The sequence below is a fragment of the Bos indicus genome, chromosome 8 (assembly GCF_029378745.1).
Source record: "Bos indicus isolate NIAB-ARS_2022 breed Sahiwal x Tharparkar chromosome 8, NIAB-ARS_B.indTharparkar_mat_pri_1.0, whole genome shotgun sequence".
Taxonomy (NCBI): domain Eukaryota; kingdom Metazoa; phylum Chordata; class Mammalia; order Artiodactyla; family Bovidae; genus Bos; species Bos indicus.
Genome location: NC_091767.1, coordinates 31,655,063 through 31,727,151, shown reverse-complemented (window position 1 = coordinate 31,727,151; position 72,089 = coordinate 31,655,063). Strand labels below are relative to the sequence as shown.

The following is a 72,089-nucleotide window of genomic DNA, read 5'->3' as shown; positions in this document are numbered from 1 at the left end:
TCTTCGTATTTGCGGTCAGCCTCCTCGGCGATGTGTTTGGCCTCTTTAAGCTGCATCTCCTGAATCTCCATCTTCTCCTCATCTTTCATGGCGCGGTTTCCTATCACCTTCATCCCTCTCTCACTCTCATCTGCAGCCTTTTCTGCCTCCTTCAGCTTCTGCAGGGCTGTGGCCGGTCGTTCCTGGGCCCTGTCCAACTCCTCCTCAACGAGCTGGATGCACCGATTGAGAGCTGCCACATCACCTTCGGCTTTCTCGCGCCGCTCGCGCTGCCGTCCAGCTCGCGCTGCAGGCCCTGCGCGCGGTCCTCCGCCTCATCTGCTTGCTGCTGCAGGGCCTGGATCTTGCGTTTCACCACCTCCAGGGAGTTGAGGCCAGTCATGGCGCGGAGGCACACGCAGCGGGCAGCGGACAGCAGCGGGCGCTCGGTTGGGCTCAGCTCCGGCAAGAGCTGCCCATGTCCAGTTCTAACTATTGCTTCTTGACTGCATACAGGTTTCTCAAGAGGCAAGTCAGGTGGTCTGGTATTCCCATCTCCTTCAGAATTTTCCACAGTTTATTGTGATCCACACAGCCAAAGGCTTTGGCATAGTCAACAAAGCAGAAATAGATGTTTTTCTGGAACTCTCTTGCTTTTTCCATGATCCAGCAGATGTTGGCAATTTGATCTCTGGTTCCTCTGCCCTTTCTAAAACCAGCTTGAACATCAGGAAGTTCACGGTTCACGCATTGCTGAAGCCTGGCTTGGAGAATTTTGAGCATTACTTTAATAGCATGTGAGATGAGTGCAATTGTGCAGTAGTTTGAGCATTCTTTGGCATTGCCTTTCTTTGGGATTGGAATGAAAACTGCCTTTTCCAGTCCTGTGGCTGCTGCTGAGTTTTCCAAATTTGCTGGCATACTGAGTGCAGCACTTTTACAGCATCATCTTTTAGGATCTGAAATAGCTCAACTAGAATTCCATACCTCCACTAGCTTTGTTCATAGTGATGATTCCTAAGGCCCACTTGACTTCACATTCCAGGATGTCTGGCTCTAGGTGAGTGTGAGTAATCACACCATTGTGGTTATCTGTGTTGTGAAGATCTTTTTTGTATATTTCTGTGTATTCTTGCCATCTCTTCTTACCATCTTCTGATTCTGTTAGGTCCATACCATTTCTGTCCTTTATTGTGCCCATCATTGCATGAAATGTTCCCTTGATATCTCTAATTTTCTTGAGATCTCTAGTCTTTCCCATTCTATTGTTTTCCTCTATTTCTTTGCATTGATTGCTGAGGAAGGCTTTCTTATCTCTCCTTGCTATTCTTTGGAACTCTGCATTCAAATAGTTATATCTTTCCTTTTCTCCTTTGCCTTTCACTTCTCTTCTTTTCACAGCTATTTGTAAGGCCTCCTCAGACAGCCATTTTGCTTTTCTCCATTTCTTTTTCTTGGGGATTGTCTTGATCCCTGTCTCCTTTACAATGTCATGAACCTCTGTCCATAGTACATCAGGCACTCTGTCTATCAGATCTAGTCCCTTAAATCTATTTCTCACATCTACTGTATAATCATAAGGGATTTGATTTAGGTCATACCTAAATGGTCTAGTGGTTTTCCCCACTTTCTTCAATTTAAGTCTGAGTTTGGCAATAAGGAGTTCATGATCTGAGCCACAGTCAGCTCCTGGTCTTGTTTTTGTTGACTGTATAGAGCTTCTCCATTTTTGGCTGCAAAGAATATAATCAATATGATTTCAGTGTTAACCATCTGGTGAGGTGTTTGTGTAGAGTCTTCTCTTGTGTTGTTGGAAGAGGGTGTTTGTTATGACCAGTGCATTCTCTTGGCAGAACTCTATTAGCCTTTACCCTGCTTCATTCTGTACTCCAAGGCCAAATTTCCCTGTTACTCCAGGTGTTTCTTGACTTTCTACTTTTACATTCCAGTCCCCTATAATGAAAAGGACATCTTTTTTGAGTGTTAGTTCTTTTTTTTTTTTTTTAATTTTATTTTATTTTTAAACTTTACATAATTGTTATTAGTTTTGCCAAATATCAAAATGAATCCACCACAGGTATATATGTGTTCCCCATCCTGAACCCTCCTCCCTTCTCCCTCCCCATACCATCCCTCTGGGTCGTCCCAGTGCACTAGCCCCAAGCATCCAGTATTGTGTATCGAACCTGGACTGGCAACTTGTTTCTTACATGATATTTTACATGTTTCAATGTCATTCTCCCAAATCTTTGATACATATACACAATGGAGTATTACTCAGCCATTAAAAAGAATACATTTGAATCAGTTCTAATGACGTGGATGAAACTGGAGCCCATTATACAGAGTGAAGTAAGCCAGAAGGAAAAACATAAATACAGTATACTAACGCATATATATGGAATTTAGAAAGATGGTAACAATAACCCGGTGTACGAGACAGCAAAAGAGACACTGAGTGTTAGTTCTAAAAGGTCTTGTAGGTCTTCATAGAACCGTTCAACTTCAGCTTCTTCAGCATTACTGGTTGGGGCATAAACTTGGATTACCATGATATTGAATGGTTTGCCTTGGAAATGAACAGAGATCATTTTGTCATTTTTGAGATTGCATCCAAATACTGCATTTCTGACTCTTTTGTTGACCATGATGGCTACTCTATTTCTTCTAAGGGATTCCTGCCAATAAGATCATTTAAAGTTTGAAACAGAGACACTAAGGCAACGAAGCAGATCTTTCATACAGGGATCCTCGGGAAAGTGAAGGTGGACTGTGAGTGCGCTGTCACCATGGATAGACCTCTACAAAAATGGGAAACACACAGCTGTTACATTTTATAAAAAATACTTGAATTGAGCACAGAAATACCTAGAGTGCATTATACTAGATGACTGCTCTCTGTGTTATGAATTTCAAGTTGATATCTTAGCAAATAACCAGATCTGTGAGTACTGAGTACTCTCTTTGGACTTAATAACTGAAATTTCAAGCAGCTGGTAATTGGTGCTGACACAAAGATTCAACCAAATATCCTTGAAACAGAAAAGCCAGGAAAGCATTACCAAAGAAATCAGGACCTACTCTAAACCATGATGTTTAGAAGTTTTCCTGAATGATATCATCATGATAAAGCCATTATTTTACATGCCTTAGTTCAAGGGATGAAAATCCAGCCATGAATCGGCACTACTTGGAGACTGGGGTCTAACTTATCCAAATGAGAAATCTCTACAACTGTCCTTCCTACTACACAAACTGAACTGTTTAGGCCAAATCATGACTGGATATGCCCTCTATGCTAGATAATTATATGGAAGTATTCCTGAGACTGCCATTCTGGTACACTGTTAGAAGATGGATTAATCTTACTTAGGATTGTCTTTTTTGTTGTTGTTAAAAACTAGACACACTGAGCAATGATGTCCTGACGTATAATTAAACATTTGCGTGCCCTGGAAGATCTGAAGTCTGAACTAAAACTGGCAAAATGAATATACTGTAAAAGAGTAAATAACAGTTAAGTCTTGATTACAGGGGAAGAATGGCTTTGGGAAGAGTTTTTTCAATTGGCCCTTTATGTTTTAATATAGTAAGAATGGGCTTATGACCAAAATATAAGAACTTGAGAACGGAAAAGATACTTTATGCATCATCTGTTTCAGAGCAGTTATATGCTATTTGCTTTTAAAAATTAGAGCTTTTAAATTGGGAACAACTTGACAAGTACTTGTCCTGGAATTTGCAGACCATTAAGGCAAAATACAATGAAAAACAAGGAAAGAGCACTGCTCTTCAGTACACGTAATTAGAGGAAAGAGTCAACTCTTAAAGATCATCATCTTAGTACAAAATGGTTCTCTTATTTAGGATTGGGGAGGTCTGAGTGAACTCCGGGAGTTGGTGATGGACAGGGAGGTCTGGTGTGCTGCGATTCATGGGTTCACAAAGAGTCGGACACGACTAAGCGACTGATCTGATCTGATCTATTGGAGCAATCAATAATGTTTAGAAAATTGTTGAGAACAAAACTCCTTTGTAGATAAAGTGACTGAGATCTTCGTGAAAGAATACTTGTTTTAAACATCTGAATATTGAGATTAACAAAGGTAAAGCAGATTAAATAAAAAACACAGTTTTGATTTTTTTTTTTTTTTTTGGCTCTAGAATATAACCTGTGAAGAATTATATACAGAATGTTCAGAGGTATTTCATAAACAACTTCCCATTTAAATTATTAAAGTTTTTTAAAAAATCAAAAGATGCATCATATTATTTAAACTTTGAAATCTAAGACAAAATGTGGATTTCCTGACTCCACTGACACTTTCCTATCAATTGGTCTATGTACCACCCTTAAATTATATCTCTGAATAATCAAATATCAATATTTAACTTTATAGATAACTGCTAGGCATTTGTCACATTCTTGATTTGCCTGACACCTCAAATATTTAAAGAAATGAAGGAACATAAGAATGAATATTATATTACCTAAGATTGCTTCTTTTTGTACATAATTTTTCAAATTTTCCCCAATGAACATATATTACTTTTATAACCTGATAAAAAATACAGCATTTTTAAAATTGCCGTGTATGTTGCTTGGAATATGATAGGTATTCAACAATAGGTTGCCTCTGTGAGCAGTAAGTTAGATCATCTGCTAATACTGTAATATGAGAATGAAAGCAATCCATGTAACTATCTCTAACATACCCCTTCAGCTGTACACCTGAGACAGGTTATTATTTAGAATATTTTATATTTACTCATTATCCAGCCTCATCATTCAAGTTAGAGACTGTAAGACAATTTGCTCCTGAGATTTTGTATATCCTAGGAAAGTATTCCTCAGTCTGTGCATCACAGGATACCAATCTTGTAGCATTATCTAAAGGAAAAAAAAGGAAAAACTGCAGTGGAATAAAATTTAAAATTTGTTGGAATTTATTTCTAATGTTTCAAAGAATTTTACCTTTATTCTGAGGAATTTCAGCTCAATTTGTCCATAAATGACTCTGTGGAAATTTTAAACTTTCTTGAACCATGTATCTCCCCAAAATGTATTTAAATATAAGAACTTTAATCCATGAAAAACAACTAAAAATATACAATGAATTGGTAGTCTGAGATACACACCTTTCAAATACTAACTTTAGAGAATGGTTAGGAAAGGGATATGAACTTTCTGCGAAAAGCAGTAAAAATCTTTTGTCTTGTGTTCTATCTATTCAAACTACTAAAAATATCTATTTAATCAATGTGTTAATTCTTTGAGCTACATTTAATATTCTATCAAATTTAATGTAAAGTAAGCAACTGATTGTGCCACTCTAAGACGTTCTCAATCATATTAATACATGAAAACCAATCAGCACTGGGGTTCTAAGAAGTTGGTGACATGACAGTGACATGACAGCATAAAACAAAAAAGTAGGTGTGCTTCTGAGTTACTAAATAGAGTTCACCATTGAACAAAATTATAGTTAAAAGGCAGAAATGATTGAATAGTATAGGCTGGGGATTTCATACCTAATCACTATAACTAAGAGTTTACAATCATTACCGGTAATCTTTGCATTAAGAGAACAAATTGGTTTTTGGAGTAAACATTTACATTTTGTTCTTCTAAATACTCCTGTGTTAGGATTGGTATGTATCAGACTTAGCAAAGGATTTGCCTTGATCAGTAACACTGGAGCACGAGGAAGACTGGTCCAGTGATTAATTTCATGTTGTACACATGGGAACAGAACAGCTGAGTATATTTGTCTCTATAATCCCTTTTCCCAGATGTAATTACAAATGGAATTGATCAACTCATGTGTTTCTACTGAGGTAGAAGTGGGCCTATTAGAATTTCTAGGCTGTGTAATAACTTAGTACAGATCATCGGTCCTTGGGGCTGCAGGGGATTAGATATTACAATCTTATTTTAAAAGAAAACACTTTTTCTTCTTCAAGTTCCTTCCTTCTTGTCAAGGTTAAATAAGTTTTTCCTCTGGCATCTTTGTAGAGCCTTATGAAGGAAATCTAAGAACTGGATGTTTATCAGCAGCATGGTAGAGTTTGGGAGACAGACAGACTTCCTTGAAGATATTTATCGGCTATACACTCCCCTTCTTGGATCCTCATATGCATCATCTTTCTAATGTGGATAGTGATATAGAGCTTGCAGAGCTGTTACAAAGATTGCACAAGATCATCTGTATAAAGCAATCAGACATTTCCAGAGAAGTGGTAAGCAATTAATAAAAGCCACTATTCAAATTTTTTATTTTATTTTTGCTGTGTAATTTCTATTATCTCATCATGAAACAAACTGTATTTCATATATATGCCTTACAGAGAAGTAATTAAATCTAACAACTTCTAAAAATACCTGTCACAAATATCAATTTGTGAAACTGGGCTAGTACACCAAACTAATAAAGAGAAAATGTCAGTGAACTGAACTAAAATTTACCCTTGATATCTACAACCTCCTTAAAAGTGCATTCATTCTAGCATGATTATACATACTGAAATCACAAAATCAATCTTGACTCAGAACATGATCAAATGTATGTCCAATACAGAGAGCTAAGAATGAAGTATTTCAACTATCTAATTACTTTTTTGACATTTTAGAAAATGAAAGTGATCCAAATATCTTGATTGGTTAATCTATATTTCTGAAAACTTAAAAACAGGTTGTTTGCTTTTCAAATGAATATATACTGCATTTAATGATACCTTGCCTAGCTTTGGTTCACTACAGTGCCACTGTCTCTGGAAAGTTTCCTAAAACATTTGTGTGTGCGTGTGTGTGTGTATGTGTGTGCATGAGTGTGTGTATCTATTATATATTTTTCCCAGGTTTTGGGGAGTAGCGAATCCTCTCATCCAATGAGAGCCAGAGCTAGTATGGCAGGATTCTGTTGCAAATTTTCTGCTAAGGAGCTTTAATGCACCACTCTGCAAACATCTTCAGTGAAAGAGCAGTTCATCACAGGACTCTGATGTGAGCCTATTCTGCAGTGTGTGTTTTTATGTCACAAAAGTCTTCCTTTCTGACACTTATTTGGACAGGCCAACAGTTTTGATTTCAAATAGCTGATAAAAGCTGTACAGATGAGAATTTGGACTTGCCACAAAGAACCGTTATTCTAGGTGTTATAATTCAAGTTGTACAAAAGCTCATAATGTCTGCAAGAAGATGATTAATGAAGTAGAGTGAAAAATTAGTAGGCAATCAGGTAGCAAGTAGAAACACTCTGACATTGTACTGCTGCTGCTGCTAAGTCGCTTCAATGTGTCTGATTCTGTGCGACCCCACAGACAGCAGCCCACCAGGCTCCCCCGTCCCTGGGATTCTCCAGGCAAGAACACCGGAGTGGGTTGCCATTTCCTTCTCCAATGCATGAATGTGAAAAGTGAAAGTGAAGTCGTTCAGTCGTGTTCGACTCTTAGCGACCCCATGGACTGCAGCCTACCAGGCTCTTCCACCCATGGGATTTTCCAGGCAAGAGTACTGGAGTGGGGTGCCATTGCCTTCTCCACTGACATTGTACAGGACATTATAAACCTCATTGAATCCTGATATAGAATGAAAAAATATGAAAAGAAATTATGGGTGTTTCCTGTCGTGCTTTCAGGGGATATGAGAATAATGGCAGAGTGATTGCCAATGAAGGAAAAACATATCTTTAATGGGTACTGTTATAAAAAACATCCAAAGTTGTAATTCAGTAAACATCCATTTTCAGTAAACATCCATTTCATTTTCATTCATCCATAAACATCTGTCTCTCCTTTTCTCTCTCCCCCACCCCTTCATCAATAAACATACCCATTTCATTCAGGTTTCTAAGAACTATGTATAATTATTACATAACTATACTCATTAATAGAGTAGGAAATGGCAACCCCACTCCAGTATTCTTGCCTGGAGAATTCCATGGTCAGAGGAGCCTGGTGGGCTGCAGTCCATGGGGTCAAAAAAAGTCAGATATGATTCAGTGACAGTACACGTACTCATTAATTTTACTTTGATATCAGGTAAAATCTGAGTGAAAAGATGAATGCTGTTTTTATTTACCTCTCATTTTCAAGTTTTCTTTACAAACAAAATTATATGAAACAATGAATACATCTTTCTATTCTGAATTGCTGTGGTAATTACCCAGCCACTTCTACTTCTTTTGGCTATGATTAATTACTAATACTTTTCAGTCTTGGATGTCCTCCTCTTGGAGGGGCTGTGTTACAAACGAAGATGAATCTGAAAAACAGGAGAATGAGTACCTCCCCTAAGGGATCAGTACACTCTGATCTCAGACACTGAATAACAGCTGTTTGAGTTAACAAAATAATCTGGAAGTCTTACTCCGTGAAGTTTCAGATTAGATGCTAATAGCTTCAGCATGGACAAGGACTCTGCCTCTTTCTTAATAGATGATGCTGTCCTAAAAGATTTATTGAATCTAAGATGCCATTGATTATAAAGCAGACCACTATTTCATATACCACTAGGACAAGGGAAAAAGCAGCCAATTAAACTATGACACAACATTGATTGTAAGATGTTTGTAGATATGAGAGATGTTATAAAGGAAGAAAAATGTGCTTCTCAGAATTAATGCCATATGAGATTGAATATAATTTGCATTGGGTTGCATAATGTAGTTGTTTAGGGCATACATTTTGGAGTCAGACATATCCGAGCTTGAAACCCAATGCTTCATAAGTTGTTTCACTATGTCAGGTCACTTATCTTCATTTTTCTCATGTGAAAAATAGTACATCAACATGTTAATGAAATAGCGTTGTGAAGATTTAAAGTATATAATCCATGAGAAGCCTCTCACAACTGTAATAGTAAATATATAATCAGAAACATTTGGAACCAGAACTTTGGAGTGCTAACTCTTGAATGCATAGCACTTTTTAAAAATAGGAAAGCATTATAAAACATTGTCTATAAAGTGGTCACTCATTAATCACTGTTCATACTGTTTCTTCTTCGTAGAATTACCTTTTCCTCCATAGTTGCCTTTTCAAACAAAACTTTTTCTTCCATGCTGTCTTCAGATTTCACTTCTTCTTCCTCCTCTTCCCTAAACCTTATTATAGTGATCATCAGGTCTATTTACAAATATTTCACTGCTCCTCTTCCTGGTTCATAAATGGATTGACCTCAGCTGCCTCTTTGATACTATTGTTGTTGTTTAGTGGCTAAATCATGTAAAACTCTTTGCAGCCCCATGGACTGTAGCCTGTTAGGCTCCTTTGTCCTTGGGATTTCCCATAGAAATACTAGAGTGGGCTGCTATTACTTCTCCATGAGATTTTCCTATCCCTGGGGTCAAACCCACATCTCCTGCACTGGCAGGTAGATTCCTTACCACCGAGCCACCAGGGAAGCCCTTTTTTAACATTAGGTTTAGATTAAGGAAATGTGAGCAGAAAGTCAACCTCTTGGCTGATTTCTAAGAGCCAGCAAGTAATTGTCCAATTTTCTTGCCTCAGTTTTGTAGAAACATGTAGAGGCATCACTGATGCCTTAGTGATACTGTAAGCCAAGAGTTTTTACACTGAACATGGAGAAGGGAGAAATATAATTTTTCAGTGTTTATTTTTTTTAATTTTTTTCTCTAACCATAGCAAAACCCAAGCCAAGGCCAAGTTTGCTGCCCAGTAGGCATCTGGCACTGTCTGGAAACATTTCTGGCTGTCACATCTAGGGGCAAGGATTTTCCTGGCGTGCAGCAGGCAGAGGCCATGGGCTGATGGTGAACATCCTACAATGAACAGGACAGCTTCGGAATTAAGAACTAGCAATTGTGCCAAGGCTGAGAACACTTGATTTATGCCTTCTTGACTGATACGTTTTCCCATTCAAAATGAATAATTCCTTGAGAGACATTTCCACATTAATGCTTATATATGTTAGTAATTAATAAATATTCACTGATTTAATGTTACTGCAACAGTTTTCCAGGTGGTGCCAGTGGTAAAGAATCTTCCTGCCAATGCAGAAGACATGGGTTCGCTCCTTGGGTTGGGAAGATCCCCTGGAAGAGGGCATGGCAAAGAGTTGGACATGGCAGAGCACACAGCACAGCATTAACAGCTTTACTTCAGATATTTAGCATTATATGCTCCAAACAACTTAAATATTATGCCTATTTATATTTTCAAGAAAGGCAAAGAGAATGTGTTCATTTAGGAAGTTTAAGCTAGAAGAAATATTAGAGTCCCACAATAAAAGTAAATATAGATGCTGAGCTGAAGATTCCGTTGCACTTTAGGGAACTGCACTGGGAACATAATTTACCAAACATTGGTCCTATGCAGTTTACAGCCTTATAAAAATCAGGACTAAACTAAATTAAAGTAAATGCATTTAACAGTGCTATCTGGCAGCCTTCCTCCCTTTAATTTCTATGAAATACTTTTCAGCCATATAGTAGAGTCCTGTCTAGAAGAGAACTAATAAGATTAGTTTAAATCTCTCTAGGCTTTGAGATTTCTTCGCCTTTGAAATATCCAGTTTGTCTTCAGAAAATAATGAAAAGGGAGTCATTTTTCCTGTTCCTTTAATTTACCTACAATTTGAGGCATAACAAAATAAGCTTTCCATTGAAGAAATCTCACTGGTCTTCTAAAGGACTTTTCAGGGACAATTTTCTAAGTTTCTAGCTTTTAAGTAACAGTGACAACAGACTGACAGAGCCTCACTGCCCCATGGGGAAGGTGGGCAGGAGGGTAAGCGCCCCCAAAAATAGGCTTCCTTCCCCATCCTAGTTTAAGGTGTGTTTCATTTTATCTCATGAATGTATATGCTGTAGAATGTATGCATTTATGTATGTGCCATGTGGAACACTGTAATAAATATGTATCAGAAGGGGTCTTTCCAACCCAGGGATTGAACCCAAGTCTCCTGCATTGCAGGAAGATTCTTTGCCAGCTGAGCCACAAGGGAAGCCCAGTATAAAGCCTACAGCCTAATTTTTAGTCTACATAATTTCTTCTTTTCTTTTTCTGATAAATTCTTCTTTCAATCACTTCAACTCCATAACTATTTTATCTAGATCAGTGCTGTCCCATAGAAATACCTACAAGCCACAAATGAAAGACATGTAATTGTAAATTTCCTAGGAGCCACATTTAAAAAGGTTTTCCCTGATAGCTCACTTGGTAAAGAATCTGCCTGCGATGCAGGAGACCCCGGTTCAGTTCCTGGGTCAGGTAGATCTGCTGGAGAAGGGATAGGCTACCCACTCCAGTATTCTTGGGCTCTCCCTGTGGCTCAGCTGGTAAAGAATCTGCCTGGAATGCAGGAGACCTGGGTACGATGCCTGGGTTGGGAAGATCCCCTGGAAAAGTAAACAGCTTTCCACTCCAGTATTCTGGCCTGGAGAATGCCATGGGGTCACAAAGAGTCGGACATGACTGAGCAACTTTCACTTCACATTTTAAAAAGTAAAATGAAACAGATAAAATTAAATAAGAAATTTGATTTAACCCAAGTTGATCTTAAATATTTTTTCAACATGTATTCAAACTTTAAAAAGTTACTGAGAATCTGACGTTCTGGTTTTTACAGGAAGTTTGAAATCTAGTATGTTTGCTATACTACAGGAGATCTCAAAAGAAACTAGCTAAATTTCAAATGTTCAATAGCCACCTAGCTAGTGAGTATGATACTGGATAGTACAAATTTAGAGAAATGATTAAAGAAATTTGTTCAACTTGGATAAAAGTTGGAAAACTGATGGGAAAACATCAGTCTTCAAAAATAAGAAATAGCAACAAGCAGAAAAGAAGTAATATATAATATTGTTCCAAAGAGCAGACGTAGGACTGCTTGATGGGTGTTCATCTGGGTTCAAAAAGAATTTTAGCAGGTAACATTATTCCTGTAATGGAAAAGCTTGCATTAAAGTACAAGAAGAACTCTAAGTTCTATTTCCCAGGTACACAGAGTTTTATCTAAATAACATATAGATTTCCCCTGACTTACAATGGTTTGACTTATGATTTTTTTGTAACTTTAGGATGGTGCAAAAGTGGTACAGCATCATTTTTTAGGATTTTAAATAGTTTGCCTGGAATTCTGTCACCTCCACGAGCTTTGTTCAATATGTCAGCAAATTTGGAAAACTCAGCAGTGGCCACAGGACTGGAGAAGGTCAGTTTTCATTCCAATCCCAAAGAAAGGCAATGCCAAAGAATGTTCAACCTACTGTACAATTGCGCTCATTTCACATGCTAGCAGGGTTATGCTCAAAATTCGTCAAGCTAGGCTTTACCAGTATGTGAACTGAGAACTTTCAGATGTACAAACTAGATTTTGAAGAGGCAGAGGAATCAGAGATCAAATTGGAAACATTCCTTGGGTCATAGAGAAAGCAAGGAACTTCCAGAAAAACATCTACTTCTACTTCATTAGCTACATTAAAGCCTTTGACCATGTGGATCACAACAAACTGTGGAAAATCTTAAAGTGGGAACACCAGAACTATCTTACTTGTCTCCTGAGAAACCTGCATGCGGGTCAAGAAGCATTGATTAGAATCAGACATAGAACAACTAACTGGTGCAAAACTGGGAAAGGAGAATGACAAGGCTGTATATTGTCACCCTGCTTATTTAACTTACATGCAGAGTACATCATGTGAAATGCTGGGCTGAATGAATCACAAGCTGGAATCAAGATTGCCCAGAGAAAGATAATACCACTCTAATGGCAGAAAGTGAAGAGGAACTAAAGAAGTTCTTGATGAGGGTAAAAGAGGAGAGTAAAAATGCTGACTTGAATCTCAATATTCAAAAAACTAAGATCATGGCATCTGGTCCCATTACTTCATGACAAATACAAGGGGAAAAAGTGGAAGCAATGACAGAATTTATTTTCTTGGGCTCCAAAGTCACTGTGGATCATGACTGCAGTCATGGAAATAAAGAACGCTTGCTCCTTGTGAGAAAAGCTAAGACAAACCTAGGCAGCAAATTAAAAAGCAGAGACATCATTTTGCTGACAAAGGTCTATATAGTCAAAGCTATAGGTTTTATGGTAGTCATGTATAGATACGAGAGATGGACCATAAAGAAGGTGGAGCACCAAAGAACTGAGTCACCAGGGGAGCAACCGACATAAATTTGAGCAACCTTTGGGAGACAGTGTAGGACAGAGGAACCCAGCAGGCTATAGTCCATGGGGTTGCAAAGAGTTGGACACAACTTAGCAACTGAACAACAACAACAAAAGCTGTACACATTCAGTAAAAACCATATTTCGAACTTTGACCTTTTCCAGGCTAGCAATGTGCAGTATAAGACTCATGATACTGTCTCATGATGCTGGGCAGGACAGCGAGTCACAGCTCCCAATCAGCCACACTACCAGCAGGGTTAATAATCCATACACTTATCACCATTCTTTTCTCATAAAATCATTCTGTTTTTCATTTTCAGTATGGTATTCAGTAAATTACCTGACATAGTTAACACTATATTATAAAACAGGTTTTGAGTTAGATAATTTTGCACAACTGTAGGTTAATGTAAATGTTCTGAGCAGGTTTAAGGTAGGCTGGGCTCAGCTATGATGTTCAGTAGATTAAATGTATAAGTGCATTTTTACTTAGGATATTTTCTACTAACTGTGGGTTTATCAGGATTCATAGGGCACCCTAAGTCAAGGAAGATTTGTAGTTAAATAAAGTCTTAGCCTTGTCTATTGTGACTTATTGCAGCAAACACATTGCTCTCACAAAATTATATAAGCTTTTGCTAAAAAGCATGATAAGTGTATTAAATTCAGCATTTCACTAAATTCTTTAACTTTAGTAAGTAACAATGTTTCATGTTCTCATTTTGACAGATGTGGAAACTGAGGCTTCAAGAGGTTAAGAGCATAGTCCAAAGGACTGTGGTTAAAGTTAGGAAGTGGTAGAACCATAGCCTGAGACCAGGTACCTCAAATCTGTAACATAAACCACTCTGTTCTCAGAATATTGATCCATGTACAGCATCTGTCTTACATATCACCCTGTCTCCTAACCCTAGCATGTACTGAAGGCAGTTTCAAGAGCAAGATGTACTTTTATCTTCGTTCCTTCATCTTGACCCAAGGCGAGTTTCAAAACAATCCACCCAATTGTATGAAACACTTCACTTTCCTTTATTTTTTCCCAGCTTTAGTGTCTAGTTCCACTTAAAGTTTCTCCCCAGGAGAAATGAGAGAAATCAATAATTAAAAAGAGGAATCTATAGTTTTAGTTAGTGTAACTACAAAGAATTTGTGTTTAGGTTGGATTACATTTAGGATATATATTTTTAAATTTCTCGACCATCTTTTATATTCTTTTAAATTGTAAAATAAAACAACTGACTTATTTGCCCTGAATGCCATCAATATAATTTTCTTAAATTTAACATCTGCTGTTTCTAATTCCCCTATTCAGACATTACCTATTAGGTGAGCCTACATTCATGAGAATATTAGTAACCTTTTTTCTTGCCTTCATTATCTTCCCTGTGGAGTGCTATAATTGTCTTTCTTTAATCTATTAGTTCAATCAGCCAGGTGCTGGCATCACTTCTTATGGTATGGGAACATATCATTCCTCTTAAAGCCTTCCTGTAAACAGCTACTCCTCCTTTTTTTTTTTCCTCCCAGAAAAACTTAACTTGTGAATTGTCTCCAAGACTAGCCACAATCCAATGAGTTTCCCATCTGCCAAACCTCTGCTACCTTCATTCTGTGGAAAATGTGGGGAAAATGAAGGCATGGGCTTGAAATGTGATTATCTGTGTCCTCATTTAGAACAGAGAGTAATAAAATGAAAAAACTGCAACCTTTTTGAAAGGACAGGATGAATTGTTATGAGAGGCATTTCAAATGATTTTAGATGAATCACTTTACTCTGATTACTCAAGCTATGGAAGCTGCATCCTCTTGATATGATCAGGACTTTGCAAATAATGTGCTGTTGTTTCTCTGTTTTACTCAAGCCCTTCTTCTTATCACTGAAGTGCTGAACAGAATTAGTAAAAAAAAAAAAAAATTTAAAAAGAAGAATTTGATGCTTTATCTTTGTATTTGTTGACAATTCAAATTTGTTTTAGAAAAGAATGCCTCTGCAAACATCCATACATCCCTGCTACATGTGTATCATTGGTTCATAACCTTGAGGAGGAGGCAGAAGCCTCTGAAACATCTATCGTCCTGCACATTCATATCTGATGATAACCTTTCAGCGTGTGCTTATTATGTAGAAAGAGGGTTTTAACGATGGCTATATTTTATCACCCTTCAGAGTCCTAAACATAATGCCTACCCAAACAGTAATATAGCCCTAAGAGAAAATCAGCACTCCAGTCTTGCACTTCTGATAACCTTATCAGCCACATTCACAACAAAACGTTAACATGCAATAGATGAAGACACCATCTACAACTAAAACAAACTGCTCTATATTTCTCTTAAGCTCTAGTCACCTGTAATTCGCATTAGTTGAATATTTTCTCTAACTCAAAGCCACATTCTCCTGTGACAAAGCGCCATGCAGGTGATTTCCTCATCTCATGAATAATTATTTCAACTTTGATTTCACTGTTACCTAAATAGGGCAGAGTTTGCCTTTATTTTTGTTTGAGTTTCAAAGGAATAAAATAATATAATTTCAGCCAACTTGCTCTTCATTAGCAAAAGACAACCTAAAATTTTTGTTTAACAGATGAAAGATAAACTGTGATTAAGGTAGTGTTGGGGATGGGAGGAGTTGGAGAAACTTTTAAAGATTTAGTACTTTAATAGGGAGAAAATTAGTCTACGAATCTGAAGTAAGAAACATATTCAGAATATATTTGCATCTGTTTCCTAAAACAGTATTTCTTGCTGTGATCTTTTATCAGGCTGAACTCTTCTAGAAGAAAAAAAAAAAGTGTTCTAATTCCACCAAAATATAGCAGGAAACTAAAGAAGAAAAAATTTTAAGTAGTTTGGGGCTCAAATGAGACTCTGACATTTAGAACACAATGGAATTAATGTTTCCCTATACGGGACTTAAAAAACAAAGGTTTGACAAAAAGACACCTCTCTTCTGAATCCACATTGAGACTAGATTCAGAAGATGCAACTTAATACGTGTGTATGCCAGGAGTGAGTTCAACAAAGAAAACTTCATTAAGGCCTTAAACATTAAAAGGTAGATTTGTCTTACCCAGCAAAACATCCAATAATAAGCCACGAAGACTGTGTATAAGGGGTTGATAATTCCATTAAGATTAGTGGTTTTTTATCAGGATCTATCCATTCTTTTTCTGCACCACTATTTGTAATGTGTTAGTCTCAATCCATGCTTACTGCTTTAATCCTCACTGGCTCTTGCACCTCAAAAATTATATACATGAAGCACAGCCTTATCTAGGGAGCTAAGTGGAAATACCAGCATTCTCTGGGAATGATAGTTCTGGAGAGGTTAGACAGAGATATGGACTTGAAAGGCACAGGAATTGAAAATATAATTTCAGCATTAATAGTGGATAAAGTCTCAGTAAGACTACTGAAAGATAAGTGCAGGGAGAGCTATGGACTGAACTTTGGTGCTTCTTATAAGGAGGGAAATCAGAACCAGTAAGGGAAGACAAAGATGAACATCTAAGGAAGTTACGCAAAAGCCAAGAATAAAGAATCCTGAGAAGGAAGAGTAAAAATATTAACTACTAATAACAAAATAAGTCCATGGAGACTGACAACTGAAAAAGAGTTGTTAAATATGTCAAGGAGGAAAAACCATTAACCACTGAGGGAATTTTCAGTTGCTTATTAGGGTAAAAATACCAATATATATTAAGTTAAGAGGCTGGGGAAAAAGTATCCCTCAAGGAGAAACAAATTGTTTATACCAAGTACAGTTCATAGACATAGTAAGCATTCATAGTAAGCATTGAATTGTAAAAATCAATGAATGAAAAGCTTTAAAAATGTAATTGACTTATTATTCCCAAATTCCTAAATGATAGTGGTGATAACAACAATACATTGTAATTATAGAATAGCTCATATTATCACTAAGTAGGAAGAGATTAAGGTTTTTACTTTTGGAAAGAGAAACATGAAGTAGACCAATAATCCATACAATCAATTCATTTTACAAAAAGTACACATATGGGAATGGAACCGGGAAAATAGAGTTCGGGGTCTTTAACTCTTACTGTAAAACTCCATTGTCTCACATCATTCTAATTGCACAGTGTATGGGTCAGTTAATGGTGTGAAAAAATAGCACAAAATTTCAGTGGGTTAACACAGTACACACTGATCTCTCATTCTCATGGGTGTTGATTAATTGGCTGAGGTTTGGCTGACTTAGGTTCAGTTTGGTGGGGCTTGGTTCTAAGTGATGAATTCTGTATCAGTTTGATCCATGTGCCCCTTTCCACTTTAGACCCACACCCTATTTTTCTGGTGATGATGAAAGAAGCATAAAACAGCAACACAAATGCATGGGCACATTTCAAGGACTTTCTTGTCCAGTATCACTTCAGTTACTAAAGTAAGTCACATGACCATGCTCAACTTAGTGTGGTGGAGAAGCTACCTCTTTGTCCAGTGGGAGGAGATATAAAGACAGATTACAGGAAAGAGGGATAGTGGTATGCTGGCTTCTGAGAGCTGATTTCTTCTCAGCGTTGCATGTTGTGATACCATATTGAGAGCCTGAAATGACCATGGCAGAAGAATTGGACCATGCAAATCATCAAATGCTAAAAATTGGAGGGTTTGTTTATTTGCTTGTTTCGGAGTCAAACATTTATCAGCACACCTCTGGAAATGAGAACAGGGGACGGTGGAAAATTGGGAGCATTGATGCTGCTTAGCATGCATTACACTGCATACATAATATTTTCATTTATTTATTTACTCATTTAATCTACTTCATTGAGGACTTAATATGTCCTAAAACTGTGTTATCCTGGTGTAAGAATACATGGATGAATAAGACATTAGCTCTGTTCTGGTGCTTTTCATGGAGAAAATTGTGTGTGTGTGTGTGTGTGTGTGTACAAAATATGTCATTCTAAGACACACTATGATAAGCAAAGTGTGGAAGATGGCATATCATTCCAGACAAAAGAGAAAATAAATTTGTTACTCACTCTTCAAAATGTTAATAATAGGATTAGATCTGAGTTTAATATAGATCTGAAACATTTGATGCTCAGAATGTATTGGAAAAGATGCCTTGGTGTTTCCATAATACATGTAGGCTTCCATGCTGCTGTGATCTTCTGCAATAGTCTTAATTACCACTGACACTTTCTAGTCAACACAATAACACTCACAGCATGGGTAATAGGAAAAGAGCAAGAAATGATATTTGAATTAGCCTTAATTAAAATAAGTCATTGAAAGCTTCTTATTAGATTGGTTCTATCATATTATCAGTGTGATGTTTTACCCTAAAATATTTCCACTATCCTGTATGATATAAAATGAGTCTACCTTATATATTGTATTCTTATGTTACGGTTCTCCTCTTCAGCCACTATGCCATGATTCTCAAAGCTGTATATGAAAATCAGCAAGGTCCAGGACTGCATTATCCTCCTTGTTTCCAGGGACCCAGTTATGAGCCAGTTATTTAGGAACTTCAATTTGTCAGGCTTGACAACATTGTAATTGATTGCAATAATAAAACCCTTACCAAAAGCTGAATTACTTTGGGGGAATTTACCTTGTTTTCTTAAGTGTTTTGCAAGTATGATAAGTAGGCTGTGGTACTTTTCCTGACACAAGTGCACAAGAGATATATGATCTCTTTTAGTGCACATAGTGACAGAAGATCAAGCTGTTGGGCTGCAGGCTACAACAAATTGAACATATTGAATTTCAACTGTGATCTAATGCAGTCTTAGGTTTGTTGCAGTCCATTTAAGTGATACCTTTCCATGCTTGTGCCATAACTTTATCTACAAAATTGAACAATGGAGGAGCAGTGTGTTCCAATATTTTAAGTAGTATTTACTGTTTAAATGCAATATACCTTTCCTTATTTGCATTATAAGTTACTGGGTGGGATTTAAATAAATCTTTTGTTTGAGCCACTTCATACAAGATCTATGTCAACCCTTCATAATTCAGTTTACTATGCTAAACAAAATTTCCATTATTCTAGTGCCCCTATTCGAGTCTGGCAAATAAAGCAATGAAAAAATTACTGTCACATGTGTCTTTTGATTTTCTAACAATGGGGCTTCTAGTGGCATATTTCAGATGATAAAATACTCCTAATTGACCTTGAGAAAAAATGTCATAAACAGATGCAAATGAACAATTGTTTTACTTGCCACCATTTTTATTTGTGATGGTAGAGAAATTTTATTGTGCTAACTGATAAGCCTGGGTTGAAAATGATAAAAGGTTTCATCTAAAATTAAAGTAAATCTAGAATCTCTGTTAGTAATTAAGGAACTCTAAACAGATTTAAAGAGCTTCACCAGTGGCTTAGTGGTAAAGAATCTGCCTGCATTGCAGGAGACATGGAGACTCAGGTTCCAACACTGGGTCAGGCAGATTCCCTTAAGGAGGAAATGGCAATCCACTCCAGTAACCTTACCTGGAAAGTCCCATGGACAGAGCAGCCTGGCAGGCTACAGTCCATGGGGTCTCAAAGTGTTCAACCCAACTGAGAGACTAAACAAAAACAACAAAAATATTTAAAAGTTACAAGATATAAAATCTTTAGGTAATAGTCTTTGTAACTATTTGATAATAAAAGATGCAAAATTTTATATCAGTAATGGCACAAACTTGTCAACAGCATGCTTACAAAAAGACACTATGTGAGAAGTACAGTCTTTTCAGAACACTTTGTTACTTTAAGGACCCACATCTTGGGCATAGATAATAAAACTTATTTTTTCTTTTTACTTTTTACCCTGTATGCACTTCAGATCTATGTAACATGTGATAGTAAGGATAAAACCTTATATTCCAATATTCACCATTCTGATTTACTGAAATGAGTTTCCTTATAAAGAGCTCAATTCTTACTTCTAAAGAAGTACAGGAAGAAATGATATCACTTATTCTGAGGTTCAAAATTAACATTTAAACTCTGCTAAAACAATGGACCAGATGATATGTCAGTTTCATTTCAAGTCTGATATCTTATGATTCCACAAAATTTATGAAATTATTCACAATTAGGGCATATAAATGAAGAAGGCAATGGCACCCCACTCAAGTACTCCTACTTGGAAAATCCCATGGACAGAGGAGCCCGGTAGGCTGCAGTCCATGGGGTCGCAGAGGGTCGGACACAACTGAGCGACTTCACTTTCACTTTTCACTTTCATGCATTGGAGAAGGAAATGGCAACCCACTCCAGTGTTCTTGCCTGGAGAATCCCAGGGACTGGGGAGCCTGGTGGGCTGTCGTCTATGGGGTCACACAGAGTCGGACATGACTGAAGTGACTTAGCAGTAGCAGTAGGGCATATAAAAGTATTTGGATCCAAACATTAAGATATACACTAAAGTGTCTAAATAATATGCATAGTATTAGAGCACTTTGGCAATTAATTATGCAATTAAATCAATCTTTTAAGAACTCTCTTGTGCTATCTACTTGATTATTGCTAAAGATAGCAGAGTTAGATAATAATTAATGAACCAGGCAAACTGAAGGGAAATGCCTAGTCATATATCCTAGGGCTTTCTGTTTTAATTCATTAACTATGATTATTTAGGCAAATTTGGCCTTGGATACGGAATAAAGGAGGGCAAAGGCTAATAGAGTTTTGCCAAAAGAACACACTGGTCATAGCAAAAACTCTCTTCTAACAACACAAGAGAAGACTCTACACATGGACATCACCAGATGGTCAACACCGAAATCAGATTGATTATATTCTTTGCAGCCAAAGATGGAGAAGTGCTATACAGTCAGCAAAAACAAGACTGGGAGGTGACTGTGGTTCAGATCATGAACTCCTTATTGCCAAATTCAGACTTAAAATGAAGAAAGTAGGAAAAACCACTAGACCATTCAGGTATGACCTAATCAAATCCCTTATGATTATACAGTGGAAGTGAGAAATAGATTTAAGGGACTAGGTCTGATAGACAGAGTGCCTGATGAACTATGGGTGGAGGTTCGTGACATTGTACAGGAAACAGGGATCAAGACCATCTCCATGGAAAAGACATGCAAAAAAACAAAATGGCTGTCTGAAGAGGCCTTACAAATAGCTGTGAAAAGAAGAGAAGCAAAAAGCAAAGGAGAAAAGGAAAGATATAACTATTTGAATGCAGAGTTCCAAAGAATAGCAAGCAGAGATAAGAAAGCCTTCCTCAGCAATCAGTGCAAAGAAATAGAGGAAAACAGTAGAATGGGAAAGACTAGAGATCTCTTCAAGAAAATTAGACATACCAAAGGAACATTTCATGCAAAGATGGGCTCGATAAAGGACAGAAATGGTATGGACCTAACAGAAGCAGAAGATATTAAGAAGAGGTGGCAAGAATACACAGAGGAATTGTACAAACAAGATCTTCACGACCAAGATAATCACGATGGTGGGATCACTCACCTAGAGCCAGATATCCTGGAATGTGAAGTCAAGTGGGCCTTAGGAAGCATCACTATGAACAAAGCTAGTGGAAGTGATGGAATTCCAGTCGAGCTATTTCAAATCCTAAAATACGATGCTGTGAAAGTGCAGCAGTCAATATGCCAGCAAATTTGGAAACCTCAGCAGTGGCCACAGGACTGGAAAAGGTCAGTTTTCATTCCAATCCCAAAGAAAGGCAATGCCAAAGAATGCTCAAACTACTGCACAATTGCACTCATCTCACATGCTAGTAAATTAATGCTCAAGATTCTCCAAGCCAGGCTTCAGCAATACATGAACCGCGAAATTCCAGATGTTCAAGCTGGATTTAGAAAAGGCAGAGGAACCAGAGATCAAATTGCCAACATCCATTGGATCATGGAATAAGCAAGAGAGTTCCAGAAAATCATGTATTTCTGCTTTATTGACTATGCCAAAGTCTTTGACTGTGTGGATCACAATAAACTGTGGAAAATTCTTTAAGAGATGGGAATACCAGACCACCTGACCTGCCTCTTGAGAAACCTGTATGCAGGCCAGGAAGCAACAGTTAGAACTGGACATGGAACAACAGACTGGTTTCAAATAGGAAAAGGAGTACGTCAAGGCTGTATATTGTCACTCTGCTTGTTTAACTTATATGCAGAGTACATCATGAAAAATGCTGGGCTGGAAGGGCACAAGCTGAGTCAAGATTGCCGGGAGAAATATCAAGAACCTCAGCTATGCAGATGACCCCACTCTTATGGCAGAAAGTGAAGAGGAACTAAAAAGCCTCTTGATGAAAGTGAAAGTGGAGAGTGAAAAAGTTGGCTTAAAGCTCAACATTCAGAAAACGAAGATCATGGCATCCGGTCCCATCACTTCATGGAAAATATATGGGGAAACAGTGGAAACAGTGTCAGACTTTATTTTTCTGGGCTCCAAAATCACTGCAGATGGTGACTGCAGCCATGAAATTAAAAGAAGCTTACTCCTTGGAAGGAAAGTTATGACCAACCTAGATAGCATATTCAAAAGCAGAAACATTGCTTTGCCAACAAAGGTTCATCTAGTCAGGGCTATGGTTTTTCCAGTGGTCATGTATGGATGTGAGAGTTGGACTGTGAAGAAAGCCAAGCGCTGAAGAATTGATGCTTTTGACCTATGGTGTTGGAGAAGACTCTTGAGAGTCCCTTGGACTGCAAGGAGATCCAACAAGTCCATTCTAAAGGAGATCGGTCCTGGGTGTTCTTTGGAAGGACTGATGCTAAAGCTGAAACTCCAGTACTTTGGCCACCTCATGCGAAGAGTTGACTCATTGGAAAAGACTCTGATGCTGGGAGGGATTGGGGACAGAAGGAGAAGGGGACAACAGAGCACGAGATGGTTGGATAGCATCACTGACTCAATGGACATGGGTTTGGGTGGACTCTAGGAGTTGATGATGGACAGGGAGGCCTGGCGGCTGTGGTTCATGGGGTTGCAAAGAGTCGGACACGACTGAGTTACTGAACTGAATTGAATAAATTTATCCCTCAAAGTTAATTGGTAGCATTATAAATTTAAATATGCCACTAAAATTCAAGAAAAAATACACTGGACTCTCCCTCGTTTTCAAAATAAGATTATAAATCATGACCAAGTGGGCTTTATCCCAGGGATGCAAGGATTCTTCAATATCCACAAATCAATCAATGTAATATGCCACTTTAACAAATTGAAAGATAAAAAACATATGATTATCTCAATAGATGCAGAGAAAGCCTTTGACAAAATTCAACATCCATTTACGATAAAAACCCTCCAGAATGTACGAATAGAAGGAACATACCTCAACATAATAAAAGCTATATACAACAAACCACAGCAAACATTATCCTCAATGGTGAAAAATTGAAAGCATTTCCCCTAAAGTCAGGAACAAGAAAAGGGTGCCCACACTCACCACTACTATTCAACATAGTTTTGGAAGTTTTGGCCACAGCAATCAGAGCAGAAAAAGAAATAAAGGAATCCAGATTGTAAAAGAAGTAAAACTCTCTCTGTTTGCAGATGACATGATCCTCTACATAGAAAACCCTAAAGACTCCACCAGAAAATGACTAGAACTAATCAATGAATGTAGTAAAGTTGCAGGATGTAAAATTAACACACAGAAATCCCTTTCATTCCTATACACTAACAATGAGAAAACAGAAAGAGAAATTAAGGAAACAACTCCAATCACCATTGCAATGAAAAGAATGAAATACTTGGGAATATATCTTCCTTAAAGAAACTAAAGACCTATATATAGAAAACTATAAAACACTGATGAAAGAAATCAAAGAGGACACAAATAGATGGAGAAATATACCGAGTTCATGAATTGGAAGAATCCATGGTGAAAATGAGTATACTACCCAAAGCAATCTATAGATTCAATGCAATCCCTATCAAGCTACCAATGGTATTTTTCACAGAACTAGAAAAAATAATTTCACAATTTGTATGGAAATACAAAAAACCTCAAATAGCCAAAGCAATCTTGAGAAAGAAGAATGGAACTGGAGGAATCAACCTGCCTGACTTCAGGCTCTACTACAAAACCACAGTCATCAAGACAGTATTGTTCTGGTACAAAGACAGAAATATAGATCATTGGAACAAAATAGAAAGCCCAGAGATAAATCCACACACCTATGGACACCTTATCTTTGACAAAGGAGGCAAGAATATACAATGGAGAAAAGACAATCTCTTTTACAAGTGGTGCTGGGAAAACTGGTCAACCACCTGTAAAAGAATGACTAGAACACTTTCTAACACCACACACAAAAATAAACTCAAAATGGATTAAAGATCTAAATATAAGACCAGAAACTATAAAACTCCTAGAGGCAAACATAGGCAAAACACTCTCCGACATATATCACAGCAGGATCCTCTATGACCCACCTCCCAGAATATTGGAAATAAAAGCAAAAATAAACAAATGGGACCTAATTAAAATTAAAAGCTTCTGCGCAACAAAGGAAACTATAAGCAAGGTGAAAAGACAGCTTTCAGAATGGGAGAAAATAATAGCAAATGAAGCAACTGACAAACAACTAATCTCAAAAATATACAAGCAAATCCTGCAGCTCAATTCCAGAAAAATAAACTACCCAATCAAAAAATGGGCCAAAGGACTAAATAGACATTTCTCCAAAGAAGACATACAGATGGCTAACAAACACATGAAAAGATGCTCAACATCACTCATTATCAGAGAAATGCAAATCAAAATCACAATGAGGTACCATTTCACACCAGTCAGAATGGCTGTTATCCAAAAGTCTACAAGCAATAAATGCTGGAGAGGGTGTGGAGAAAAGGGAACCCTCTTACACTGTTGGTAGGAATGTAAATTAGTACAGCCACTATGGATAACTGTGTGGAGATTCCTTAAAAAACTGGAAATAGAACTGCATTATGACCCAGCAATCCAACTGCTGGGCATACACACTGAGGAAACCAGAATTGAAAGAGACACGTGAACCCCAATGTTCATCGCAGCACTGTTTATAATAGCCAGGACATGGAAGCAACCTAGATGTCCATCACCAGATGAATGGATAAGAAAGCTGTGGTACATATACGCAATAGAATCTTACTCAGCCATTAAAAATAATGCATTTGAATCAGTTCTAATGAGGTGGATGAAACTGGAGCCTATTATACAGAGTGAAGTAAGCCAGAAAGAAAAACACCAATACAGTATACTAACACATATATATGGAATTTAGAAAGATGGTAACAATAACCCTATATGTGAGACAGCAAAAAAGATACAGATGTATAGAACAGTCTTTTGGACTCTGTGGAAGAGGGAGAGGGGGGATGATTTGGGAGAATGGCATTGAAACATGTATATTATCATATGTGAAATAAATTGCCAGTCCAGGTTTGATGCATGAGACAGGTTCTCGGGGCTGGTGCACTGGGATGACCCAGAGTGATGGGATGGGGAGGGAGGTGGGAGGGGGCTTCAGGATGGGGGACACATGTACACTCGTGGCGGATTCATGTCAGTGTATGGCAAAGCCACCACAATATTGTAAAGTAGTTAGCCTCCAATTAAAATAAACAAATTTATATTTAAAAAAAGAAAATCTAAAATCTAATAAATGCCAGAATATTATTTGCATTATTTTATTTCCCTGACTTAAAGAGGGTCAACAATATAATTGAAATTAGATAAATTGTTTAGCATAGTAAACTGCATCATGAAAATTTAGCATAGATGTTTTATACAATGTTTCAATCAAACAAGTATTGAATTTCAGTCCGTGGTACACATATTGAGGTATCTATGGGTTTTTATAAGGTGCTTATGTCTACCATCATAAAATAATACTGTCTGATGGGTGAATAGAGGGATGGATAGAAAGATAGGTAATAAAGTAAATTCAGGCAAATGGTAATTATAGAATCTAGGTTATGTGAATGTGATTATTAACTATATAATCCTTTCAATTTTCATTCACTTCAAGATTTTCCTAATAAAACTTTATAAAATTCATGTTTTAGCTTAAACTATGTATTGAATAATGCCTGCTACATAGTAGTGTTCTAATAATTTCAATTAAGCAAGTAAACAAGTAAATGGTTTAATACATGAACTGACAAAAATGGGAACAATTCTAAATGATAGGTCAGTGAAAAATATCCCAGAGTTTTAAATAATCTTTAGCTTTTTTCCCCCAGGAATGTGCCATGGATACCCAAGAGTCAAACACAATTATAGATGATAGCACAATAACCGCAGTGTTCAAACCAGGGGGTTAAGGAACTATTCTGACCAGGTCAGAGCATGTCTAAATTATTACATCCTGTCCCTGACACCCATCTTTACCAAAAAATAACAGATAAAAAGAGTGCATAGATGAAAATAACTAGGAAATAATGGCCCTAAATATTATGGCAGAAAGTGAAGAGGAACTAAAAAGCCTCTTGATGAAAGTGAAGGTGGAGAGTGAAAAAGTTGGCTTAAAGCTCAACATTCAGAAAATGAAGATCATGGCATCTGGTCCCACCACTTCATGGGAAATAGATGGAGAAAGAGTGGAAACAGTGTCAGACTTCATTTTGGGGGGCTCCAAAATCACTGCAGATGGTGATTGCAGCCATGAAATTAAAAGACGCTTACTCTTTGGAAGGAAAGTTATGACCAACCTAGATAGCATATTGAAAAGCAGAGACATTACTTTGCCAACAAAGGTCCATCTAGGTTTTCCCAGTGGTTATATGTGGATGTGAGAGTTGGATTGTGAAGAAAGCTGAACGCCGAAGAATTGATGCTTTTGAACTGTGGTGTTGGAGAAGTCTCTTGAGAGAGTCCCTTGGACTGCAAGGAGATCCAACCAGCCCATTCTAAAGGAGATCAGTCCTGGGTGTTCTTTGGAAGGAATGATGCTAAAGCTGGAAGTCCAGTACTTTGGCCACCTCATGGTAAAGAGTTGACTCATTGGAAAAGACCCTGATGCTGGGAGGGATTGGGGGCAGGAGAAGGGGACAACAGAGGATGAGATGGCTAGATGGCATCACCGACTCGATGGACATGAGTTTGGGTAAACTCCGGGAGTTGGTGATGGGCAGGGAGGCCTGGCGTGCTGCGATTCATCGGGTCACAAAGAGTCGGACACGACTGAGCAACTGAACTGAACTGAACTATCAACCATATAAGAAACAGTCAAAACAATTACAAATCTTCAAACTGGAGGAGAAAAAGCCAATGAGTACATAAGGGGGCCATTTCCATCCCATGCACACTGTGTAACTCTTTCCACATTCCCAATTTCAGTCCAGTTTTCATCTCCGATAAGGTACTTTGCAATATAACCATAACTCAATATTTTCCTTCTCTGAACTCTTGTTCATAGAGATTTTATTGTATTTAGCATTTGGCATCTGGGGACCTTATACCAGCTGCTCTTATTCTTCTTACTCTTGCTTGTGCAGGTACACACACAAACATACACATACACACACACACACACACACCACCTTCAAATTACAGCAAGCATCTAAGCTTCTTGAGGGAATGTGATGTTTTATACATTCTTCTACACTGATACCTTAGCATGGTTTTGCTCATTTACTTCATAAACATTTATTGAGAAACCTTATTTTGCTAAGCATTATGTTGAGATTTGGGGTAAAAAGATGATATTAACACTGACCTTACTTGTAAGCAGTTCAGAGTCTAAAACTGGAAATATACAAATAACCTAATAAACACAAAGCAAAGTTATCAGCACAATGACTGGAACATTCATGAGACAATATGGAAACTAACATTAAAAGTGTATCTAACCCATCCTAGAGAGAAGGAGTGGGAGGGGCAAGAGACAGGGGCAAGTCTTAGAGGATGCATAGAAACTACTATTGTGTAATTATGAATGTGGTGGAGAGGGGGCAGTGCAGATAATCACTGTGTAAATTAAAAGCATGGGAGGAGAGAGGCTCATGAAACACAGGGTGCATCATACTGGCAGAAGAGTTTCTGATTTAATAGTAGAATGTTCATGTTTACTGCCTATTTCATATAATCAGCTGCTCTAGATCAATAAATCGCACTGGCTAGGTAAATTTCAGAATTCATCCACAACTCTCACCTGTGAAAAATATCAATGCTAGATACAGCAAAGCTCCTTGAGAACAGAATCCCAAACAGGCATTTTCACAACCTACTCTTTGCTCTAATAAATAAAACCTAAACCTACCTATCATCTACAGATGCTAAAACAACTTGCAGCAGTCTCTAACATTATTTATCTGAAGGTATAGTGGTTATCTGTTTTGTAATTCACAAATAGGGCAGAAGTTCTTCACCTGGGGCTCAGGGCCTCTAGACTTCAAGGACTCCAAGAACACAAATAGGAAAAATTGATATCTTATTTATTACTAAGTGAAATTTAGCATTTCTTATATCATAAACAGAGATAACTCTCATGCTAATATTGGCAGTGCCTATAACTTATCAATAGAAATCACATACATTTTCGTATCACACTGCAGTTGTTGTAAAGGCATCAAACATCATTTACTTTCATTATGACTTTGAGATTACAGTAAATAGTAGCATCACTACCAGAACCTACTTAATTATAATGAGAATAAAGAAGCATGTTCTTTACTTTGTTACAAACTTCTTTAAAAGTTTTGATAATTGTAAGGTATATAATTTGTAATATTTGAAATCCTGTATATGTCATTGTTTATGTTTAAAATATTTTTCTAAGAAGTATGACATGGGCTTAATCAATTCTACCAAGGGTTCCATGTGCCAACAACATAAAATTAAAGCAACTTTAAATTGTAAAAGTAATTATAAAAGGAGATTTCAAAGGACTCTTGCTACCTATTGGGATCATCTTTCTGTTTGTTTTTATTTTCTTGTTGTTTGTCCCCCTCCCAAAATTTTGGGAATAGGATCAAGTCAAACTTGATCTAAGACATCTCTTTTCTGTCAAACCCGTACTTGCCCATCTCCACAGAGAATCCAAAACTCCCAAGGCATCCATAGTCCACAGTGATAAAGTTGCATGTGAAACTTTCTCCAAAAGTGATTGGTTGATATTTTCTCCACTTTAACTACAGGTTAAACATGAAAGCATTTTAATACTACTTTTCTGATGTTTCCTCTAGGCTGACTCTGACTTTGGGGTTCGCCAGTGTAGGTTCCTAAAGGGTGGAACATCAGATGCCTAATAACTGCAACATATTGCCATTCACCTAGTAATTTACTCTTCTAGGCTTTTTACAACACTCTCTAGTTCTATTTCATTTGGCCTCAGAGCCCGATTGCCTTAGGCTTAGCAATGAGATGATCCCACCTCATTGTAGACTCTAAAGGGCTTCCATCCTCCGTGGATAAAGAAATGTGGATAATATTAGTAGTGCCTTTGGTGCCTCTGTAGGCACATCCATCCACATTCAAATACACATTTTTATGTTTAGCCATTTATTCCTAGCTGTGAAATATTGCAACGGCTTACACATTAGCATACTAATCCAGGCCTTAGGTTGGGGGAGATTTATGTTGAACATTTTGATGCCATTATTCACACTATGTGTGAAGCTGAGTAAGACTTTCTTCTGAATCAAAGTAATAGCAGATTCATACCCCACTGGCTGCTCTGCTAAAAATCTAACCATTTTAACTTCTGTTATATTGCAATGTTCACCAAAAAAAGTTTTAAGCCAATGATGTCAGCATGGCTAATATGAATGGCTATAGAGTAAAGAGAACCAAATTAAAATCTTACCTATGTCACGTACCAGGTGTGTGACCCTGGATAAGGACTTAACCTCACTTTTCTTGACTATAAAGTAACCGAGCTGTGAGGATTAAATAAAGGAATGAGAGAATAAAAATTGAAGAAAGAAATGAATACAAAGCTCACTATATATTAATAGTTAGGGCTCAGTGAAAGAAGGCTATTATAATGATTGCCATTAATAAATAGTCATGTACAATAAAGTTTAACCTCTCTGTCTCAGACTGAATAGGAAAAATACAGAGATATTTTTGCCAGAGAGGAAAGGAAAACTCAAGTTCATCTATTCCACCTTTCTCACTCTACAAAGTAATAAAGTGAGGCCCAGAGAGGTTGAGGAGTTTATCCACGATCACTTAAGTTATTCAATCAGTGGAAAAGCTAAGACAAGACCTATTTATTCTGGCCTAAAGTCTATTCTTCGAATGTGAAGACCTAAGTTTAAGCCACAAAGCCAAGCAGCCACAGGCAGAGCACTTAATTGTTGAGTAAAAAATCTCTATTTTTATGAACAGAGGAAAAATTCATACAGTTATAAGAACAATGAACCCATAAAAGAAAGTAGATGCCCCTTTGCATCCTAAAGCTCCCTGTTTAAGTATTTTGCTATTATTGGGCCTAAAGTTTCTCTAAGATCACAGAGCAGCTGTTTCCTCTGTCTATCATAGAAGAAACACAGACTGGATTAAGATTGTACACACTTTTCATCCTACACTTTCAAATTCAATCTTGCTCCAGCTGTAAGATTTTTCCCAGCCTCTCCAGTATTTCCGTCTGTTTTTTCTGTCTTTCATTATCAAGTCCTCTTCTCTTTTCCAGTCTTAATCTTCTCTTCCTACACTGTGTTCCCAGATCCCTCATTGCACACTCAGCACAAATGTCCCACAAACTTTGTCTTTTTTTTTTTAATAAGTCCTGATCCCCTGGTCAAATTGTGAGATCAATAAATGTAAAGATGTGGTTCTTCTGATTCTTTGCATCTCCTTTGCCAAGCAAAGTCCTTAATAACATTTACTCAACCAAATCATACCTGCTCACAGATGTGCAGCCACAGAGCAAAGAGCAAACCAGACCATGTCATTCCACAATTTAAAACCTATCAGTCACTTGACACAGTCTTTAGGTGATATACCAACATCTTAGGGTGAAGATTATTGTTCACCTTGACTGATCAATCAGCAGCAGGCTGACTTCTAACTCTTCAGCCTTGACTTTTAACACTGACTCTCAACTCTGTAGCCACCATCTCCTGCCTTGAAAGAGCCATTCTTTCTCCTACATTGGAAACTTGGAAATGCTGGTCCCTGTGCTAGGACAATCACCTCTCCACCTTTCATCCAGGTATCTCAGACTTAACCTTTGTGTCTCAGCTTAAATGTCCGTTTCTCACCCAGCTTACTTTGATTCCCCAGAGCACTTGACACTTTATGTCTTTAGATCTCTGAGTTCTTATTTCTCTGTTCCACTCCTACCTTTACACCAAAGAGATTTCATCCTTGCCGCTTGCTTATCACTAGGCTTTTAAGATGCTGGCACAGTGTCATGTCTCCTTTCCTTCCATGGTTCTTAACCCAAATGTCTTAGCCTTTATTGATCTTCCCCTGATAGTTCTTCTTGCTGTCTAGTTATCCTTGACATCTTTCCTTCCTTGATTGCTCTTTTGATCCATGGACCCCTTTGGAAAGAATTTACTTGAATTATTCCTCAACTTGTGCTTTTCTTCTTTTTTTTAAACTGTTTTGAGAAGAAGAACTGGTTCTCACATTTGTACATATCCATGACAACTTGCTAATAATAGGGGCAATGCAGTTTCCTTATAACTTAGTTTATTCAGTTTAAGAAATCATTCCATCATTAGTGGATTCAAGCCTTCATTCTGCAAGGATTTGTTGAGTATCTATGTGGTGATCACTAGGATAAGCATGAAGGAAAGCATGAAGAACAAAAGGGATAGCTCCTCTACCTCTCTCAGCAGGTTCATAGTTAGCCGAAGTAGACAGACCCTGCTCATCACATCCTATGTTCACACATACCATTCAAGAGAGATCACAGTGTAACTTCATACGGTGACCCAACCTAGACTGAAGGGTCAGAGAAAGTTTTCCTGAGGAGAAAGCTGTTACCTACAAGAGGCAAGAGAAGTGTAGTTGTCACTCCCCCAGAGATCAGATCCAGACTCCCTATTCTTGCCCCTCATTAGTGATGCCGCCTTGTCAAGTTCTGTCACTTCTTTAGGACTTAGTTTCCTCATGGGTAAAATGGAGCAGATATCATGACTTCACTCACTGAATTGTTATAATAATTAAGTGAATTAACATATGCAAAACACTTAAGGCAGTGCCTTAATAATAAGTGTTTACAATAAGTGCTTATAAACTTGGCTTTTGTTGCTGCTGCTGCTGCTAAGTCACTTCAGTTGTGTCCGACTCTGTGCGACCCCATAGACGGCAGCCCACCAGGCTCCCCCGTCCCTGGGATTCTCCAGGCAAGAATTCTGGAGTGGGTTGCCGTTTCCTTCTCCAATGCATGAAAGTGAAAAGTGAAAGTGAAGTCGCTCAGTCATTTCAACCCTCAGCGACCCCATGGACTGCAGCCTTCCAGGCTCCTCTGTCCATGGGATTTTCCAGGCAAAAGTACTGGAGTGGGGTGCCATTGCCTTCTGGCTTTTGTTATTACTTTGCAATTCTGTCCTTGCAAATTTCTTGGAGCTAAATTTCTGTTTCTTTTCTGAAATTACATGGACAGAAAAGGCAGTGATTTTTTAAATGGCCTTATTTAGAAAATGATAAATTGGGGGACCTTTGTATGTGTGTGAAGTGAGAGGGGCTAATTTTACTACTTGCAAATATTAAGATGAAACATCCACAGTCCTTAAACTAGCATCCCAGGCCCTCTATCATTTTTCACTTGGATATCTCTTGAGCTTCACATTCTATTGGTCAGGTTCTCAATTGCTATTTAACAAATCACCCCAACACTTATAGGCTGGAAGCAACATCTATTATATCACATGTTCCTATAAAGTCAGGAATTCTGTTAGGAGTCAGTCAAGTGATTCTGAAATGATTGGGGTCACTTGGTGGTATTCACCCAGTGGCTAGTGTGATCTGGAGGGTCCAAGATGGTTTTATTCTTGTTTCTTGGGCCTTGATGAGGTGGCTGGAAGGCTGGGCTCAGCTCAGCCTCTCAGCCCCTCTATGTAATCACAGAGACTCTTCTATGATTTTTTCTTTCTTTTTTTTTTTTTTTTTTTAGGGAGGTAATCAGGCTTCTTACATGATGGCTAACTTCCTCCACCTTGATTACAAGATTCAGGAAGTGCAGCTGCCAGTTTTCTACGATCTGGTCTAGGAACTGGTACAGTGTCACTTCCACCAGAGTCTATCCAGGTATTCAGAGAGACAGAGATTGAATTGAAGGGAAAGGAACACAGACTCCACCTCTTAAAAGCAAGAGAATCAAAGGCTGTGGCCATTTTTAATCCACCACACCTACCAAACTCACCCTAGAGTAGTTTACTTAAATGATGCTGAATTCTTATAATCTCTCACACCCTTTGCTGTTCAATGTCTCAGTGCTTTTGTACATCCTGATCCCCTGTCCGTTATGTCTCTGCTACCTTATTTCTTTCAGTTAACTTAACTCCTCTTTCAGATTCCAGTTGAAAGACGACCTGCTCCTGCCCTCTACACCCCTAAATAGCCCCTAATTGGCTAGCATGCTGATTGACACGTTTTATGAAATGATCTTTTAGTCTATTTCTCTCACCAGTATATCAGCTCTGTAGTGGGGGAAAGCACCCTTTGTATTTCCTTGTGCTTCTAGAATCTGACACAATACAGGGTACACGAATATATTCCATCTGATTTGAATGATTGTCATCACTTTTATTAAGTATATACTAAGATTACTGCATTAAATAAACTTACTTTCATTCAAATTATCAAAGCGCTTCACCAGGAATATTTAGCTTCCAAACATTTTTATCCAGATTAACTTGTGAAATTTCAGTTTTTATAATGCAATGGAAAAACTATATTTAAGTATTTAATGATGAGCCTCACTTTATATATCTTTATTCAATTACAATATGCATTTTATTTTCCTTTTGAGGCTTGAATTGGCATGGAAAGACTGAGAAATAATTTTTAAAAGTTAGACATCACCTGGAAGTCAATAAAAATGATAAAGAAGCTGTCTTGATCCTGACAGAGAAGTAGAATTATATATGATCTTTCAAGTGTAGAAAATTAACCTGTATCTGGCTGTAAATGTATCTGATCACAATCTAAAAATTAAAGTACAAGTAAGCCCCAAGGAATTTTCCATTATTTCTAGATGTAACAAAAAGAGTTTGCCAGGTTGCTCTACTGGCAAAATTGTTCAACCAGTCTCTTCTTATACCTTCCATCTTTCTGTTTATTCTTGATTTTCTCTCAATGATAGTAAGAAACGTCTTCATGAATGTATCTGGCAAAACAATGTGCTTACAATTACTAAGCATTACTATACTCTAGGCACTATGCTGAGTGTTTTATGTGAGATATTTGTTTACAATATTTTGACCTTGCAAATATCCCACTATTCATACTGAAAAAATTCAAGCTCAAAGAGAATAAGTGATCTTGTCCATGGTCACATAGTCTGCAAGTGGCAGATGCAAAAATCTATTTCCAAAGACCTTGCTTTGAATCTCTAAGGCTTAACTCCTAAAAGAATTAAATTATGACATTTAATCAGATCTACATGATTGCTCAATGGCTATCAATATTTTCTCCCTTTGCTGAGTCAAAGTAAGTGATCTGGATTAGAATATTTTATTCTCTATTTCTGCTTTTTCCATTTTACTTGGCCATATCTCATTGTGTCTCTAACTATAAACATTTATGAATCTTTCACTTGTCATTTGTTTTTTCTTAAAGATCCACTGATGTAGATACAAATTCCTATATCCAATTTTGTGTCTGAGTTTAATCAGGTACTCTTATCCCAAATAAATAATCATACAGGGATGTTAAAAACAAATAAAATGAACACTTGGCCTTTAATCCTCCTTAAGATGCCATGGCAAGAATCACTATTCATTTACCATAATTTTCACACAAAATCTGTATTAATTGCGCCATTCATTACTTCAGAAATGAATGGAAAGAAAATATTTATTAAGCTCTTACTGTGAAGAAGGCTGAGCACCGAAGAATTGATGCTTTTGAACTGTGGTGTTGGAGAAGACTCTTGAGAGTCCCTTGGACTGCAAGGAGATGCAACCAGTCCATTCTGAAGGAGATCAGCCCTGGGATTTCTTTGGAAGGAATGATGCTAAAGCTGAAACTCCAGTACTTTGGCCACCTCATGCGAAGAGTTGACTCATTGGAAAAGACCCTGATGCTGGGAGGGATTGGGGGCAGGAGGAGAAGGGGACGACAGAGGATGAGATGGCTGGATGGCATCACTGACTCGATGGACGTGAGTCTGAGTGAACTCTGGGAGTTGGCGATGGACAGGGAGGCCTGGCGTGCTGCAATTCATGGGGTCGCAAAGAGTCGGACACGACTGAGCAACTGATCTGATCTGACTGTATTAAAAAAACTATTCTAGGTTTTATGTATTCAGCAGTGAGTGAAATAAAATCCAAGGTTTTATATATCTTATTTTTTATAGTAAGACAGAAAGTAAATTAATATGTAATATATCAAATGGTGATAAGTGTAATATGAAAACATAAAACATTTTACAATAATAAGCAATGCTTGGAAATGCAGTTGCATTATCTGTCTAGAGAAATGGTATTTGGGCAAAGATGTGAAGGAAGCAGGTGGCAAGTAGCTGAAAAGAAAGAGTATTTTAGAAAGAGAGAACAGACATGCAAAGAGCCTGAGGTAGGTTCATGTGTCATGTGTCACAAGAATAAGGAAAGGGGAAATGTAGCTGGAGTGGATTAAGTGAAAGGAGGAAGAGAGTACCTAGAAGCTGGAGGTGTAAGGACTCCATCTTCTAAGGCCTTGTGGAACTTGGTAGGACTTTGGGATTAACTTTGAGTGACCCAGAAGAGCAATGAGAAGTTTCTAAAAAATCACATGATCTGACTGTACCACTTAAAGTTCACTCTGATTGAGAATAGGCGGTAGCAGGCAGGGACAGACACAGGGAGACTGGTTAGGAAGTTATTGAATAATCCAGATGAGAGATGAAGTTTTTGATTAAGGCAGCAACAGAAAAGGTAGTAAAAAGGACTGGAATCTGGACATATTTGGAAGCAGAGAAGATAGAATGTGCTGATAGAATGTGAGATTTGGGACAAAGTTAAGTATCCAGTGATGATTTTGGTGTTTCACCTGAGCAAGTTAACAGCTGGCACTGCCATTTACTAAGATGAGGAAGACCATGGCAGGTATTAATTTGGAGGATCATGTTGGGATCAATGTTTGATACTGGTCATACTGTGTTTTTAGGTAGATTGGTCTCAACAGATTTCTTGACAACGACTCTAGGACAAGTCTGACAATAAACTGGATTCAGCAGCAAAGTAGGAAATTATTTGCTATTCCTGCAGCTGAAAATCATTATATGGGATAGGAATTTATCTCCCACATGGGTTAAGTAACTCCTGAAGTGTTTTTATTTCAAGGTTTTACATCAGGCAGATGATGTGGTGCCCTGCCTACATCCTCTATGATCTCTTTTATTGATTTGATGTGCCCACACTTTCGATTTTCTTCAGCAAGTTTTTCTTAGAAGGCTACAGCTGCCTTCCCACTCCAAGGGGCTGGGGATTATACTGTACCCACCCCATCCCCATGCTAGTAGTGAATGATAGTAATGCAGGAGCAACTTTGCTTCCAGGTGAAAAAAATAATGTATGTCCAAAAAGTCTCATTAGCTTCAACTTCTTCTCTCTTTTTTGCATTCTCCCTCTATTCCATTGTAGGCTTGCCCTGAGAGCCCTCACTGAATAAATCACTTACACTTCCCAGCAAACAAAAGTTTAGGACCAGATGTATGCACTGATGAGTTCTAACAAATATTTAAAGAAGAATTAATACAAATCCTTCTCAAACTCCTCTAACAAACAGAAGAGAAGGGAACACTTCCAAACACATTTTGTGTGGCCAGTATTACTCTGATAACAAAACCAGACAAGGACACACAAAAAAGAAAATTACAGGACAGTATTCCTGACACATGTACAGGCAAATATCCGCAGGAAAATAAAAACAAATAAAACTCAACAACATATTCAAAGGATCATACATCATGATCAAGTAAGATTATTCCAGGGATGCAAGGATGGTTCAACATCCAAAAATCAATCACTGTGATACACCACATTAGCAATATGAAGGATAAAAATAATATGATCATCTCAACATATGCAGAAAAAACACTTGAAAAAATTCAACATTCATTCATGATAAAAAAAAAAAAAAAAAGCCTCTCAACACAGTGGGTATGGAAGGAATATATTTCAACATGATTAAGTGCTTATGTGACAAGCCCCACAGCTAACATCATACTCAGTGGTGAAAAGCTTTAAATTTAAGTTTTCTTTTAAGGTTAAGAATGACTTCTCTGCAATGAGGAGACCTGGGTTGAATGCATGGGTTGGGAAGATCCTCTGGAGAAGGAAATGGCAACCCATTCCAGTATCCTTTCCTGGAGAAGTCCATGGACAGAGGAGCCTGGTGGGCTACAGTCCAAGGAGCAATGAAGAGCAGACATGACTGAGTTTCACTTCCCTAAGGTTAAGAATAAGCCAAGAATGGCTACTCTCAACTTTTATTCAACATAGTATTAAAAGTTCTTGTCAGACCAACTAATTAGACAAGAAAAAGAAATTTAAAAAATCCAAATTAGAAAGGACTAAAGATAAACTGTCTCTGTTTATAGATGGTATGATATTATATAGAGAGAAACCCTGAAGACTCTACCAAACTGTTAGAACTAATAAACAAAACTAGTAAATTTGCAGCAAACAAAATCCATATACAAAAACTCAGTTGTGTTTCTATACACTAATAACTATCAGAACAAGAGATTAAGAAAATTATCATGTTAACAACTGTGTGAAAAAAAGAATAACTTTTAAACAAAATTTAAACAAATTTAAAAAAAATTAAACAAAATTTAACCTAGGATGTGAAGACTAGTACATTAAAAACAATAAAACAATGATGAGAGAAATTAAATAAGATATAAACAAATGGAAATATATTGAATGTTCATTAATTGGAAGAAACATAGCTAAAATTTCCATAGTACCCAAAGCAGTCTATGTAATTCCTGTCAAAACTCCAACAGCATTTTTCACATAAGTAGAACAAACAATTCTAAAATTTATGAAGAATTACAAAACACCCTAAATGACAAAGTGATCTTGAGAAAAAAACAACAAAACTGGAAGCATCACACTTCCTGCTTTCCAAATATATTACAAAACTATATTAATCAAAACAGTATGGTATGAAACACACACAAAGATCAATGGAGCAAAATAGACCAGAAATAAATCCAGGCATATATGATTAATTGGTGGCTCAGACAGTAAAGCATCTTCCTGCCATGTGAGAGACCCAGGTTCGATCTCTGGGTTGGGAAGATCTCCTGGAGAAGGAAATGGCAACCCACTCCAGTGTTCCTGCCTGGAAAACACCATGGACAGAAGAGCATGGAGAGCCACAGTCCATTGAGTCACAAAGAGTCAAACATAACTGAGTGACTAATACACACATACATACATACATAAAGAGCCAAAAATACAAAATGGGCAAAAGAGTCTCTTTGATAAATGTTGTTGGTAAACTGTACAACCATATGCAAAAGAATGAGACTGGAACACTATTTTACACCATACACAAAAATCAAGTCAATATGGATTAAAAACTTGCATAATAAAACTCTTAGAATAAAACATATACTGTGAGTTCCTTGACATCAGTCTTCTTGATGGTTTTTGGATCTGACATCAAAAGCAAAGGCAAAAAATCAAAAATAAATAAGTGGCATTGCCTCAAACTAAAAAGGTTCTGCACTTGAAGGAAATCATCAACAAAATCAGAAAGCAACCTTCTCCCAACATTGGGAGAAGATATTTGCAAGTCACACATCTAAAAAAGGTTTAGTATCCAAAATATACAAAAACTCACATAACTTTTTAGCATAAAGCATTCAATCTGAAAATGTGGATCAGGGAAATGTAAATAAATTTTTAAAAAACCACAATGAAATATCACCTCCCATGTCTTAGAATGGCTATCATCAAAAAGGCAAGAAATTACAAGTGTTGGTGAGGATATGGAGAAGGGAACTCTTGTGCACTGTCAGTGGAATGTAAACTGGTGCAGCTACTATGGAATATAGTATCAAGATTTCTCCAAAGAATTAAAAAATACTACCATAGGATCCTACAATTCCACTTCTGCATATTTATCCAAAGAAATGAAAACACTAAGTTGAAAAGGTATCTGCACCCTCATGTTCATTGCAGCATTATTTACAATAGCCAAGACATGAAATCTAAATGTTAATTGAGAAGCAAATGGATAAAATAGATGTCATACATACATACACACACACACACACACACACACACACACACAGGCCACAATGGAATATTACTCAGCCGTAAAAGAAGGAAATTCTGCTGTTTGTGACTACATGGATAGACCTTGAGCGTACTACAGAAAGTGAAAGAAGTCAGATAGAGATACATTTATTTTATCATCTCACTGATATATGGCATCTATAAACCAAAACAAAAAATAAGAATTACCCTGAACTCATAGGTACAGAGAACAGACGGGTGGTTGCCAGAAGTGGGAAGTGAGAAACTGGAAAAATGGGAAAAGGGAGTCAAAAGGTAAAAACTTTCAGTTATAAAATTAATAAGTCCTAAGAATGTAGTTAAAAGACGCTTACTCCTTGGAAGCAAAGTTATGACCAACCTAGATAGCATATTCAAAAGCAGAGACATTACTTTGCCAACAAAGGTCCATCTAGTCAAGGTTATGGTTTTTCCAGTGGTCATGTATGGATGTGAGAGTTGGACTGTGAAGAAAGCTGAGCACCGAAGAATTGATGCTTTTGAACTGTGGTGTTGGAGAAGACTCTTGAGAGTCCCTTGGACTGCAAGGAGATCCAACCAGTCCATTCTAAAGGAGATCAGCCCTGGGATTTCTTTGGAAGGAATGATGCTAAAGCTGAAACTCCAGTACTCTGGCCACCTCATGCGAAGAGTTGACTCATTGGAAAAGACTCTGATGCTGGGAGGGATTGGGGGCAGGAGGAGAAGGGGACGACAGAGGATGAGATGGCTGGATGGCATCACTGACTCGATGGACATGAGTCTGAATGAACTCCAGGAGTTGGTGATGGACAGGGAGGCCTGGCGTGCTGCAATTCATGGGATCGCAAAGAGTTGGACATGACTGAATGACTGAACTGGACTGAAGAATGTAATGGTCAGCAGGGTAACTACAGTTAATAATATTGTAGTGTATATTTGCAAGTTGCTAAGAAGGTCTTAAAATTTATCACAGGAAAACAAGTTTTGTAACTATGTGTCGTGGTAGATGTTAACTAGACTCACAGTCGTGGTTGTTGGCCATATACATATGCACTGAATTATATTATATACCTGAACTAATATTATGCAAAAAATGCTTTCATATCCCCTCCTCAGGCTCTACTTGTAGGCTCCACTTGGCTTCTGTCTAGGTACCCAACCCAAGACAACATGGATGAGGGTCATACCTCCACCTTGAGTACTCCTTTTTAAACTATGGGGAAGTAAAGTTGATGCTCTAACTCTATAGTGTTTCTGTTCTAATTCAGGAGCAGATTTCACTCAACAAATCATTTTCATAAGCTGATATGTACAAGGCCTTTGGTATCAGCAAATTTGGGGGCAAGAGATATCATTTAATATTTCAGTAGCACCTGACTTAAGTCACAATTCCATGAGTAGTACAGTCTATATTATGCAATTGACAGGCACATGATACAATTACTACATAGTATGATGCTGAACTCTAACCCTCACTCTTGGAATCCTACCAGGGCTGTATTTCCATCAAAGCAAAAGTAGTATCTTACAAGTAGGAAACCACTAACTTGAAGTAGGGGTGGAGAAAGGAGGGGGTTAGGGGCAAATACCTGAGTCTAAATCCCTTCTAAACACAAGTACTGGGACTTTGCAGAAATTATTTTTCTGAGCTTAAATTTCTTAATTTGTAAAAGAAAAGAAAAACAATGGCTTTACTAAGATTCTTTGAACATTAAATGTGAAACATTTCTAATAATGCCAATGTTGATGTCATAACAATGTCATTAGCCTAAAGGGAGTATGGATCTGAGCCATCTCCAAAGTGTATCAATAAGAACAATTAAAGAAAATTTCAATATATTCTTGGTTGGAATAAGTGGCTAATATCTTCTAGATCCTAAAAAAATGTTAAGCACACTCATGATCACCCACATCAAGACTTTGTAGCATATTTTGACACCTAGGAAATGATACACTCTTCTAGAAATTTCTCTAAATTCGTGTTCCTACCCCTCCTAGGGTTAGCTCAGATGTTGAACATCTCATGGCTGGAATATTGCAACAACCAAACTGATTTTCTAAAATATTACTTCATTCATATTACTCCCTTGATCTAAAATATTTCTCCAAGTTTTCCATGCTCAGAAGAATAAATACCAGATTCTCTTTAGTCTAGCATTCAAAGTTCTTGAAAACCTGATGACAATCCACTTTTCCAGCCTCGCCTCCTATTAGTCCTTGACACTAACCCATTCCAGACACTCTGGGTCTTCTCACTGTCCCTGTACCTGCTCTAAACTTTTCCCATTCTTAGCTTGTGATGAACAGAATGTACCCTCCCCATTGCCATCTCTCCAAAGCTTATCCATACTTTAGTACCCAACATAGATGTTGTCTCTTTCACAACTTTCCTGATCATTAAGACAGAAAATTCACTTCCTCTTTTATATGCAATTCACAATGCAGTAACAAAAATTTGAATCTATGGTCATGGTTATTTATCTATGACTATTGTACTTTCTTGATTTTATTATCTGTAAGGACAAAATGGGTGTCCCAGGTGGGTCAGTGGTAAAGAATCTGCCTGCCAGTGCAGGTTCGATCCCTGTTGGGAAGATTCCCTAGAGAAGGAAATGGCAGTGCACTCCAGTATTCTTGCCTGGAAAATCCCTTGGACAGAGGAGCCTGGTGGGCTACAGTTCATGGGGCCACAAAGTGTTGGACATGACTCAGTGACTGAACATGTAAAAACAAAGTATATGTCTCTTGCATATTGTATCCATTATGGTACCTATCACAATGTGAGGATGCATACCGGGTGGTTGATTAATATTTATCAAATAATTGCAAATATAATATCTTAGCTTTTACTTTTCAGTCTGAAGCGACTTAGCAGCAGCAGCAGCAGCAGCTTTAATCTATCAGTATCCACATAGGCACAAAAATTTAATTTAAATGTTTAAACTTGAACCATTTATTCTATATATGAAATGGGGATTTTGATTTTTTAACTTTATTACTTACTTGTATAGATTGTGTACATAGTGGAAAATGGGTATTCAATAAAAATTTGTGAAATGAATAAATAAGCAATTGACTGTGAATAAGGTGTATCTACTTCCTTCATATTGGGCCTAAAGGTTAAATGAAGCTCAAGCTGGATTCAAGATTGCCAGGAGAAATACCAATAACCTCATACATCTAGATGACACCACCCTAATGGCAGAAAGTGAAGAAGAAGTAAAGAGCCTCTTGATGAAAGTGAAAGAGAGAGTATAAAGGCTGGCTTAAAACTCAACATTCAAAAAACTAAGATTATGGCATCCAATCCCTTCACTTCATAGAAAATAGATGAGGGAAAAGTGGAAGCAGTGACAGATTTTATTTTCTTGGGCTCCAAAATCACTTCAGACAGTGACTGCAGCCATGAAATTAAAAGATGCCTACTCCTTGGAAGGAAAGATAAATAGATGGGGGTTGGGGGAGAAAACAGTAACAGACTTTACTTTCTTGGGCTCCAAAATTACTGTGGACGGTGACTGCAGCCATAAAGTTAAAAGATGCTCCTTGGAAGAAAAGCTCTGACAAACCTAGATAGCATGTTAAAAAGCAGAGACATTACTTTTTCAACAAGGGTCCATACAGTCAAAGCTATGGTTTTTCCAGTAGTCATGTACAAATGTGAGAGTTGGACCATAAACAAGGCTGAATGCCAAGGAATTGATGCTTTCGAACTGTGGTGCCAGAGAAGATTTTTGAGAATCCCTTGGACAGCAAAGAGATCAAACCACTTAATCCTAAAGGAAATCAATTCTGAATATTCATTGGAAGCACTGATGCTGAAGCTGAAGCTCCGGTACTTTGGCCATCTGATCCAAAGAGCCAACTCATTGGAAAAGACCCTGATGCTGGGAAAGACTGAAGGCAGGAGGATGGGGGGACAACAGAGGAAGAGATGGTTAGATGACATCCCTGATTCAAAAGACATAAGTTTGAGCAAACTCCAGGAGATAGTGAAGGACAGGGAAACATGGCATGCTGCAGTCCATGGGGTCACAAAGAGTCAGACACGATTGAGCGAGTGAACAACAGCAAAAACATTAAACACTGCACTATTCCTTTCCAAAGTAGTACCTAATTCTCCTTAGTTCTAGTGTTTTTTTTTTTTAATGTAAAAATAAAACTTTATAGTGGAAAAATTGAAACAGAGGACTATTATAACTTAAAACTAGTTGAATAATAAGAGGAAATTCTTTAAATGCAGACTTACGGATGTCAGCTTTGAAGTATCATTATGGAAGTCAGAAAACATAAGTGGATAAGAAGTTTAGGTTAAGTTCAGAGCTTGCTCTTTCTTTTAAACATTTTGTTCTCCATAATAAACCTTCAGAGCCGGTTTTATCCTTCAGTCCCAAATTTTCAATGTGACTAAGAACAGTCTGTAACATGACGTTGCCTACAGAATCCACTGTCTTCTAAGCTGGCCACTCTCATTAGTGAAAGTGCACATGTTGATAAGACTTAGGGGGTATTTATGTGACACCAAAGAACTCTACATGACATTCCTCCAGTCAAGATTTTACTCAGACATTTTGGGTTTCTCTACTGTTATTTCCTCTTCTTCTGTAGCATTTATTTGCACTTGACCCTGTGTTTTAGAAAGTGCACACAAGTCAGTATTCCTGACATCCCAGGGACTTGAAGAGCTGATCTAATGCCTGTGTTGCAAGATGAAAAACAGAAGAATTTTGTTGAACCTATAAAAGGGATGACATTTTTCCTGGCCCTGAGCTGTTCTGTTCAAAATTGAAGCTTTTGCAGCTTGAGGCTCTTTGATTTGTGAGCTAGAGAGTATCATATCTTGGCCATTACTGAATCATAAAAGTTTTTTGCCTCTTCCCAGCTCATTTTATTTAAAAGGAAAAAAGGAAAACCTTTTATCTTACAAAATGTGTTTTCTTTTTATTTTCCTTTATTTCTCACATTGCCGGGATGGATTCTGTAGGGGTTCAGAGAAAACATATGTTAATGGTAATTGGCAAAGACCATTGAGCTGATGCCAAGGAAGATGATTGGGGTGATTAGACTAGAGCGGGTGTCCTGAGAATAGAATACATTGCAGCATTTGTCTTGTCGTGCCTCCTTGTTAGATCCTAAAAACTTGTGCTCATTACGTATTTTCATCTAAAACAGTAATAGAGAGTCACACAGCACATCCGGGTCAACAAATATCGATTGGTTCAGGAGAGCTTGGGCTGAGCATGAAGGAGGCTTCATTAGGAATTCCTGTGCATTCCATGGACAAGAGGGAGACACATGGAACATTTCTTAACATCTGAAGTAGTAAATTTCCCAGTTAAACTGTATCACCTTTTACCCTAACCCTTCTCCATAGCTGAATTACTTCTTTATTCAACAAACTTCAATGCATTTTATATATCACTCACTATTCTAGCTGCCCAGAATCAAAATAGCACAGTCATCCCCCAAATTCAGGAAGCTCTCAGTCTATTTATAAACCTATTATTACATCAAAGTGATAAACCTATTTAAAATCTTATAGTAGGCATATTTCCATTTTTTTCCTACAGATAAAAGACAGTACAGCATCATTTCATATGAGGACATCAGTGTTCCATCAAAGAAAAAAGGGCAAAAAAATTACATGTGTGTCCAGTAATTAATATTTTAAAACACTGTTTTTGTGGATTTTGTAATGTCTATATTTGTGAGTTAAGAATCTCTAATTTATTTTGATACCTTTTCTCAATCTAAATGTTTGCTTCTATACATCATTTTCTGTTCTTGTTCTTAAACAGGCTTTTCAAAAACTGGAACCTTGAGACCCCCCCGAGTCTTCATCAGGCCCAGCTAGAAGGCTATACCTAAGATGATGTACACAAAGTCAAACACTGTACCTGGCACAGAGGAAGAGGTTATTATATGGCTACTATTATGATGATGATAGTTCTTTACTGGTTCTCTCATTGTCATTCTCTCTATCTTTTGGAAAGATATTTTCCTGCAGAATCAGTGAAAAAATCACAAAATTCATGGCTGTGCTTTTAAGTTCTAAGAACTGATTCAATGAATAACAAAACCCTTATTTTTCTCAGTACCCTACTAAAATTAGTTCTCTAGTTCATTTTGTCAAGATTTACTGGCCCCCATAAGAAGTGTGAATCCTTTAAGAAAATAAGTCTGGGAATTCTGAGGCCATTTATAAATTGAAAGCATAGTTATAGGCAGATAGAGATGGGAAAAGATATTCTGTATGTTTTGACTGCTCCTTTCTCCATTTTGAATTATCTGTTGGGACAGTGGAGATAAATGAGTGTGAAGTGGACAGATTTTCAGATTGGTGGAAAAAACTCACAGATGTTTAATGTCCTCTGTAGCAAGATGTCCTTGATAGGAACTTTTTTTTTTTTTTCCTCCTGAGGATGCTCGAGAACGTATGCAGGGTCTCTCAGGACTTGAAAAGAAAAATACAGCCATCCTTTTCACTGTCTTTAAATAGCCTAAATAGGGTGAACAAACCCAGTGCAGCTGAGTCAGAGAAAAGATAGCCATCTGGTAACGATAAGCAGCCCTGGGTAGCTTTGAAACTGAGCCAGCCCAGAGATTGAGGACAAGCTTCAAGGAAGGACTTTTGACTTCAAGTTAATCACTTGGTGCTGGTTGATAAGGGAAAATGAAGGATTAGTGAGCAAGGCACTGACCTCCCTTGGAAGCATTTATTTCTTTTAAAATGTGCTTTAGAATTGCCCACCTGTCATGATGTTATCATTCAGGTTAATGTTAATCTGGCCTTATATTTTTATAACTGTGTGAGAAATTTGGGGCTCAATACATTTGGGAAGAGTCTGTATAAGTGAAGCAGTAGAGAATGAGACTGTTGTAGTGAAAAATGCCAGCTGCAGAGCTGGGCTGTCTGCATTTCAATCCTGACTGCTTAGCTCCACGACCTTACACAAACTCCTGAACCTCTGTAAGACTCAGTTTCCTGAGCTGAAGAAATTAAATTAATGATAGTATCTACCTCATCAGATTGCTGTGTGGATTAAATAAAATAATCTCTATACAGAATTAGGCTAGCAGACAGGACTCCATAAAAGCCAATGCCCCATTAAACTTGAAATCACCCATTTCCAGTCCCTGTCTAGGATACTAATCTGATCTTCAAGTGATTTTTGTATTTCTAGGAGTTCTAGCTGCAGTTAATAGAAACTGAGGAACACTGAAGCCATTTCCCTGTTGATTTAAGAGTGTGATTTACTTAATAAAAATGCAAACAGTCCCTGCAGATGGTGACAAACCCTGGGGTCTCTCCAAAAGTTCAACTCTGATTTTGTCCCTAGGGAGCCAGCCAAAGGCAACTGATACACTTCTTCAAAACCCATTCAGTTTCCACCTCAAAAACAGAGATATCCAAGCAATTGAACCAACTTCCTTAACCCTAATTAGAAATAGGAATTACAAATTGTCAGGTTCTTAGGAGGTAGGTCATTAAGCCTAGAGGTTTTAATTATCTTTTTCCCATAGTGTACTAAGGAAAGATACATCTGGTGTCAGCTAAAGGCAAACACAAGTGATGGGTGATTTTCTTAAATGGAGCCCCAACACAGTGTCAGGGCATCTGGGGAATGACGGAGTTAGATACCAAGGTTAACAGCTTGAGTATGGTAAGACATGTAAGACTGTGTGGTATTTGTTTGGATAAACAGAAACAATCTGGGAATAGCTGGGTGTTGATACACATGCTCTTCTTAGAGGAAAATCGTCAAAGGAAGTTCATCAAGGTGCTCTGAATACTGAATTGGCAACAGCTGATCTGTTGTTTCTAGGGGAAATGCAGGATTAGGTTTTTGCCAACTTCTGGTCACATTGTTTTTAATTTTTTTTGATTTATCTTTTAATTGGAGGAAAATCGTTTTAAAACATTGTGTTGACTTCCCTCTGATCACATTTTAATAAGACAATACATATCTTTATGTGTATTTTCAATTATGCCTGTTAAGTTGCTTCAGGTGTATCTGACTCTTTTGGACTCTATGGACTATAGTCCGCCAGGCTCCTCTGTCCACGGGATTTTCCAGACAAGAATACTGGAGTGAGTTGCTATTTCCTCCTCCAGGGGACCTTCCCAACCCAGGGATCTAACCTGCATCTCTTATGTGTCCTGCATTGGCAGGCAGATTCTTTACTACTAGCACCAACTAGACACCTTATTTACTATATATTGCTGTTTCACTACCACTGGACTTACAGCACTGTGTTATCCCTGAACAAAGCTTATTATTTGACACACATATTTTCTCCTTTAGGCAGGTTTCAGCCTTCTTGCATTCAGGAACACTAGACAGCATTTCAGCACTGTAATTAGTGGCCATTTTAAGTAACATAATTACCAAGACAAAGTACAGAAATGCAAAACATACACTAAAGAGATGGCCAAAAGAAGTTGCTTACAATATAGCACTAAAACAAGAAGGCCGTGCATCATCGTTTTCAACCTGAGCTGGGAAGGTGTGCACGATTTAGTGACTCATTTTCACTGCTCTGAGCTTGTTCATGGAATGACCATGGACGCAGTACCAGTATTGACCGTGGGGTCATAAACAAATTTTAACTTGTAGTAAATTTGCAAATACGAAACCTAGGAATAATAAGAATCAACTGTCTTTGTATAGTATGTGGAGGAAATACTAAGTATTTGAAGTGGTATACTCAATACAATCTCAACTTTATAACAAAAGATGGATCTTTCTTTAAATGGTATACAATGCTTTGCTTTTTAAATATTCAGTGTTGAAAATATGATTTCAAGGAAAAATGATGGTCTTTTTCCAGTTGCAAATTCAAAATCTTGTATTATTCAGGAAAATTCAAAAATATTTCAGATAAGTAGAGAGATGCTGAAGCTGAAGCTCCAATACTTAGGCCACCTGATTCGAAAAGCCAACTCATTGGAAAAGACCCTGATGCTGAGAAAGATGGAAGGCAAAAGGAGAAGAGAGCAGCAGAAGATGAGCTGGTTAGACAGCATCACCAACTCAATGGATATGAACTTGAGCAAACTCTGGGAGATAGTGGAGGATAGAAAAGCCTGGCGTCCTGCAGTCTAAGAAGTCAGACATGAACAACAACAGGCAAAAATAGAGAGAAGTCCAGTGCAGTTGTAAGTGAAACTAGCAAAAGGCCGCATGCATGTGAGGACAATCAAACAAAGCTAAAGCCTCATGAAATTATAAAGCTAGTCAGTGTGTCAATATAATTTACTTCATAAAAGTTATTAAAGCTCAACTTTATATAAACTATATCTAACAAAGGTAAAACTTAGTTACAAAAATTTCCCAGAATTATCTAGCAAATAATTCATCAGGGTTGCACATATGGACTTTTATTTAAAAATTCGAGGGATACATTGTAGAATGAGTATCTCTTCAGCCTCATAGTGAGTTTCTATCTTTAGGGTAGCAATACCATTGAAAAAAAAAAAAAAAAAGAGCTGTAATTTGAGTGCCAATGTGTCTCTACTTCTGAGTATGCTGCAATTTTGGAGGATGAACTTAAGGGAAGCAAACTTTTCCTTCTTAAATCTCTCAATTTTCCAATAGCCCCATCCCTATGAGCCACAGATGAGGCTACCCCTTCTCTCACAGCCCTATTTCAAGAATAAACACTGTTAGCTTCAATCTGTAAGCTAAGAAGTGAAGTGAAAGTCATTCAGTCATGTCTGATCCTTTGCGACTTCATGGACTATACAGTCCATGTAATACTGGAGTGGGTAGTGGTTTCCTTCTCCAGGGGATCTTCCCAACCTAGGGATTGAACCAAGTTCTCCTGCATTGCAGGAGGGTTCTTTACCGGTTGAGCTACCAGGGGTAATACCTAAATGCATCCAGATCAAGATGGGAATTATATTCCTATCCTCACCAGCATAGGACTGAGGAATTGATAGTTTTAAATGCACCAGTTGGGGTTTTCTTCCTCTATTTCTTCCCAGAAGTGCAGTTTCTTTGTACACCCAAAACTGTGCTCAGACCTCGAGTGTCTGATAGCTGATAGCAGGTACATCTTCCTGAGTGCTGTCCCTCTAGGTCTATCCACGCTATGTAATGCTGCCAATCAGCTGACATCACACCTGCTTGAGGATGCTATGCTATGCTAAGTCACTTCAGTCGTGTCCGACTCTGTGCGACTCCATAGATGGCAGCCCACCAGGCTCCCCCATCCCTGGGATTCTCCAGGCAAGAACACTGGAGTGGGTTGCCATTTCCTTCTCCAGTGCATGAAAGTGAAACGTGAGAAGTGAAAGTAAATTCGCTCAGTCGTGTCCGACTCTTAGCGACCCCATGGATTGCAGCCTAACAGGCTCCTCCGTCCATGGGATTTTCCAAGCAAGAGTACTGGAGTGGGGTGCCGTTGCCTTCTCCGCTGCTTGAGGATAACTAATGTCTATTCCATGGACCAACTCAAAATTGCACAGAAAAACAAAGGGGGTCTGACACAAGCTTTCAGCAATGATTCAAACTGTTGCTTCCCCTCCCCAGGGACCAGCTCTACAGTTAATTCAGCTTCCTGAATTAACATGCATCCTCCCCTCTTTAAAAAAATTCTACTTTGCTGTCTACTCCCAGTATTCCAACTTCCTAGCCCAACTCTGTGTCACCCTGCACAAATATTTTGAGAGGTTATGGTAAGATGCCACTTCAGAGACTGAGGAGATCTCAACCATAAGGAACAGACTGAAACACTAAATCTGTGAAGTATATTGTCTCCATAAACCCGTAGACCTATTTCATCTAATATGTTACAAATCTATGAAATAAAAGAAATTACATTATCCTCCCACTTGGGTACTTGGAGTCTATATTTAGGGCTTTAAAAAGACAATGAGTTCCTTCAAACATAAAGCATTTAGCTAGTTCAAAGGATCAATCTATTATAAAGAAAATCTCAGGGCAATTTGTAAATCTTTTTAAACTAAAAGTCAAAAAATTACTTCACAACAAATTCTTTATTGGCACAAAACTCATCTTTTCATACTCAGGGTTCTGCATCTTTTTTCTAAACTTTATTTTGCTCTTCTGAAAAAAGACTTATAAAACATTTATAGCTTATAATAACAAATACACTTAAGGAAAGAAAGTGCTGTCTTTAAATATTACTATCACATGTTTTTCTCCAGTATAGACATATGAGCATACAAACAGAATAAGATAAAAAGATCTTCAATTTAATTCTATAAAATAATCTCATTAATCTGAATTTATCTCTTTAGATGACATCTATTGTTCCTCTATTTTAAACAAAAATCATTTTTTCTAATAAACATGAAGTCTACATTAGCAGATAAATTCAAAATATCAGATTTATTTGATTTTTAAGATGTGAATATGGTTTACCAATGTATACATTAAATTTAATTATGTAAAATGTTCTACTTTTACTTTATAGCATTTTTATGTGCTACTGGTACATCAATTTTCAGCCAAAGATCTAAATGGTCATTTCAAAAGCAAAATTTCCACAACTAAATAATATCTGTAACATGAAGGCATTTCTATTACAAAGATTTGCTGTTTCTGATCGACAATTCCAGGGATTAACAGTGTTCAGGTTCACCTTACCCAGCAGAGTTCTTAAGAGACAGCATGATTTTTTGTAAGACTAAAACTAATGTACTATGAACATTAACCAGTAAGGAAGATGAGAGCTTTTTAAATAGTAGAACTGTCAACTGAAACACTTTGGTAGAAGTGTTTGGGTAGAAAATAACATTTTACCAAGACGCTGTGATATTTTGTGCTAATATTTCACACCTAAGGTGTTGTTTTCTTCATGCAGAAGCAGCAATAGGTTGAAAAATAGACAACACAAACTAACACACTTTTTTTTTTTTAATCTTAAGGCTTAGCTAATTTGCTGCATGGTGATTAATGCTCTAATCAAGATACTTGGGTTTGAGAATTAATCATTTCATCAACTGAATATATGTGGATAGAAAAATGCTATAAGTCAAAAAGAGAAACACTGGAATAATTAGACCTTATAAAATCATTGATTTTTCAAAGAAATTTATCTGTCCCCCTTCCCCTTCCTGCTGAAGCTCCACTCTACTATTGAGTAGCTACAGGGCTCTGAGTAAATGCTTACTCTCTCTAGCCTTTTGTCTTCATTGCTTCAAAGGCGACATTAGAATCTGTGAACTGACTCATGTTGGCAGGAGCAGCAAAGTCAGTTGCAAAGGGTCATAGACCACAGGGAGGTAAATCATTGGCAGCCATTATTCAAAATCGGCCATACAGCCCCAAAGAATCAAAGGGAGGGAGACTGAATCCAGTTCTACCAGAGGTCAGAAGGAGATGGAAAGGGGAGGAAGGCAATAGATTTATGTGTTCTCATCTTTTATGAAAAGAATTCTCAGAGCAGGGAGATAAGTTAAATAGGTTGGCGGGAAAGTCAGGAGTAGAAATGGAGCTTGGGGCCAACATATCCAAATTTCTGGAAGGAAACCACTTCACAGGACACCCAAACACATACAGTAAAATAGGGCAGCTGCAAGAAAGTAGTAAAACCAGCGGTGGCAGCACAAGTGCAGCTTGCCAGAACATTCTGGTTCCTGTATAGTGTCAAAGTTTTCCAGTGGTTTCCATGTGCCCTAGAGAAGAATACAAGGGCTTAAGGTTACGGATACTGTGGTTTAGTGCAAATATCCATGCAGAGTTGCTGAGGTGTGGGTGGGGGGAGGGAGCAGGTTGGAGGTCAGAAGAGAGGTAGAGAGGAGGAAAATCTTTAGCCAAGGATCTCAGACCAGACAATTTCAGCCTAAGGTGCAGGCAGCACTAGCAAGACAAAAGCAAGTTCCCAGCACAAGATGGCCATGACTCTGCTGAGAAAAGACAGCTCAGAGTAAACAAGCTTTAGATTGAAGTACTGGATGTCAGCAGGACAATAGGATCCAAATGAATGTGCCAGAACCACATGTGTGTGTGCTAAGTCGCTTCAGTTGTGTCCAACTCTTTGGGACCCTATGGACTGGAGCCCTGACAGGCTCTTCTGTCCATGGGATTATCCAGGCAAGAATACTGGAATGGGTTGCCATGCCCTCCTCCAGGGAATCTTCCCAACCCAGGGATCTAACCCACATCTCTTATGTCTCCTGCATTGGCAGGCAGGTTCTTTACCATTAGTTCCACCTAGAAGCAGGTCCTAAGCTCTCTTTTTTCCAACAGCCTCCTGATCACATGATGTCCCTAGCCTACCCTTTCCCACCGGCCACCAGAAGAGCTAGAAAAGAGAGAGAAGACCCAGAAGTCTGTATATGTGTCTGTAAGAGATTTAAATGTAGGGATTGCTGCTGCCGCTGCTAAGTCGCTTCAGTCGTGGCCGACTCTGTGCAACCCCATAGACGGCAGCCCACCAGGCTCCCCCATCCCTGGGATTCTCCAGGCAAGAACACTGGAGTGGGTTGCCATTTCCTTCTCCAAGGCATGAAAGTGAAAAGTGAAAGTGAAGTCGCTCAGTCGTGTCCGACTCTTAGCGAGCCCATGGACTGCAGCCTACCAGGCTCCTCCGTCCATGGGATTTTCCAGGCAAGAGTACCGGAGTGGGTTGCCATTGCCTTCTCCGAAATGTAGGGGTTAGACTGAGATAAATATCCCAAATGGGAATAAATTTAGTTTTCTCTTGAACCATTCTCATATTATAGTAATATATAGGTTTATAAGGAAAGGCAAATCAGTTATGACAGTAAGTACTTTGTTTTTGCACTTCTAAATGTCCCCATTATTTTGTTTCTTCTCTTCCAGTGTGTCTATAACAATTAAGTAAAATTAACAATTAGATGAAACATGTTAAGTGTGTAGCACACTGTCTGTGACTTCTGAGACATCCAGTAGGTGGTAGCTTCCATTATTATCAGACAGCTAGGAAGGCAGACTCCCAGACTTCCTTGTACTTTATAAAGCACTCATTCCTCCCCCTCAAAGTTTCACAGTGATTACATTTTCTAGTTGAAGAGTAACTTAAATGATCTGCTAGCAGGGAAAGAAATTATAATAGAACCTTGATGAAAGAGCCTACTGCCAACTAAATAGGTTATTATAGGTAATTTTTAAAATTATCTAAGTTGTTTACTTTGGATTATCAGTATCCCATGATTGGCCATGTAAGAAGACAGTCCTCTCACTTGGAATTTCCCAGGGCCAGAAGCAAGATCACTCTGAGCAGGCTTTAGCAGATTACCATCAGCACTACCTGGAGCACATCCCCCCAGAAAAAAGGAAGAGGCTTGAAAAGCCACACTGAACAAATATCCCACTGATACTGATACCCTGGGTATGTATCACAGACAACTGTGATTTTTGTGAGGTTGGTGTGACAGTGTTCGCACTTAACAATACAGCTGCATTTCACATCTCTCCCAGGAGGCAGGTGCAGCCCATCAGTATTTGCCATGTAGAGAATGAAACATGCTTCAGATGCATCCCACTGCCTGCATGCTGACTCTCTGTGGCCCCTATGACTCATAAAGGAATTCAGGTATATCCACCCCCTTGAGGAACTGTGGACTTGAAACAGAAGACTCTGTAATACTTCTCTGGGGTGGTGTAGGGAGGCACAGTAGGTAAACCCATCATTTAAACGAATTAACAGGAACTGTTTTTTATATTGCAATATAAAGAGTAATAATTTCACATTGACTCAGTATAGTTTGTTTTGGACAACTGAATAACTGGTCCTTAATTTTGTAACTTAAAGTATGCTTTTGGGAGGAATGCTTTAAATAACTGAAAGATTTAGGTTGTAAAAACAATTCCTTCTTCCTGCAATCCACTTCCTACAACACTTAAAAAGTCTACATAGAAGGCCTTTCCATGGCCCCCAAAACAGGGCAGTTCCCTTACTCAGGTCTCTAAGTATTTTCCATAATTAAAAATTATTGTGAAATACAGTCATGCTATCTGATCCCCATTTCTGTGGAACCCAATGATTACATGAATTCTTCCTGGTAACAAACGTGGCATAAAAAATAAAATCCTCCCAACACAATAAAGTATACCGAATATTCTGACCGTCCTACAATTATTACTTTGGCTTTCCAAATACCTGAACACTAGAGAAGAGCTGCCAAGTAGGAAAGACACAATATTGAGTTTCTAGAAAGTTATATTCTCTTTTCTATATTAATACAGTGCAGTTCATATGACATGTATATCAGCAGATCAGTTGGCTGATCAGTAAGGATTCCCATTGTTTTCATTTATCCTAACATAACCCTGAATGGTTTAAGCCAATCAGTGCATAGCAATTTCCTGACAACTGTTATCAGTCTAGGGTAGGGTACAAAATTTAAGTAGGCTGAGTCAAGTTAAAGAAAATGATTTGCATTGCATGCTTGGAGAAGAGAACCTGCTAGAGTTGCAAATTTTCAGGTCCTACTGCGATGGTTACTTTTCTGTGTCTACTTAACTGGGAAAGATTGAGGGCAGGAGGAGAAGGATGACTACTGGAAAAACCATAGCTTTGACTAGATGGACCTTTGTTGGTAAAGTAATGTCTCTGCTTTTTAACATGCTGTCTAGGTTGGTTATAGCTTTTCTTCCAAGGAGCAAGCGTCTTTTAATTTCATGGCTGCAGTCACCATCTGCAGTGATTTTGGAGCCCAAGAAAATAAAGTCTGCCACAGTTTCCATTGTTTCCCTATCTGTCATGAAGTGTCCAAGATACTTGATCAAAGGCTAGTCTAGATGCTGCTGTGAAGGTAATTCTCAGGATGTGATTAACATTCAAATCAGTAAACTTTGATTTAAAAAAAAAAACAAACACTTTATAATGTAGCTGAGCTTCATCCAATCGGTTGAAGATCTTGAGAAAAAAGACTGAGATCCCCTGAAGAAGAAGAAACATTGCCTCCAGATTATCCTCAGACTCCAGAAAATCACATGAATTATTCTTAAAATAAGTTTGTGTGTTTATCTATAAATATACCATATATCTATATATGTTGTTGTTGTTAGGTTTCTAAGTCATGTCCAACTCTTGCAACCCTCTGGACTGTAGCCTATCATGCCCCGCTATCTGTGGGATTTCCCAGGCAAGAACACTGAAGTAGGCTGCCATTTCCTTCTCCAGGGAATCTTTACAACCCAGGAATCAAACCCAGGTCTCCTGCATTTCAGGCTGATTCTTTACCACTGAGCCACCACAGAAGCCCCTATATCCGTATAGATTGCCTGGCATGCTGCAGTCCATGGGGTCGCAAAGAGTTGGACATGACTGGACAACTGAACAACAACTACAACTATATATATATATAACATACCCAGAGAAATCTTTTTAAGGAATTGGTAAATACACGTACACACATATTACACTGGTCTGTTTCTTTGGAGAAACCCATTTACTGTACCTTCTATTAATACTGGAAACTGGAGGTGAAGCCCTGAAATGTGTGTTTTAACAAGACTTCCAGGTAATTCCGACGTACCTAGAGTTTCAGCTCTATTGCACTAGATCATCTTTATGGTATCTCATCAACAGTTCGATAAAGGAAGTTTGAAACTATATTGTGGTAGATTAGCATTCTATCCACTAAACTATGATGAAATTGCCAGAATTTCATTCCCTGCATGATTTCAGGTGAGTGTAGACCACGGAGACAACGCTCATGAGACGTAAAAGGTGGAAATGCAGCAGCAGCACCTCACTTTGCAGGCTCTGAAGTCTGGAGCAGGGCACAAGCCTATGGCTTACCTGCTGGCTCCACTGCTTGTCATGGGAAGCAGCCAGGCCCATAGACTTTGTATTTCTTCGGGATATTCCTCCTGGTGTTTCAACAGCTGGGCCATGAAAGAGATGGCCGGCTTTTTCTTCGGGTGAGTGTCATCATGGACATGGGAGACACACAGCTGTTGAGAAGCTGAAGCTGGTTCCAATCAACACCTGTGGCTTTCTCCTCACCTTCATAGGTTCCAGTTTGCCCTTGTTTCTCCCACTACCCATCCTTTTTCCTTTTTCAGATGCAAAATCAATGGCATCACCAAGACTTATTACCCAGCTCCAACAGTTGGGATAGTCACATCCCTATTATAAATCCCTTATGATATCTGTCCAGAAGTTCTACTCCTCTGATCAAATCTGACAGATACATAATAAGTAGAGAATATCTTATTGAAAATAAAGTCAAAAAGCCCAGAAGAACATTTCCTTTTACTTTTAATAAACCACTCCCTACATTATCCTGGTTAACGTATATATTCTGCCCTTGAACATTTGCAATACGTAATAATGTCTTTGGTCTTCCTTGAAGTCTCTCTTGCCCATTTCATGTTGAACTATTTTTTCTTTTATCCAGCTTTTCATTCCCTAGGTTTCAGGACATTGCCCCTTGTCCTACAATCTTCAGACAGGGAATAACTCTCTCCCTCCAGTTTGTTGTTTCTGCCCTTGAAGGTATAGAACTTTCAGTGTCCAAGTATCCTTGGAACATCATGGTGGTTTAGTGCTAAGTAGTGTCTGACTCTTGAGACCCCATGGACTGTAGCCTGCCAGGCTCCTCTGTCCATGGGATTTCCCACGCAACAAATCTAGAGTGGGTTGCTCTTTGCTCCTCCAGATGATTTTCCCATTCCAGGGATCAAATCTGGGTCTCATACACTGCAGGCAGATTCTTTACCAACTAAGTCACCAGGGAAGACCTTGTGAGCATTCTTCTTCCTAAATGACATCAATTTATATTCAAAATTTGCTTCTAATCTCTTATTAACTGATTCTCATTTTTGCCTTTTTCTCATTTACAGCACACTTATTTCTATTAAAACATTACACTGAGATTACAGAGAATACACAAATACAAAGAGACATAAACATCAATGATTTCAGAATTTGCATCCATTTTCAATAATCATTTTAAATATTGATTTTTAAAATGTCAGTGCAAATTTTGCATTTCACCAAGAATGGAGAAATGTTAATTTTTTATGTCTAATATTGCAAGAGAGTTCCAGAAAAAACATCTATTTCTGCTTTATTGACTGTGCCAAAGCCTTTGACTGTGTGGATCACAATAAACTGTGGAAAATTCTTCAAGAGATGGGAATACCAGACCACCTGACCTGCCTCTTGAGAAACCTATATGCAGGTCAGGAAGCAACAGTTAGAACTGGACATGGAACAACAGACTGGCTCCAAATAGAAAAAGGAGTACGTCAAGGCTGTATATTGTCACCCTGCTTATTTAACTTCTATGCAGAGCACATCCTGAGAAATGCTGGGCTAGAAGAAGCACAAGCTGGAATCAAGATTGCCAGGAGAAATATCAATAACCTCAGATATGCAGATGACACCACCCTTATGGCAGAAAGTGAAGAGGAACTAAAAAGCCTCTTGATGAAAGGGAAAGAGGAGAGTGAAAAAGTTGGCTTAAAGCTCAACATTCAGAAAACGAAGATCAAACATAAGACCAGAAACTATAAAACTCTTAGAGGAGAACATAGACAAAACACTCTCCGACATATATCACAGCAGGATCCTCTATGACCCACCTCCCAGAATATTGGAAATAAAAGCAAAAATAAACAAATGGGATCCAATTAAAATTAAAAGCTTCTGCACAACAAAAGAAACTATAAGCAAGGTGAAAAGACAGCCTTCAGAATGGGAGAAAATAATAGCAATTGAAGCAACTGACAACTAATCTCAAAAATATACAAGCAATTCCTACAGCTCAATTCCAGAAAAGTAAACAACCCAATCAAAAAATGCGCCAAAGAACTAAATAGACATTTCTCCAAAGAAGACATACAGATGGCTAACAAACACATGAAAAGATGCTCAACATCACTCATTATCAGAAAAATGCAAATCAAAACCACAATGAGGTACAATTTCATGCCAGTCAGAATGGCTGGGATCCAAAAGTCTACAAGCAATAAATGCTGGAGAGGGTGTGGAGAAAAGGGAACCCTCTTACACTGTTGGTGGGAATGCAAACTAGTACAGCCACTATGGAGAACAGTATGGAGATTCCTTAAAAAACTGGAAATAGAACTGCCATATGACCCAGCAATCCCACTGCTGAGCATACACACCAAGGAAACGAGAATTGAAAGAGACACGTGTACCCCAGTGTTCATCTCAGCACTGTTTATAATAGTCAGGACATGGAAGCAACCTAGATGTCCATCAGCAGATGAATGGATAAGAAAGCTGTGGTACATATACACAGTGGAATATTACTCAACCATTAAAAAGAATACATTTGAATCAGTTCTAACGAGGTGAATGAAACTGGAGCCTATTATACAGAGTGAAGAAAGCCAGAAAGAAAAACACCAATACAGTATATTAACGCATATATATGGAATTTAGAAAGATGGTAACGAAAACCCTGTACGCGAGATTGCAAAAGAGACACAGATGTATAGAACAGTCTTTTGGACTCTGTGGAAGAGGGAGAGGGGGGATGGTTTGGGAGAATGGCATTGAAACAAGTATAATATCATATAAGAAATGAATTGCCAGTCCAGGATCGATGCAGGATACAGGATACTTGGGGCTGGTGCACTGGGATGACCCAGAGGGATGGTATGGGGAGGGAGGTGGGAGGGGGGTTCATGATGGGGAACACGTGTACACCCGTAGTGGATTCATGTTGATGTATGGCAAAACCAATACAATATTGTAAAGTAATTTGCCTCTAATAAAAATAAATAAATTTAAATTTTAAAAAATAAAAATAAAAAGTTATTCAGAGTTAAAAAAAAAAAGAAAACGAAGATCATGGCATCTGGTCCCATCACTTCATGGGAAATAGTTGGGGAAACAGTGGAAACAGTGTCAGACTTTATTTTTTTAGGCTCCAAAATCACTGCAGATGGTGATTGCAGCCATGAAATTAAAAGACGCTTACTCCTTGAAAGGAAAGTTATGACCAACCTAGATAGCATATTCAAAAGCAGAGACATTACTTTGCCAACAAAGGTTCGTCTAGTCTAGGCTATGGTTTTTCCAGTGGTCATATATGGATGTGAGAGTTGGACTGGAAGACAGCTGAGCATGGAAGAATTGATGCTTTTGAACTGTGGTGTTGGAGAAGACTCTTGAGAGTCCTTTGGACCGCAAGGAGATCCAACCAGTCCATTATAAAGGAGATCCAACTGAACTGAACTGAATATTAAAATTATCTGACTTGTCAACTAAGATGATCAGTGAATGCCTTATGTTGTCTTTAAAAGTACCCACAATATTCCTTCTACAATTAGAAATCACTTTAGTAAAATGAAGTTTTGCCTATTTAACATGAGCAAGTTAACTGTGAGAAGATTCATTTATAATATTTAGTCATTATCAGTTCAGTTCAGTTCAGTCACTCAGTCGTGTCCAACTCTTTGCAACCCCATGAATCGCAGCACGCCAGGCCTCCCTGGCCATCACCGACTCCCGGAGTTCACTCAGATCCACGTCCATCGAGTCAGTGATGCCATACAGCCATCTCATCCTCTGTCGTCCCATTCTCCTCCTGCCCCCAATCCCTCCCAGCATCAGACTCTTTTCCAATGAGTCAACTCTTCGCATCAGGTGGCCAAAGTACTGGAGTTTCAGCTTTAGCATCATTCCTTCCAAAGAAATCCCAGGGCTGATCTGCTTCAGAATGGACTGGTTGGATCTCCTTGCAGTCCAAGGGACTCGCAAGAGTCTTCTCCAACGCCACAGTTCAAAAGCATCAATTCTTTGGCGCTCAGCTGTCTTCACAGTCCAACTCTCACATCCATACATGACCACAGGAAAAACCATAGCCTTGACTAGATGGACCTTTGTTGGCAAAGTAATGTCTCTGCTTTTGAATATGCTATCTAGGTTGGTCATAACTTTCCTTCCAAGGAGTAAGCGTCTTTTAATTTCATGGCTGCAAACACCATTTGCAGTGATTTTGGAGCCCAAAAAAATAAAGTCTGACACTGTTTCCACTGTTTCCACATATATTTCCCATGAAGTGATGGGACCGAATGCCATGATCTTCATTTTCTGAATGCTGAGCTTTAAGCCAACTTTTTCACTCTCCTCTTTCCCTTTCATCAAGAGGCTTTTTAGTTCCTCTTCACTTTCTGCCATAAGGGTGGTGTCATCTGCATATCTGAGGTTATTGATATTTCTCCCAGCAATCTTGATTCCAGCTTGTGCTTCTTCCAGTCCAGCGTTTCTCATGATGTACTCTGCATATAAGTTAAATAAGCAGGGTGACAATATACAGCCTTGACGTACTCCTTTTTCTATTTGGAACCAGTCTGTTGTTCCATGTCCAGTTCTAACTGTTGCTTCCTGACCTGCATACAGGTTTCTCAAGAGGCAGGTCAGGTGGTCTGGTATTCCCATCTCTTGAAGAATTTTCCACAGTTTATTGTGATCTACACAGTCAAAGGCTTTGGCATAGTCAATAAAGCAGAAATAGATGTTTTTCTGGAACTCTCTTGCTTTTTCCATGATCCAACGGATGTTGGCAATTTGATCTCTGGTTCCTTTGCCTTTTCTAAATCCAGCTTGAACATCTGGAAGTTCACAGTTCACGTATTGCTGAAGCCTGGCTTGGAGAATTTTGAGCATTACTTTGCTAGCATGTGAGATGAGTGCAATTGTGCGGTAGTTTGAGCATTCTTTGGCATTGCCTTTCTTTGGGATTGGAATGAAATTGACCTTTTCCAGTCCTGTGGCCACTGTTGTGTTTTCCAAATTTGCTGGCATATTCAGTGCAGCACTTTCACAGCATCATCTTTCAGGATTTGAAATAGCTCAAGTGGAATTCCATTACCTCCACTAGCTTTGTTCGTAGTGATGCTTTCCAAGGCCCACTTGACTTCACATTCCAGGATGTCTGGCTCTAGATCAGGAATCACAACATAGTGATTATCTGGGTCGTGAAGATCTTTTTTGTACAGTTCTTCTGTGTATTCTTTCCATCTCTTTTTAATAGCTTCTGCTTCTGTTAGGTCCATACCATTTCTGTCCTTTATTGAGCCCATCTTTGCATGAAATATTCCCTTGGTATCTCTAATTTTCTTGAAGAGATCTCTAGTCTTTCCCATTCTGTTGTTTTCCTCTATTTCTTTGCATTGATTGCTGAGGAAAGCTTTCTTCTGTCTTCTTGCTATTCTTTGGAACTCTGCATTCAGATGCTTATATCTTTCCTTTTCTCCTTTGCTTTTTGCTTCTCTTCTTTTCACAGCTATATGTAAGGCCTCCCCAGACAGCCATTTTGCTTTTTTGCATTTCTTTTCCATGAGGATGGTCTTGATCCCTGTCTCCTGTACAAGATCACGAACCTCATTCCATAGTTCATCAGGCTCTCTATCTATCATATCTAGGCCCTTAAATCTATTTCTCACTTCCACTGTATAATCATAAGGGATTTGATTTAGGTCATACCTAAATGGTCTAGTGGTTTTTCCTACTTTCTTCAATTTAAGTCTGAATTTGTTAATAAGGAGTTCATGATCTGAGCCACAGTCAGCTCCCAGTCTTGTTTTTGTTGACTTTATAGAGCTTCTCCATCTTTGGCTGCAAAGAACATAATCAATCTGATTTCAGTGTTGACCATCTGGTGATGTCATTATCAGGTGTCTATAAATTAACTATCTGGTACTAAATACTTTTCCATCAATCTAATGAGCTCTACATCCTTCTATATTTTGTAACCAGTTATTGGCAGTATTGGTAGATGATCTCTCCTTTGATATACTGTTCTAAATCCTATTAATTGACAGATTAGAATATAGAAGAGTGTACTATATTGTGCAGAATACAGTATCAGTATAATAAAAAATAATTTTTTAACTGAATGATTAAGACAATCTATTTTAGCTACTCAGGAAGGTATTAAAAGTACTTAAATGTGACCCATCCAATTTTTTTATTTATTATTTTAATTAGAGGATAATTACTTTACAATATTGTGTTGGTTTTGCCATACATCAACATGAATCCGCCACGGGTATACACGTGTTCCCCATCATGAACCCCCCTCTCTCCTCCCTCCCCATACCATCCCTCTGGGTCATCCCAGTGCACCAGCCCCGAGCATCCTGTATCCTGCATCAAACCTGGACTGGCAATTCATTTCTTATATGATAATACACATGTTTAAATGCTATTCTCCCAAATCATCCCACCCTCTCCATCTCCCACAGAGTCCAAAAGACTGTTCTATACATCTGTGTCTCTTTTTCTGTCTCGCATACAGGGTTACCATTACCATCTTTCTAAATTCCATATATATGCGTTAGTATACTGTATTGGTGTTTTTCCTTCTGGCTTACTTCACTCTGTATAATAGGCTCCAGTTTCATTCACCTCATTAGAACTGATTCAAATGTATTCTTTTTAATGGCTGAGTAATACTCCATTGTGTATATGTACCACAGCTTTCTTATCCATTCATCTGCTGACAGACATCTAGGTTTCTTCCATGTCCTAGCTATTGTAAACAGTGCTGCGATGAACATTGGGATATACGTGTCTCTTTCAATTTTGGTTTCCTCGGTGTGTATGCCCAGCAGTGGGATTGCTGGGTCATAAGGCAGTTCTATTTCCAGTTTTTTAAGGAATCTCCATACTGTTCTCCATAGTGGCTGTACTAGTTTGCATTCCCACCAACAGTGTAAGAGGGTTCCCTTTTTTCCACACCCTCTCCAGAATTTATTAAGCCATCCAATTTTTAATACTTACTGTAATTAAATCAGATCATCCATTTGAAAATAAGATAATCATGACTTTGATTTTTACATACTATGACAGAACAGAAAAAAAAAGGGTGGTTAAAAAGTTATTCACTCTAAATAATAAGAAAAAGTAGAAATTTCAGTTATGTTAATGACCCAATTGCTAAACTTATGTGAGAATTTTTCTCTGAAATGGTCATAATAACTTTGATAAATAGCAGATAGATTATTGATTCACGGAAGTCAATTAGATTTTAAATTTCTTAATAAGAATGTAGTTTATTTTTAAAAAATCAATGTAGATTGCCTTCCAAATAATTTATATAAAGCTAGGAATCCACAATATCTCCATCCACTTTTTTTTCACACTTGTCATTTTCATCGTAGTGACATATTTTGTATTGTATGTACATAAAACATATACAGTAATGCTGCTAAGGAATGCTCTCAATTATCATTATAATTTATTCCTGCAACTTCATTTATTTTGAACCCAAGTTAATATCTTGCAAAACAGTGATTTGTGAGCTCATATGAATGAATTATAGACTGATTAGTTTACTTTTACCTCCACAAAGTTCATTTATGTTAGTTCATAAAAGACTCTTATTTTTACAATGTACATAGTCCTATAGAAAGGAATATATGCAGAAAACACTTTTTAAATCCCCAGTCAAATAAGAAGGAAAGAAATGGTACATCAAGGTCTGGGACTGCCATTATGCAGCATTTAATAACCTCAAGGACATGTGCTTTTTAATGAATACAGATTACTAAGGATAAAAAAGGCTTACATTTACTAATTGCTTAAACAGCAGTTCTGTAGTTTTACAATAGAAAATTTTAATTACAGTGAGAAGTAAATTTGTACCAAATATTTTTCTGTTTATGTTTTGATTGAAATGTGCTATTTATTTAAAACAGGTAAACTTACTGCATTCCCTACTATTTCTATATTGTTATCAATGTGTCTGGAACTATGCTATAGGTCAAAGGAATTCAGAGAAATAGAAGAAACTGTATACAATATTTGAATTGCAATTTCCCTATCATCTTGGAATTTCACCTTGATCATTAAATCTGAGGACAGTAAGTGACGGATAACTTCAATGTCTAAAGAGAAGTACTATACACACTCTTTTTTAATGTATTTTTTTTATTGAAGGATACTTGCTTTACAGAATTTTGTTGTTTTATGTCAAACCTCAACATGAATCAGCCATAGATATACATATATCTCCTCCCTTTTGAAACCCCGTCCCATCTAACTTCCCATCCCACCCCTCTAGGTTGATACAGAGCCCCTGTTTGAGTTTCCGGAGCCATACAGCAAATTCCCGTTGGCTACCTATTTTACATATGGTAATGTAAGTTTCCATGTTACTCTTTCCATACATCTTACGCTCTCCTCCCCTCTCCCCAAGTTCATAAGTCTATTCTCTATGTCTGTTTCTCCAGTGCTGCCCTGTAAATAAATTATTCAGAGCCATCTTTCTAGATTCTGTATATGTGTGTTAGAATATAATATTTATTTTTCTCTTTCGACTCACTTCATTCTAGGCTCATCCACCTCATCAGAACTGACTCTTTTTTATTGCTGAGTAATATTCCATTGTGTATATGTACCAACACTTCTTTATCCATTCATCTGCTGATGGGCATCTAGGTTGCTTCCATGTTCTAGCTATTGTAAATAGTGCTGCAATGAACAATGGGATACATGTGTCTTTTTCAACCCCGGTTTCCTTAGGGTATATGCCTAGGAGTGAGATTGCTCCTATATGGTGGTTTAATTCCTAGTTTTTTAAGGAATTTCCATAACATCTTCCATAGAGGCTGTATGAGTTTACATTCCCACCAACAGTGCAAGAGCATTCCTTTTTCTCCACACCCTCTCCAGCATTTATTGTGTGTAAAGATTTTGATGATGGCCATTTTGACCAGTGTGAGGTGAAATCTCATTGTGGTTTTGATTTGCATTTCTCTAATAATGAGCAATGTTGAGCATTTTTTTATGTGTTTTTTAGCCATCTGTATGTCTTCTTTGGAGAAATGTCTGTTTAGGCCTTTTACCTACTTTTTGATTGGGTTGTTTTCCTGGTATTGAGTTGTATGAGCTGCTTATATATTTTGGAAATTAATCCTTTGTCAGTTGTTTCATTTGCTATAATTTTTTCCCATTCTGAAGGTTGTCTTTTCACCTTGTTTACAGTTTCCTTTGCTGTGCAAAAGCATTTAAGTTTAATCAGGTCCCACTAGTTTACTTTTGTTTTTATTTCTGTTACTCTAGGAGGTGGGTCATAAAGATGCTTGCTCCTTGGAAGGAAAGTTATGACCAACCTAGATAGCATATTCAAAAGCAGAGACATTACTTTGCCAACAAAGTTTCGTCTAGGCAAGGCTATGGTTTTTCCTGTGGTCATGTATGGATGTGAGAGTTGGACTGTGAAGACAGCTGAGCGCCGAAGAATTGATGCTTTTGAACTGTGGTGTTGGAGAAGACTCTTGAGAGTCCCTTGGACCACAAGGAGATCCAACCAGTCCATTCTGAAGGAGATCAGCCCTGGGATTTCTTTGGAAGGAATGATGCTAAATCTGAAACTCCAGTACTTTGGCCACCTGATGCGAAGAGTTGACTTATTGGAAAAGACTCTGATGCTGGGAGGGATTGGGGGCAGGAGGAGAAGGGGGCAACAGAGGATGAGATGGCTGGATGGAATCACTGACTCTATGGACGTGAGTCTGAGTGAACTCCGGGAGTTGGTGATGGACAGGGAGGCCTGGCATGCTGCGATTCATGGGGTTGCAGAGAGTCAGACATGACTGAGCGACTGAACTGAACTAACTGATGAAAATATTCTCATACTGATTCTGGTGACTGTATATACATCTTTATACACTCTGGGAGTTGACTCAGGGAGGCCTGGCGTGCTGCAGTCCATGGGGTCGCTAAGAGTCGGACACGACTGAGCAACTGAACTGAACTGAGGAGGTGGGTCATAAAGGATCTTGCTTTGATTTATGTCATCGAGTGTTCTGCCTATGTTTTCCTCTAAGAGTTTTATAGTTTCTGGTCTTACATTTAGGTATTTAATCCATTTTGAGTTGATCTTTGTGTATGGTGTTAGAAAGTGTTCTAATTTCATGCTTTTACATGTAGCTGTCCAGTTTCCCAGCACCATTTATTGAAGAGGCTGCCTTTGCCCCACAGTATATTCTTGTCTCCTTTGTCAAAAATAAGGTACCCATAGGTGCATGGGTTTATTTCTGGGCTTTTTATATTGTGCCATTGGTCTATATTTCTCTTTTTGTGCCAGTACCATACTGCCTTGATGAACGTGGCTTTGTAGTATAATCTGAAGTAAGAAAGATTGTTTCCTCCAGCTTCATTCTTCTTTCTCAAGACTGCTTTGGCTATTTGGGGTCTTTTGTGATTCCATAGGAACTGTGAAATTTTTTGTTCTAGTTCTGTGAAAAATGCCATAGGTAATTTGATAGGGATCACATTGAATCTCTAGATTACATTTGGTAGTATAGTCATTATTCAGTATATTGATTCTTCCTGCCCAAGAACATGGAATATTTCTCCATCTGTTTATGTTGTCCTTGATGTCTTTTATTAGTGTCTTATAATTTTCTGTGTACAGTTCTATTGTCTCCTTAGGTAAGTTTATTCCTAGATAGTTAATCTTTTTGTGGCAGTAGTGACTGGAATTGATTTCTTAATTTCTCTTTCTGATTTTTCATTGTTAGTATACAGAAATGCAAGTGATTTTTGTGTATTAATTTTGCATCCTGCAACTTTCCTAAATTCACTGATTAGTTCTTGCAATTTTCTGATACTATCTTTAGGATTTTCTATGTACAGTAACGTGTCATCTACAAAGAGTGAGAGCTTTACTTCTTTTTTGATCTGGATTCCTTTTATTTCTTTTTCTTCTCTGATTGCTATAGTTAGGACTTCCAGAACTGCATTGAATACTGCTGGTGAGAGTGGACACCCTTGTCTTTTTCCTGATCTTAGGGTGAATGCTTTCAGTTTCTCACCTTTGAGAATAATGTTTGCTGTAGTCTTATCATATATGGCCTTTACTATGTTGAGGTAGGTTCCTTCTGTGCCCATTTTTTGAAGAGTTTTAATCATAAATGGGTGCTGAATTTTGTCAAAGGCTTTTTCTCCATCTCCTGAGATTATCATATGGTTTTTATCTTTCAATTGGTCAATATGGTGTATCACATTGATTGATTTGTGTATATTGAAGAATCTTTGCATTCCTGGAATAAACCCAACTTAGTCATGGTGTATGAGCTTTTTGATGTGTTGCAGAATTCTGTTTGCTAAAATTCTGTTGAGGATTTTTGCATCTCTATTCATCAGTGATATTGGCTTGTAGTTTTCTTTTTTTGTGTTGTCTTTGTCTGGTTTTGGTATTAGGGTGATGGTGGGCTTATAGAATGAGTTTGGAAGTGTTTCTTCCTCTGCAATTTATTGAAAGAGTTTTAGAAGGATAGGCATTAGCTATTCTCTAAATGTTTGATAGAATTCTCCTGGGAAACTATCTGGTACTGGGCTTTTGTATTTCAAGAGATTTTTTAATCACAGCTTCAGTTTCATAATTTCTATTTCTCCCTGGTTCAGTCTTGGAAGATTGAACTTTTCTAAGAATCTGTCCATTTCTTCCAGGTTATCTTTTATTGCCATATTGTTGTTCATAATAGTCTCTTATAATCCTTTTTATTTCTGCATTGTCTACTGTAATCTCTACCTTTCTATTTCTAATTTTGTTGATTTGATTCTTCTCTCTTCTTTTCTTGATTAGTCTGGCTAAAGGTTTGTCAATTTTGTTTATCTTCTCAAAGAATCAGCTTTTAGTTTTATTAATCTTTACTATTGTTTCTTTTCATCTTTACTATTGTTTCTTTCTTTTTTTTTTCATTTATTTCTGCTCTAATCTTTATGATTTATTTCCTTCTACTAATTTTGGGGGGTTTTGTTCTTCTTTTTCCAGTTTTTTAAGGTATAAAGTTAGACTGTCTATTCAATGTTTTTCCTGTTTCTTGAGGTAGGACTGCATTGCTAAAATTTCCCTCTTAGAATTGCTTTTGCTGCATCCTATAGGTTTTGCATTGTCATGTTTTCATTGTCATTGGTTTCTAGAAATTTTTTGTTGTCCCTTTTGATTTCTTCAGTAACCTATTGGTTATTTAGAAACGTGTTGTTTAATCTCCATGTGTTTGTGTTTCTTACAGTTTTTTTTTTTTTCTTGTAATTGATATCTTGTCTCACAGCTTTGTGATCAGAGAAGATGCTTGATATGATTTCAATTTTCTTAAATTTACTGAGGTTTAATTTGTGACCCAAGATGTGGTCTATCCTGGAGAATGTTCCATGTGCACTTGAGAAGAAGGTGTATTATTATGCATTTGGATGGAATGTCCTGAAGATATCAATAAGATACATCTCTTCTAATGTATCAATTCAGACTTGTGTTTCCTTATTAGTTTTCTGTTTTGATGATCTGTCCATTGGTGTGAGTGCAGTGTTAAAGTCTCCTACTATTATTGTGTTACTGTCAATTTCCCCTTTTATGTCTGTTGGGGTTTGTCTGATGTATTAAGGTGCTTATGTTGGGTGAATAGATATTTACAGTTGTTATGTCTTCCTCTTGGCCTGATCCCTTGACCATTATGTAGTGTTCTTCCTTATCTCTTGTAATCTTCTTCATTTTAAGGTCTATTTTGTCTGATATGAGGATTGCTATTCCAGCTTTCTTTTGCTTCCCATTTGCATGGAATATATTTTCCCATCCCTTCACTTTCAGTCTATATGTGTCTTGAGGTCTAAAGTAGGTTTCTTTTAGATGGCATATATATGGGTCTTGTTTTTGTATCCATTCAACCAGTGTGTGTCTTTTGGTTGGAGTATTTAATCCATTTTCATTTAAAGTAATTATTGATATTTATGTTCTTATTGCCATTTTCTTAATTTTTGGGGGTTGATTTTGTATATCTTTCTTATTCTCTTTTTATTTCTTGACTATGTAAGTCCCTTTAACATTTCTTGTAAAGCTGATTTGGTGGTACTGAATTCTCTTCACTTTTGCTTGCCTACAAAGCTTTTGATTTCTCCATCAATTTTGAATGAGATCCTTGCCAGGTACAATAATCTTCGTTGTAGACTTTTTCCCTTACAGTACTTTATATATATCCTGCCATTTCCTTTTGGTCTGCACAGTTTCTGCTGAAAGATCAGCTGTTAAGCATATGGGGTTTTCCTTGTATGTTACTTGTTGCTTCTCTGTTGCTACTTTTAACATTATTTCTTTTTGTTTAGTCTTTGTTAGTTTGATTAGTGTGTGTCTTGGCATGTTTCTCCATGTTTATCCTGTATAGGACTCTTTGTGCCTCTTGAACTTGGTTGACTAGTTCCTTTTCCATGTTGGGGAAATTTTCAACTATAATCTCTTCAAAAATTTTCTCATACCCATTCTTTTACTCTTCTTCTTCTTGGACCCCTATTATTCGAATGTTGGTTCATTTTATATCATCCAAAAGGTCTCTGAGACTATCCTCAGTTCTTTTCATTCCTTTTACTTTATTCTGCTCTTCAGAAGTTATTTCCACCATTTTATCTTCCAGCTCACTGATTCATCTGCTTCAGATATTCTGCTATTGATTCCTTCTAGAGTATTTTTAATTTCAGTAATTGTGTTGTCTCTGCATGTTTATTCTTTAATTCTTCTAATTGCTTATTGCATTTTTTCCATTTAGCTTTAAATGTTTTTGATCATCTTTACTATCATTATTCTGAATTCTTTTTCAGGTAGTTTGCCTATTTCTTCATTGTCTGACTTCTGTGTTTCTAGTTTGTTCCTTCATTTGTGTAGTATTTCTCTGTCTTTTCATTATTATTTTTTTTAACTTGTTGTGTTTGATGTCTCCTTTTCCCAGGCTTCAAGGTTGAATTCTTTCTTCCTTTTGGTTTCTGGCCCCTCTAGGCTTGGTCCAGTGGTTTGTGTAAGCTTCTTATAGGGTGAGATTTGTGCTGAGTTTTGTTTGTTTGTTTGTTTGATTTTCCTCTGATGGGCAAGGCTGAGTGAGGTGGTAATTCTGTCTGCTGATGATTGGGTTTGTATTTTTGTTTTGTTTGTTGTTTAGATGAGGTGTAACAACAATTTAAAAAAATGTGACTGAGAAAAAAGAGAAAAAGAAAAAAGCTCAAAAGCTTGGTTAGATTTCATTGTGTCAATAAAATCAACAACTACAACAAAGGTGGGGGGGGGGACAAAAAGAAAAAAAAAAAAAAAAACTCCAAAATAATCTACAGAACAAGGCAAAATATAAGAATAATAAGTGTTTTTATTGAGTCACTACTGCCAGAGTCCTTTCCCTCACTGGGAGTCACAGTCCACTTCCCCTCCCTAGGATGCCCTCTAACAGTGTGCTGATCTCTGGACCTGCTGTGAAGGCAGCTCAGATTCTAATCTGCTCCTACCCTTCTGTGTTCTTGCCTCCAATGTCCACAGATATCAGAAGTAGTGTGTTTTCTTTTGTGGGAGCTCTGGATGACTTTTTACATATTTCAGATACAGAGTCTGCCTAGTTGATCATGTGGATTTAATCTGCAACTTGTGCAGCTGGTGAGAGGGTTTGGGGTCTTCTTCCTTAGCCACACTGCTCCTGGGCTTCAATTGTGGTTTTATTTCCACCTCTGGATATGGGTCATCCACTGGGGTTTGCTCCTTAGGCTGCCCTAGAGGACTTGGGTTTGCCCTGGAGAGGGCCAGCTGTTTGAGTCACAGGGGTTCTGCCAGCACTGGGGAGTTAGTGGCTAGGGCAGCAGGAAATATAGTGCTCTAGAAAGGTATGGCAATCAATATTGGCCAATATGTTCCAGTGTTCTTGCCTGGTGAAACTCCCTCCCTGACAGAGAAGCCTGGCAGGCCACAGTCCACAGGGTCGCAAAACCAGACACTACCTAAGTGACCCTGTGCCCATAGACGCAAGACGTTTTTTGCATGTGGCAGCTCTGCCCCAGTGTGAGTTGAGCGTGAAGGTGGTGCAGGTGCTTGGCTTGTGGGGACCCTGGTGGTGCCAAGTGTGCAGGGACACAGACTGCCTCCACTGCAGGAGTTATGGCCCTATCAAGAGTCTTTTTTCAAACCTCTTGTAGCTGATGATCAGAAGGCCTCTTTGGCCAGTCTTGCTCCATAGCTCCACCCATTCAGGCACTTAGAGGGATCCCTTGCCTGGAGTCCTACTCTGTAGATCCGCATATCAGGCACTTAAAAGGGCACCCTGGGTGGGATTCTACTCTGTAGTTCAGCGTGTCAGGCATTTGATGGGCCAGCCTCTCTATCGTTCAGCTACCAATGCTGGCCCATGGTGGGAGAGAGGCTATGGTGATGGCTCCACCCTCTCAGCGTGACTCAACAGTATCGCCTTGCTTCAGTGGCTGCCCAGCTTTCCTCCACAGGAATTTCCCACCACAGTCTCCTCCCTCACATCCCTTGAATCCGTCTCTCCCCAGTCAACAACAGCCCTCACCCTGGGATTGCTCCACAATCCCTAAATTCCAGCTCCCAGCCACTGTGCCATCTAGGGTATGTATGGCTGCAGCAAGGACTATCTGGTTCTCATTCCATTTAGGCTGCCAGAGATCAGCTGTTTCCCTCTCAGTGTTAAATATTTCTCCTCTGACTCAGACAATTGCCCCAATGTGGGGATTACCCCTCTGCTTCAGTTCCTCTACCTGCCAAGGGCAGGTCCAACCTTACTAACACTCTTATTTTTTTCCCCCTAGTTCCTTCATCCTACCAAGTTTTGCATGGGTCTATATATTCTTCTCTGCTGGTCAGGTACTCCTGTCTGCTCTCAGCTGGTGTGTCCTGACATATCCATGGAAAGAGATATATTCCATGTCCACCTACTCCTCTGCCATCTTGTTCCT

At 38.1% G+C, this 72,089-nt stretch overlaps 1 pseudogene; it reads right to left on the bottom strand.

Moving 5' to 3' along the window:
- Positions 1–405, bottom strand: part of LOC109562679 (tropomyosin alpha-4 chain pseudogene) — a 917-nt pseudogene extending 512 nt beyond the window's left edge.
- Between the last annotated feature and the right edge of the window lie 71,684 nt (positions 406–72,089).